This window comes from Pseudophryne corroboree, chromosome 4 (assembly GCF_028390025.1).
Source record: "Pseudophryne corroboree isolate aPseCor3 chromosome 4, aPseCor3.hap2, whole genome shotgun sequence".
NCBI classification, from domain to species: Eukaryota; Metazoa; Chordata; class Amphibia; order Anura; family Myobatrachidae; genus Pseudophryne; species Pseudophryne corroboree.
In genome coordinates this window covers 360,810,459-360,882,547 of record NC_086447.1, presented here as the reverse complement: position 1 = coordinate 360,882,547, position 72,089 = coordinate 360,810,459, and the positions used below count along the sequence as shown (strand labels likewise).

General features: G+C 43.9%; 1 protein-coding gene and 1 pseudogene across 1 annotated transcript; one reads left to right on the top strand and one right to left on the bottom strand.

Annotated features, from left to right (window-relative positions):
• The first annotated feature begins 18,905 nt into the window (after window positions 1-18,905).
• LOC134910912 (alkaline phosphatase-like) lies at window positions 18,906-70,543 on the top strand. Its single transcript, XM_063919299.1, has 13 exons — window positions 18,906-18,909; window positions 19,978-20,073; window positions 21,048-21,062; window positions 21,155-21,271; window positions 22,465-22,580; window positions 30,014-30,188; window positions 52,474-52,646; window positions 53,547-53,681; window positions 63,341-63,410; window positions 63,613-63,747; window positions 65,435-65,626; window positions 69,655-69,771; window positions 70,018-70,543. The coding sequence occupies exons 1-13, from the start codon at window positions 18,906-18,908 to the stop codon at window positions 70,278-70,280; spliced, it is 1,608 nt and encodes a 535-aa protein (XP_063775369.1). The 3' UTR covers window positions 70,281-70,543.
• On the bottom strand, window positions 35,198-35,317 carry LOC134912155 (5S ribosomal RNA; annotated as a pseudogene).
• Window positions 70,544-72,089: the final 1,546 nt, after the last annotated feature.

Genomic DNA, 72,089 nt, shown 5'->3' with positions numbered 1-72,089 from the left:
ATCTTTTGGTCTATGACCTCGACCGGGTCCTCGGTGCTATTCGTAATATATGTGCAACATTTCACGCCGTATTGTGTTGCCAGTGTGACACAATATCCGCCTGTCACTGCTGTGAGGTAATTAAGAACCATTCTATGCTGTACCAGTTCTGTTTTATAAGCCTGAAGTTCTCTTCCAGTATACCTAAACGTGTCATCATACATTTCAGTGATATTATCTAACAAATTGGCGAGCGCAGATATGTATTTATAATTCAACACTCCTCTAGCGGTGCGAGTGATATCTAACGCGATTAGAAACTGAATCCCGGTGGATTCATGGATCATGTCAGAGGCCGGATGCTCTGTTCTTTCTATCAGGTGCCGTTTAACTACGTGCTCGTAATGGGTGTGAGTATAAGGAGTTTGGGCAACACGGTGTATGTCTTTCATTTTGTCATGTGATACAGTCATTACTTCAGGCAGTACTTTTCCAATATAACACAATCCTTCAGAGTTTGGGGCAAGCCACTTATATGCCTTTCTCCCGCATATGAAATATGCATCATCGGGGAGAACATATGGGACGGAGTAGGACATAACCATATTACACACCTTCCATGTGAAATCTCCTAACCCTAATTCTTCCATCTGCTTAGTACACGTATCAGGTTGTACGATATGTGCACAGTATCCTGGTGATACTTCTCCAACTCTCGTAATCCTATTTCCTAAGGTATACCTATACCGGAAAGATTTTCCTCTACTGGCTATGTGGCGTATAAGCTCTGTATCTGTAGGCATTCTATCTGCTCTATGTGAAAAGGTCATGGTTTGATTACTCCATGACACTTCCCAATTTCCCGGCTTTCGGGGATTGGAGATGTTAAAACATAATAGGGACCTATCCACATGGTATTGGTGGAGCTTCAAACTAGGAGGGCTGGAGATATTAAACCTCCTGTCCACCGGTCTCCCACCACTTAACTCAAGTACCTCCCCTAACGTTAAAGGAAATGGTACTAGCCCTGATTTGCTATGACCTTGAGGTACTTGAGAGCATACCCAACAATCTGTTTTATTTAACACACTACCCACTAAGGAGTGATAGTCACTCAATGGATGCCGGTCCATATGGATATTAAAACTGGATTGGCATTTCTTTATGCACCCATCCTCAATGACATTGTTACAGAGCCGACAGATACAGTTTTCTTCAGCTAACAATCCTTCACAATTCCTTCTATGGTCAATGCTATCGGATCGTTTTCTGATACTCGCCTTTGCTTGTTGATTATGTTGTTCTTGGAAAACTACGCCTCCATCTTTATCATCAGAACCCATTCCAGAACCTCTCTCGACCTCCATGGTACTCTCGCCGGAACAGACTGCTCTGGTCAACATCATGGTCAACAGGAAAATCCGGATCACAGTCTCTTGGGGCAAGTCCATCTTGTAGGAGGAAACGGAGAAGAATGAGAAGGGGGAAAAAAAAATTGAGGGAGAGGGGATGGGAAGTTGGAGAAAAACAATAAAAGGGAACAGGGGATCGACAACTGCTTTTGGTCTTGTGATTTTCAATGCTCAGGTGCCGCCTCAGTCCTCCTGGAACAGACACTCCAGTGATACAACCTCTACCGTCTGTTCCTTATCACGGGGCCTCTCTGGATCAGCAACCTTTTTACAGTGGGACGAATGAACCCAAGTCTCTCTCTCAGCAACCTTCAATGCTGTAGTGCTAGTCAATAAGACCTGGTATGGTCCTTCCCATCTGTCAATAAGGCAACCTGAGCGTAGAAAATTCCGTATCATTACATAATCCCCAGGTTCAATGTCATGACAATTACTATCTGGTAAATCAGGAATCACCAACTTCAGATTATCATTTTGATTCCTTAACTGTTTACTCATTTTAATCAAGTATTTTACAGTCACTTCATTGTTACACTTCAAATCATCCTGAGGGTTAATCATAACATGCGGTTGTCGACCAAACAAGATTTCAAAGGGAGACAGATTAAGAGGGGACCTGGGAGTGGTTCTGATGCTGTACAGTACAATGGGTAAAGCTTCTGGCCATGTCAATCCTGTCTCTGCCATCACTTTACTCAGTTTATTTTTAATAGTGCTGTTCACTCTTTCCACTTTCGCACTCGCTCGTGGACGGTATGGAGTGTGCAGCTTGCTATCAATTCCCATCAACTTACACATTCCTTGGAAGACATCACCTGTAAAATGGGTACCCCTATCACTTTCGATAATTCTAGGGATACCGTATCTACATACAAATTCCTGCACAATTTTCTTAGCAGTAAACATAGCGGTATTTGTGGCCGCTGGAAATGCTTCGACCCAATTTGAGAAAACATCTATACAAACAAGTACATATTTCAAATTTCGACAAGGGGGTAATTGAATGAAGTCAATCTGTATTACCTGGAAAGGGCCGCCGGCAGGTGGGATATGAGATGGTTCTGTAGGTATTGCCTTTCCGATGTTCTTTCTCAGACAGGTAAGGCATGACAATGCTCTTTTACTCGCATGAGATGAAAATCCTGGGGCACACCAATATGCTCTTACCAACTTGCACATCCCTTCCTTGCCCAGATGAGTCAGCCCGTGAGCTGCCTCAGCTAAACATGGAAGGTATGCTCTGGGGGCCACTGGTTTACCGTGTCCATCCGTCCAGAGTCCTGAGGACTCCTGACCATATCCTTTTGCCTTCCAGACTGCCTTTTCCTGTGTGGAACACAAATTTTGCATCTCACACAACTTCTGTGTGTTGATGGTATTAAATACCATCAGTTGTGTGGTGTCTGTCTGTCTGGGGGTAGCAGCTGCTAACTTAGCAGCTTCGTCTGCTCGGCTGTTACCAAGTGATACTGGGTCTTGGCTATATGTGTGTGCTTTACATTTGATAACAGCCACTCTGTCGGGTTCCTGTATCGCTGTTAGAAGCCTTTTTATGTGAGCTGCATGCGCTACCGGTGTACCAGCTGCCGTCATGAAATTTCTGAGGCGCCATAGGGCTCCGAAATCATGGACTACCCCGAATGCGTATCTAGAATCGGTGTAGATATTGGCTGATTTGCCCTTAGCCAATTCACATGCTCTGGTTAGGGCGACCAGTTCAGCAACCTGGGCTGAGTGAGGTGGGCCTAGCGGTTCCGCTTCTATGGTGCCTTGGTCATCTACGACTGCGTATCCAGTACACAAGTCTCCCGAGTCTGACTGTCTATGACAACTACCGTCCGTGTAGAACGTAAGTTCTACATCTTCCAGTGGGTTGTCACTGATGTCAGGCCTTGCGGTAAAATTTTGGGTCAAATATTCCATACAATCATGTGTGTCTTCCTTTGTATTAAATTCTCCTTCCCCACCACTCTCATCCTCCACCCTTTGTGCCTGTCCAGGCACACCTGGGAGATATGTTGCAGGATTTAATGCACTGCATCTCCTTATGGTGATGTTTACGGGGGCCATTAGTGCCAATTCCCATCTTGTAAACCGCGCTGATGAGACGTGTCTGGTTTGGGCAGAATTTAACAAGGCTGACACTGCATGTGGTGTATGAATTGTGAGGTTGTGACCTAGCACGACGTCTTCGCTTTTCGTTACTAGCAATGCTATCGCAGCAACGCTTCGCAAGCATGTGGGGAGGGATCGCGCTACCGTATCTAGCTGAGCGCTGTAATATGCTACTGGCCTGCTGGCATCACCGTGCTTTTGGGTTAGTACGCCTGCCGCGCAACCAGCACTTTCTGTTCCGTATAGTTCAAAGGGTTTCCCATAGTCTGGCATACCTAATGCTGGTGCCTGCGTTAGGCACTGTTTAAGTCTCTCGAATGCTGTCTCAGACTCGTCTGTATGCGAAATCCGATCAGGTTTGTTTGAGGAGACCATCTCCTGCAAGGGTAACGCTAGAATGGAAAACCCTGGGATCCAGTTACGGCAATACCCACACATTCCTAAAAATGTTCTGATCTGTTGCTGGGTTTGGGGCAGAGTCATGTCTCTAATTGCTTGAATTCTATCAGCGGTCAGGTGTCTCAGTCCTTGTGTTAGACAGTGTCCCAAATATTTTACCTTAGTTTGGCATAATTGCAACTTGTCTTTGGAAACCTTGTGTCCTGTGTCTGAAAGATGAAACAGGAGCTGTTTCGTATCCTTCAGGGATGCTTCCAATGAATCAGAACACAGTAGTAGATCATCCACGTACTGTATTAATACTGATCCACTCACTGGTTGGAAAGACTGTAAACAATCATGCAAAGCCTGGGAAAATATACTTGGGCTATCTATGAATCCTTGTGGTAATCGAGTCCATGTGTATTGGACTCCTCTGTATGTAAATGCAAACAAATATTGACTGTCAGGGTGCAGAGGTACCGAAAAGAAAGCGGAGCAGAGGTCAATAACAGTGAAAAATTTCGCAGTGGGAGGGATTTGCATTAGGATGACAGCTGGATTTGGCACTACGGGGAACTGACTCTCAACTATTTTGTTAATCCCCCTTAGATCCTGCACTAGCCGGTAACCCCTCCCCCCACTCTTTTTAACAGGGAAGATGGGACTATTGGCAGTGCTGGACGTTCTTACCAGAATGCCCTGTTGTAGCAAGCGCTCTATTACGGGATACACTCCTAACTCCACCTCTGGCTTCAGAGGGTACTGTGGGATTTTTGGAGCTATCCTACCATCTTTTACTTGTACAACTACCGGAGCTACGTTTGCCATTAATCCAGTGTCCTGTCCATCTTTAGTCCAAAGTGACTCTGGTATCTGAGATGTCATTTCTTCTACTTGGGAGGGAGTCCTATTTGTCATAATGGTATGTGACATTAATTTTGACGGGGAGTCTAACATGTCTCGCACTTCCTGAGCGTGATTCTCAGGTATGTCCAAGAATACACCTTCAGGAGTACAATAAATGACGCACCCCATTTTACACAGTAAGTCTCTTCCCAGGAGATTAGTCGGTGCCGATGCAGCCAGCAAAAAGGAATGCTTGGTATGTAAAGGCCCTATTGTAATCTCGGCTGGTTTGCTAACAGGGTAGTGCTGGACTACTCCCGTTACCCCTATGGCTGGAATTGTCTTACCAGTGGTTCTCATGCCCACTGTCGAATTTATCACTGATTTGGCCGCCCCTGTGTCTACAAGAAAGTTTAATGATTTACCAGCTACATTGATTGCAATTTCTGGTTCTCTTCCAAGGCTTGCAATCAATTTTACTGGCTGCAGATTACAGGTATGGCCACACCCCTATTGGGTATGGTGACCTCCCTGAATCCCGCTGGCAGCAACTACTTGTGATGGAGTTAATTGGGAGCTACCAGAGGCTTGCCAGTCTCTGTTCGGGGGATATCTTTTTGTTTCCCCTGTATGTGGCTCATAACTCCGTTTCTGCGGACCCTAATCCCAATGTCGTGTGTCGTGTCGTTGTCTAGGGGGTTGGTATGAGTTTCGTGAATTCTTCACTCTACAATCTCGTGCCATGTGTCCCTGTTTATGACAAGAATAACAAGTAACCACATTTGACTTACCCACAGGGTTTGGTGATATAAACAAAGGCTGCCTTGTGGTCAGGGCCTGTATACTTACTGCCATTAACTTATCACCTTGTTGTTCCCTGTGTCTGGTGATGTTCCTATCGTGATCAATAGCAGCCTCTCTCAAAGTAGCCACAGACAGACCTCGCCAACATGGTTGTGTGGTCTGTACCCTAGTCTTCAATGACTCTTTTAAACCATCCATCAGTACCGATATTGCTACTTCTCGATGGTTTTGTTTGTTTTAATGTCCTCTATGCCTGTGTATTTTGCCATTTCTGATAATGCTCTGTGAAAATACTCTGCAGCTGTTTCTGACTCCTTCTGTTTAATGGAGAATATTTTGTTCCATTTAACTACGGCTGGGAAATACTGTAAACTTATTCTTTTTACATTGTCTTTGTTGTACACTTCTGTAAGAGGTACATCCTGATCTAATCCACAGTCAGCTAAAAATTGAGCTGCGTCGACATTGGAGGGTAAACAGGCTCTCAGCAATATCTGCCAGTCTTTATTGTTGGGCTCTACAGTGTTACCTAGGTCTCTGATGTATTTTTGGCTGGCAACTAAGTCTTTTCTAGGGTCAGGGAATTCCGACACTATGGTCCTTAATTCCATTCGGGAAAATGGGCTATACATGGCAATGTTCCTAACAGGAGTGACTCCTGAAGTGTCTGTTTTCCCATTTGGAACTACTATTACCTTAACAGGATTAACTCTAACAACCTCATTCTGTGTAGATTCTACAGGCTGTGGTGAAATAGTTTCAGCATAGTGTATGGTGCCGTACTTACCCGTTGATACGACCTCACCTATCCCTCCGCTAGGGGCCTTTGTTACTAATCTCGGGGGTGGAGCTGTGCCTACTGTGGTCTCTGCTATGGTGGCTGCTAGAGAGAGAGCTGAAATTGTTGCCGATTCGTCCTCTTGATCACACTCCTGAGGAAAGTTCAAAACAGGGTACAACTTGCACGGGTTAATACTTGCATTGGTTAATTGGTTAACATTATCTTTAACATTTACACAGTTGCTAAGTGTTTGTTTGTTACACCTTAGTGTGTCATTCTCCGCAACCAATTTCTCTCCTGATATGTATGGTGGCGGTGGGGCCGTGGCTATCAGTTTTCTGATCGAGCCAGATCCCGCCGCCTGAGCCAATCCTCTCTGTATGTCACCCTCCTGTTGCCACAACTGTAAATAATCGTAATGCTTGATTCGTCTCTTGGCTGATTTAATGAGACATATCCTTCTCCTTAAATTCGTTAACATTTCTGTGCTGAAGCTACCTACTCTTGGGAATTTCTCCCCGTCATGTACCGTCATTCTCTCCCATTCATCACATAAAGCTTCTGTGTGACTTCCGTATTTCTCACACATTACGTACCTTGCCGACCCGACTGGTCGGTTCACTGAATCAACCCGAACCGAGGTTGATCGCCCCCTACCTGAACAAGTGGCCCCCATAGTTCGAAGGTGTTGCTTTATTCAGCCAACCCTTACGCAAACCAAAATGTTCAAAATAGCCTGACGGTGGCGGTTTACCGAGTACCCCACTCACTCGCCCACGCCGACCAATACGACCTGATCACACTGATATAGTGCTGGCGTACTCGACCCAGGACCCCTGCGACCTGAACCTCTATTTACTGGAACCTGCGAGGGTGATCCGAAGAACACTTACTCTTTCCAGTAACTATTGGTTGTTGGATAGTTCCTGAGTGAGCAGCGAACCTCCCTTAAAATAAAAAAATTACACAAATCACGTTAGAATGTACAAATAGCGTTTATGACCTTCGTACACAAATAGTACCGGTCAGGTTTACTAATGTACACAATTACGTGCGGTACAATCGTTCAGCACATAAGCAACTAATCTTATGTACGGAGCGACCAGTGGAATCGAAAATTACGGCTGCGAATTCCTTCAGCCAGAGCTTGTATGGCCTATATGGGTGTTGCACCAACCCTTTCTTGGTGTTGTGCCTGTGGACTGTATAGCGGACTTCCTTGTCTGCTGTACCTAAACCTGCTGGTCTGCTATGACCTCCTGGTCTGTAACAGTATGACCTCCTGGTCTGCTACACTCTAATGCTCAAATTGTATGTTTTAACCAGGGATGCCTCCCTAGCCACCATGTACGTCACTTACACGCATGTACCTCACGAGAACTCGACTTTTCTTGTGGTTCAACCTCAAAAATTGTAAAAACAAACACTCACTCACCACATATACACTTTTGTTTCTATTTCTATTTCTGCGCAGAAATTTTCTTTAGACCAGATGTGTTACCAATTAGGAGAAGGATCTGTTAATTTAAATTTCGAATGTTAAAATAGATTTGCGTGATTTATCGCCTTGCGTTATTTACCGCGTTGCGCTATTTATCGCGTTGAAAAAAAATTAACACTTGTGATTTGAGTTACGTGGGCGTACCCGTACGCTCCGTTGCGTAATATACGCTGCGTGCTTGGGTTGCGTACGCAAGTCTCAGTCCTTTGTTAGAGACACGTGTACGCAAAGCAAAGATCCACCGTAACACAATTTATACGTTTATCAATGTAGATGATCCTTTATCATCTACCGCGCACCACACTGACTTCGCCTTGTCTCTCAGGCACAGCTGTGTTTGTCTATACGTTAACTATATTACCTTTACTCTTAAACTATGAAATAGCGGCAAATCTCTCTTAGCACGTTTATCAACTATAAAACTGGCAAACAGGAGAGTGATATACGAAAATACACAAATGAAAAAAAGAAATGCAGATATATATGTGTGCGTGCGTGTGTACGCAAGACAGAAAAATAAACAGTTTTAAAAGAGACTAGCGTGTTGTTCTTACCTCCGGTTCCCGGATTCCTTCAGCACCCTTTACTAAGAGAAGCAGACGCTTATCCAAACAGCACTACGAGGAATATGATCTCCCGCCCTTTGCTGCTGGATAATGTCTGCTGAAATTACCTAGTGCAGATGTGTGAAGGACGGGCGAGCCCGCAATTGATAAAGCTAAATATTTATCTTATATAAAACCCTTAATGAGGTCTAAGAACACTGTACGCTATCTACGTATGAAGTACCGTAAGGGTACGCTCGTTGCGTAACAATCGCTTAGCCGTAGTCGAGACGCTCAAGCGTCACGTTCGCTCACGGCCAAGAGATCACAGGCAGGCACGCTATTGGCTGCTGACTAACGTAATGATTCGCTATAGCGTAGCGGACGCTCGGGACCACGAGGAGATCACCAGCGGCGCTGACGCTAACAATGTTAAACCTATAAATCTAAACCATAAACAATGTAATATGCTGTAAAACCTTAGTGTATAGATAAAGTGTAAATGCAACACAGTGTAACCTTATTAACTCAAAAGCTGTATGAGCGTCACCGACGCTCTGAGAATACTTAACACTATAAGAAATACACAGATACCTGGGCTTAGGGTCCAACGCCTAATATATATATATTATGAATGATATACTTGCAAAAGAATTAATACAAATACAAATCATACACTACAATATAACATAGACTACCTAACCAGATAACTACACAGGAAATATAATACAATTACTATTTAAGAGAAAATAAGAGAGAAAGAGGAGAAGAGAGAGAGAGAGAGAGATTGATTGGCCCACAATAACAAGAAGATCAATATAGTTGCGGAGAAACACTTACGCACAAGGGGAAACGATCGCATGCGCCTCGATATCCAGCTCCCGATTATCAGCAATGAGAACCGTTGAAGAGAGTGAACTGGATATGGTCGGCCTGCCTATTTATGCCCCACACACAATACAATTCAATGGTCCCTACAATCTCATTGTTCATTGGACACAGGAATTCGGCTTCGCATTATAACAAAAGGTCATAGGTTGATTCATACAGGTGGGCTGTGACTGCTTCCAACTGTTCAGGTGGGTGGGATACTGGGTTTCCCGCCGCATGACTAAATAAGAACAAATAATAGTAAATGGACATAAACTTCTTATGTCCATAACTATTCGCACGAGCGATTAATCCGCTCCAAACCAACACCGGAATATTGCTATTTAAATACTCTTCCGATGGGTACCAAACACCACTGTATGACCCCTGTTAGACCCTTCGTACAATACAAAGAGGGATCTCTCTGTTCAGGAACATGCTATGTTAACTAAACTTTCAGAATCTATCAAAGGGACCATGATCTGCAAAATACATTATATAGTGAAAATATGTAATGATTGAGTCGCACGCTACGATCACATAAACTCTACCGTAAATACGCATACCGTGCGCCTGCGGGTGCCCGCGACTGTGAGTATGCGCACGTACGGGAGAGCGTACGCATGCGCAGCACGGACCTGTGTGAGGTGCAAATATGGTAGTGTGCATAGAGATATTTTTCTGACTTTGACAATATATATATATATATATATATATCTTCACCATTAATCAGCACACCAGAACAGCCAAAAAATTGAGACCAGCACACCGGGTGTGGTTCGTTTTATCGACAGTATCTAGGTCGACAATGTTTAGGTCGACCACTATAGGTCGACAGTCACTAGGTCGACATGGATGGAAGGTCGACAGGCTTTCTAGGTCGACATGTGCTAGGTCGACAGGTCTAAAGGTCGACATGAGGATTTTTTTGTGTGTCGTTTTCTTCGTAAAGTGACCGGGATCCCAAATTAGTGCACCGCGTCCCCTCGCATGGCTCGCTTCGCTCGCCATGCTTCGGGCATGGTGCCTTCGCATCGCTCGGCACACTTTACCGTTCCAATCGTAGTCCACGTGGATCGTTAAGTATGAAAAAATCAACAACAAAAAATGTGAAAAACTCATGTCGACCTTTAGACCTGTCGACCTAGCACATGTCGACCTAGAAACCCTGTCGACCTTCCATCCATGTCGACCTAGTGACTGTCGACCTATAGTGGTCGACCTAAACATTGTCGACCTAGACACTGTCGATCTTCAGACCGGATCCCAGCACACCACCTTATCTTTGCAATGCATGTAATTCAAAAAAAGTGCTTCTTGTATAAAAAACAAAGCAGCATCTTGTAACATTGAGAATTCAACGACGCTTAAATTTTTTTTACTTATCATGTCCACTTCAGGGGTTCTCTTAATGGTATCATGTCCCCTCCAGCCCACCAGCTATTTCGGAATTACCTCTACCTTTCTCAAGGGCTTAACACACAATGGCCAAGGACATAAGTAGCTGGGCGCCTGTCATTACCATAGTGATCACTCATACCTGTGTCCTCACACTCACATGTGCTTCCCTGCCAAAGCGGTATCTCTATGGAGCACAGATCCATTCAGTGGTCGCAGTGGAAAGGTAAGCCCTTGAGAAAGGTAGAGGTAATTCCGAAACAGTTGGCGGGGACATGATACCATTAAGAGAACCCCTGAAGTGGACATGATAAGTAAAAATCAAACAGAAACCCTCTTGCGCAATAAATTTTTTTTTTTTTTTATGTTTTAATACATAAAAATATATTTCATATATAAGAAACTTGACCGGTCAATAAAATACCTAACAATCAATATTCATATACAATATTATAAACTTCCTAAGGAGATGGATCATAACATTTCTGTGCACAGATATATGAATGCCATAAACGAATATAAGATCAGTCCATGTATTCAGTTTAAAAAGATTCAAATACCAGCTGTAGTATAATCCCACAAAGAAGATATTATCCTTAAAAGTTACTTTGTATACCAGTTCCTCAATATGTTGCCATTCAGCAAAGGAACATACTTAAGTGAAAGAGCCGCTCCACACTGGAGCCTTACGTGTAGCTACTACCAGTGTTGATAGCATGGGGCAGTCTCAATACCAATCGAGGCGGTCTCTGGCTGCGGGACCCGGCTCCTGCGTCGGCGCCTGCTATGCTGAATGTCACCCGACTTCCAAGCTCTGTGAGTCCACTCCTCTAAATGCCGCTTCCAAACATCAAAGTAGCGGCCGCTCTCCTCCCGATAGTGGTCTGGCTATAGAAAGTAGCAATAGACGGCAATGCCAATGTGGGTTATACAGCTGGTACAGGGGTCCAAAAGTGCTGCTTCTGACATGTTTCGCTCCTCCCACGGGGGCATGATTAGGGATGCCCCCTGCAGATGGAGGACCACCATCTTCTGGGTTGCTGCAGCTGTTTGTGACATGATTAAGGTTGCCCCCTGCAGACAGAAGAAAGCCATCTTTTGGGATGCCATGGCAGTGTGTGATGTCACGCAGCCACCGCGACCCGCCCCCAAATGGTGCGTTGATGCCCACAAAACGCGGCGTCGATGCCCCATTACCATCCCTGCCAGGACTTAGATGCTTTCTGAAGAGAATGCAGTTTAAGACCTTGCACATGCGTGCACGCCACGCACATGTGCTGAAATTGTCCAATAGCTATTTCAGCACTTTAGTGTTTGATACTGAATTGGGGCCTGTGTTCGATAGCGCATTTTCCACTGCAATGGTGCCATGAAGTTCTGAAAAGAGAGGGCACAAGGAAGAAAATAAACTTATATATGAGGTGTAAATTTACTAAGCGGCTAGTTTGCAATCCCGTCAGGATTTCTGCAGTTTTCTGGCGGTTTTGGGTTCCAGGTATTTACTAAGCTGGAAATTGCTGCTAAACTACAAAATAGAAGCAAATATGTCATCCCAAATTTTACCATTAAAAGAATATGAAGTACCAAATTCATCAAGAGGTTTGTCTAAGGGATCACAGCCTAAATGTCAGTCATAGCGCCTGTTATTGCTATGAATATTAATGGCTGTGCTTTGATTGTTCAGAGTACGAGAACAGCCAGTGTGATTGTTTAGTAGTACCTGCCCATGTGGGGTAATACCATCAAAATGACTGTTCTGAAGCTCTTATCAGAGTGCAGTCATTCATTTCAAGGATAATGGCAAACCAGTGAGTTGAAAGTGCTGACAAAGGGGGTCATTCCGAGTTGTTCGCACGCTAGCAGTCTTTAGCAGCCGTGCAAATGCTATGCCGCCTCCCACTGGGAGTGTATTTTAGCTTAGCTGAAGTGCGAACGGTTGTTTTGTAGAGCGCCTGCAAAAAATTTTTGGTGTAGTTTCAGAGTAGCTCAAAACCGACTCAGCGCTTGTGATCACTTCAGACTATTCAGTTCCGGATTTGACGTCACACACTTACCCATCCACGCCTGCGTTTTCCCTGGCACGCCTGCGTTATTCCTAACACTCCCTGAAAACGGTCAGTTGCTACCCAGAAACGCCCACTTCGTGTCAATCACTCTTTGGCAACCAGTGCGACTGAAATGCATCGCTAGACCCTGTGCAAAACTGCATCATTCATTGTGCCTGTACGTCGCGCGTGTGCAGTGCGCCGCATACCCATGCACAGAACACCCATGTTTTAGCCTGATCGCTGCGCTGCGAACAAATGCAGCTAGCGATCAACTCGGAATGACCACCCAAGTCACCACTTTGTAAATTTAACCCAAAATCTTATATATGTTCCAGAGCACATCATATTCACGTATGCACAATTTATTCTCATAGGGGGATTCCAATTGTTTTCACCCGTGGCTGCAGAGTGCAACAAGCATGAAAATTATTGAATTGCTCTGTCAGTGCCCAATAATTATAGTGGCGCCCAAGAATTGAATTCCACCCGTGGAGACATAGGGGGTCATTCTGAGTTGATCATAGCTGTGCTACATTTAGCACAGCTACGATCATTCACACTGACATGCGGGGGGACGCCCCCGCATGTCAGTGCCGCCCCCCCTTCCCCCGCAGAAGTGCAAATTCATCGCACAGCGGTGATGCCTTTGCACTTCAAGAGTAGCTCCCGACCAGCGCAGCTTTAGAGAGCTGGCCGGGAGCTATTCGTCGCTCCCTGGCCCGCAGCGGCTGCATATGACGTCACGCAGCCTCTGCGGCACGCCCCCCCCAATGGTCCGGCCACGCCTGCGTTGGTTGGACCGCGCCCCCTAAACAGCGGCTTAATGCCGCCGCCCAGACCCTCCCACCCAGCAACCGCCTCTGTCTCAGAGGCGATCGCTAGGCAACGATGGCGCATGCGCAGTTCCGAACCTATCACTGCGCTGCGACAAACTGCAGCGAGCGATCGGGTCGGAGTGACCCCCATAATCAGACCAGTCAAAGTTATATTAAAGAACATTTTGTGATCTATGCGCTTAAACTAATTGGTTATCTATGAATAACTGATTTTGCTAACTTTTACTCATTAAATGCTACTGATATATGTAAATTGTGTATGGTGTACAGTTTATGTTTGATAGTGGCAATCTATACAGTAGTCACATATACATTTTGTCTTTTATATGTAATCAGTTCTGTAACTCAATTAACAACTGCGCACTAGTCTCATTTAATTTTGAACCCTGGCTTGGGAGTATCCTGCAAGAAAAAACGTATATAACACTGACACATAATGCTGGTGTCCAAAGGTTAACTGGTGGACTGTTATGGATCATAGTACAGATAATTAATATAAACTGAGTGGAAAACCATCACTGTGTCAGTCCAGAAGATAGAAGTGTGTATGCACCATCTGAAGGTGCAAACATGAAGGGGACTCATGCCGTTGTCTCTTCTGTGCTGGTATTCGTCATCTTCATCACCCCATCATGTAACAGTGCAGTTTCTATTGGTAAGAAGACTTTTATTTTATTTCTTGTAGTGGACACAACTTTAATAAGGGTAAATGCTGATTGAAATCCCTTTACACTCATCAGAGCCTATTTAAATGATTTCTGCGGAATCACTGCACAAAAGATAGAAGACTTTAGAATACAATATTTATATCAATCTTTAAAATATATGTTGGCAACTTATTACGCCAATAAGAGAGCATTGCATCCAGTTTCCATTGATATTAGTGAGATGGAACTCTGCGGCACCACACACAACAAGGACTCTCCCAGCATGATCCAAGAGCGATCACTTCTAACTGAAATAATTACTGGCTGGTAACAATGCATGCGTGTACACTATTGTCAGAGGCATTTCCCTTGGGTTGTTTCACAGATGTTTATGTAGAAATATAACTACCTACTTATACTACTGCCTATTATGGATACTGTTGCTTTTATTAAGTGGTAGTCTTCTAATAGGAGTCCTATAATTTTTCTTTCATTTAGAATGATGTTGATAATAAAATAAGAAAAACAGAATTTTACAGAAATGTATACTAGAATATTTCTTTCACACAATAGAAGCTGTGGAAGTTTTCACACGATCATAGGTACACTCAAGTGACCTACAAAAAACCTAATAAATCACCTTACTTTATTTTACATATACTGCGTTAAGATCCAAAACTAACCATAGTGCAATCTTACCTATACAGAAGTATACATCTGCTTCAGGTGCACTCTGCAGACCCAAAACATAATAAATGAAAATGACTTATTGCTATAATATTCTGAATCAACAATACCAGACACAAACATTTTCTAGATTTATTTTTTATTATTATTTTTGCTTGGATATACTATGCAGACATCCACAGATTTCCTATATCTCACTCATTATTTATATGAATAGAAAGAGTATTATTTAAAGGCCACTACAACCAACCTATGGTTACTTGGTATGCTGGACCACCATATCCTCATGAAAAATAAGGAAGGGTGATTACAAGATAGGCAAACCTTTTCAGGATTTTTTTTGACAAGGGTATAGCTAGTGCAAAGATAACTTTCTAAATAAGGAATCTGATATCAATCAACTGCTGAAAGCGTATCCACTGTACTGACATGCGGTGAGCTAAATGGCTCAGGAGGCACTGGCCAGCACCAGAGCCAGATTTACACGCAATATATAAGCCAAAGGGTACATCTGGGCATTTTACACAGGTGCAGCAGTATAAACTCCAGGTAATTTGGTGAGTTTTGATCAGATATCCAGAAAAGATAGACAGGTGAGGCACTGCCACACCTGCCATAGACTTTTTCCTCCAGAGTTTTGCCTAGAAAAATGATTAGAATAATGCAAAGAAGATATTTCAAACAAATTATTGGTATTTTTCATATACTTTATACAGTCAAAACTCTGGCACAAACGTTAGTATTTCAGGAAAGGCTCTGCCTCACCCCACCGCAGGTCACTGCGTGCTGAGAGGATCATATTCCCAAAGAGAGATTAGGTAAATATAAGGTGGGGAACATGAAGAAATTCCTGCATAGAAAACTGACAGGGCTGAATCTACTGTAGACCATTCTGGAAATATGTGCAAACTGGAGGGCGGGGGTAGCAAGTCTGCGCTGTATAGGACTGAGACAGCTGGCCGTGTGGAGAGTGCCAGAGCTCCCTAAGGGCTCAGTACAAAAGTGCAAAATGAAAAAAGGGGGTGTGCTCTCTCTATAATGGCGCTGGTCTCTCTTACGGTCACCTATGTATGTGGATAATACCCAGGTGTGAAAGTGTATGTTGAAACACACTGGTATGGTAAATAAAATGGAATTTAATACAATACTAACATGCAATGTCTAAAAACAAGCAATACATAAAAAAACAAGTGGACTGGGAACAGGCCATGGGGGGAATGTGATCCTACCGATGCAGGTGGAGGAGCCGCAGGTGTCAAATAACGGCAGGGTACCCTGGGAAATACCCTGCTTGTGGCTCCTCTGATCGAATTCCCTTCCAGGCAATCAGGAAAACAGTCCGCCAGACGTCCAGGGGGTGGGCAGCGCCACAAGGTATTGTTTTTTTTATGTATTGCTTGTTTTTAGACATTGCCTGATAGTATTGTATTAAATTCCATTTTATATACCATACCAGTGTGTTTCAACATACACTTTCACACCTGGGTATTATCCACATACATAGGTGACCGTAAGAGAGACCAGCGTCATTGTAGAGAGAGCACACACCCTTTTTTCATTCTGGAAGTATGTCTACACACGTAGCGAATCGATGTGTGCTTAAATTCTAAGCAATCTGACTAGATTGCTTAGAAATGAAGCATACATCTCTCCGTGTGTATGCCCCATAGTGATAGCGATGCACGGCCCCGCGCGTCGCTATCGCTGACTCTAGATTGGCCTAGTTAGATCGCTCACTTCACCGCTGGGTGAAGTGAGTGTCTCCCCCTGTCCACCCCTCGCTCAGCACACATCGTGCTATGTGCTAAGCGGGGGGGGGGGGATGTGTGCTGAGCGTTCTGTGCTAGGTCGCTTAGCACACGTCTCTGTACACATCTGTACGTGTGTATCCCCCATTAAGCCTCTGACAAGAGTATCCTGTAGGAAGGAAAAAACTGCGCCATGTTTAAGGTAGTCGTGAACATCTTTCCCCGTACACCAGCAAATGTATGCTTTCCATTCTGTGTCTGTGTACCATCTTGTTAAATCCAGCTGAGCTAAAGACAGGCCCTGAGACAGAGGGTCTCTTCTTAGAGGAAAATGTTAGCAAGCTGTGACCTAGGGCCAGAAACCAAGGAACAGTAGCATGGCTGTCGATAAGTAGAGATAAAGCAGCCAGTAGTTCAATGGACCATCATAACATCCATCCATCCATCCATCAAGAATGCCTTTGGATTCCTTGTTCATGGCTATAGCATAGTCTGATTGAATGAAAAAAAGCTCTGCGTTTCAGCAGAGACTTATCTTTCAATAGAGTGTTTAGATCTGCTTTGAGTTTAAGAATTTTTATAGGAACCTTTTCTTCTACAAGAGAACAATCTCCCTAGAGCCTGAGATTTAGACTCACTGCTACTCATCCAGCTGACTGGCATCTGTGGCAATATGATCCAGCTCTTTGTTGAGACTTTTCATTCTCAACCACCACATTAAGGAATGTCAAGCAGGGCCTGTGCCTCTTGTACCCGGAGGCAATATGTCCAAATCTAGGTAAGAGTGGCCAAGCTCCCTCAAAAAATATAAAAATCTCTGTTGGCAGCCACACAGGGGTAAATTTGCCCCCTCAGCAGCACTGCAAAGGGGGTCAATGTCCACCATAGAGCTAACCTGGTACCTGTCTGGGCCCCTTCAACATGCCCTAGCCCAGGCAATAAGTACTCCACCCCCTCAACACCCCTGATACAAAGGTCACAGTGACAGGCTGAATAATTGCTCGCCTGGAGTTCAAACTATCAAAAGTCTGGAGCAGAATAGGAGACTCCTAAAACTATGCGCTGGGCTGGAACAAAGTTCATATTCAATTTATAATTCATCCATATGTCTCCAGTACCTCTGTTTCTTTCTGTAATTGGGTCAGAAATGGGCCAGTCCAGCTTATAAGAAGGTTGTCCAAGCAGGGAATCCCTGTTACCCGCTTTGATTTAAAGGGGACAGCCATCATTGCCACACTTTTAGTGATCACTCACAGTGCGAACAAAATTGTAAGCCTACACTAATCCTGGGCAGTATGGGTGGTGTAATGGTTAGCATTACTGCCTCACAGCACTGAGATCATGGGTTCACTTTCCACCATGGCCCTAACTGTGTGGAGTTTGTATATTCTCCCCGTACTTGTGTGGGTTTCCTCCTGGTGCTTCGGTTTCCACCCACAATCTATAAATATACTGACGGTAGGTTAATTGCCTCCCAACAATATTAACCCTAGTATGATTGTGTCTGAATGATGCTCCTGTTGTAGTCTTCTCTCATTTGCTAGTTGTGATGGGACCAGTTGTTTCCAGGCTAATCTATCCTGTAAGTGGAAACAAACCTGATTGAACAATTATTCCCAAATACTAGGAGGGTTCAGATATTTTAAATAGATCCAAATACTTTCTGTTTGAATCAGAAGGCCAATGCTTATAATAATCAGATGAATTTCAGATGTGAATACCTGGAAAATTGGGTGGTCACGTGGAAGTATAGGTGTACTGCTATAATTTAGAGGGGCAGCACGACTGGTGTCATGGTCAGCAACACTGCTTTATAGCACTGTGATCTTGGGTTTGATTTGATTCCTGACCCCAACTGCGTGGAGTGTTTATATTCTCCCCGTACTTGCGTGGGTTTCCTTCTGGTACTCTGGTTTCCTCCCACAATCCAAAAATATACTGGAAGGTTAATTGTCTCCTGACAAAAATGAACCCTAGCATGTATGTGTGTGTTCAAGTGGTAGGGAGTATAGACTGTAAGCTGTGTGTCTCTACTTGCAAAGACTGAGATACCCACTTTAAGTGTCTGCTAGATGCAGACTTTCAGATTACGGCTTCCAATGCGAACGATTATGAGTTTGCAACCATTTTAGCAGCAATTTTCCCATAACATGTCCATCAGCTGGACCTCTATGTGTACATACCGTGGCACACGTGCTATGTGACATTTTAGTGAAATAGATGCATACACAGTACAAAAAAATTGCTCAACTTCATGAGCATTGGCATTGCATTCAAGCCAGTGTCAAGCCCTATGTCTTTTCAAGCATGGGTGAGTGGCTGCAGAAAAGCCTAAATGCTTTACCTCTTGCATGTTGGATGTTCTTACACCCAGATGCATGATGGCACATACACTAAAAGTCCCCACCTGTTGATATTATTAACCAAACTGCTAATTATTTGAACACACCTACCACATAGCCCACCTTCAAAATAATTTTCGGGGCCACTTTAAATTTCTAATTTGTCCCTGAGTACCCTAAATAATAGATAGACCCCTAAGTGTATACTCCAGCGTGAGCCCTTCTAAAAGTATATTATATGCACATTGCCTGGCAATATTATGAGGTGTCAGTGATAAGCTTATATATAGCACTACCGTATGAGTGCAGAGTTCCTATAAGGGAGTTTAGTAATCTGTGCAACCACTATTTATTTATTAACCACCTTAAACCTGTACTCTCTGACTGGCCATAAAACATCCTTTAAGGTCTGGTCTGAAAAGGACTTAAGGGTATTCCCTCTATATATGATTGTTATCTTATCTTGTCACTGTTCCTTATGAATCAAAGGTCTCAAGGCATTGGGTGCATTCATGTTTGTTCCATACAGCTGATATGTTTACTTACACTTTTTCCATACACTTGACCTCTTATGTTGCATCTCTCTCGCCCAGGTTCCCAGTCTCAATCATATTCCAACTCCATAAGAGAAAAAAAATGTCCTGCCAGAAACAAAACTATAAAATAATAATGACAAAAATTATGTTGTTCTAAAAACTATCTTCTGGAAGGTATATAATAAAAGTATATTAGATAGTTATATAATAGGAACATATTTTTCACAATTGCATTTTTAATTGCAACGTGAAAATGATGTTCACGTAAATGTACTATTTGTCTCTTGCCAGGAGACGGACATCCGATAATTGCCTGTCCTGGTGCAGAGCTGGAGGCAGTCTAATAGAATACTGTATAGCTATTACACTTTTTCTAGTTCGAGTGCCCTGCAGTCACCAGGTGCAGATCGCGAGGGATCTGTGATACTGTATGTTTTGTCCAGTAGAAATACATAAGGAAATGTTTGTTCTATTTAATTTGATTTTATATTCGATTCATAGGTAATTTTGAAATGGAAATCCAAAACCAAACAAGAAACCACCAGTCAAAATCGACACACATCAAATTTGATTTCAAAATAGATTTCAAAATCAAATGTTAGTAAATAAACGATTTGGACAGTGAAAAAAAATAGATTTGATTCAATTTCAGTCGATTTAAGTTGACCTTAAAATCAAATACACAATCAAACATTAGTAAATATACCCCCTAATCTGAGCAGGCAATCTCCAGATACCCTCCCGCATCCTCTGGGAGGCTCCCATTTCAGCAATAAATCTCCTGCTGCCCTGCTTTGATGGTCAAATCTCCCCGATTCTTCAGATTCTGCCAGGGAGGACACTAAGGAGTTTCTTTGCAAGTGATCTGCTGTAGTTGCTCAGGAGTCACTGCAGACGACTCTCATTATCTCCCCCTTGTGGCAACCCCTGACAGGAGAGAGAGACAGCAGCACATGATTTCACACACAGGGTCTTCTTAACTGTGGTGATGTGCACTCATCCAAAGTGTGCTGCTGCTGCTAGTGACCTGTTAGGGTAAGAATGTTTGTTAGGAATCGTTCTTTTAATTATGGTATCTGCTGTCTGTAATGATTTGATTAATGCTGTAATGGTAGGGAAAATAGCACATCCAGTAAATATAGGTAGTGCCTACAAGAGTGACTATGTTTAGGGTTGAATTCATACAAGGTCAAATTGCATTTGGAATTTATTGCATAGGCATCACATTTATCATGCATATTATGCTTTGTGAGAAGAAAATAAATATCACAGGGAATATATAGTTGCAAACAAGAAACCCCGTAATGTAGACAGCAATGCTAGTATCAATACTTGCAAAACATCCCAAAATATATTGTTACTAATGTTATATAGAAATATCTTGCAACAACAAGCATTTAAGCATAGACAGACCCATCTGTGGAACTAGACATGCCCTTTGGGAAGAGTATGGCACACCCCCTCATCACCCCCCTACTGTAATCTCACTGATTCTAGTTTTCAAAAGTAGGCAAGTGTGATAGGAATACTCCTGTTTATAAACCTATAGCAATCTGCGGCTTCTTCCACAGATTGTATTACAAAAGGTCAGTGAAGCTTAATGTGCATATTTCAGTATTTATATAACAGTTGGTTGTGAATGCATTTGTACACTGATGTAAACTCTGCTGCATTTTAGAGCATGAGAAGTCTCCTAAATATTGGAATGATCAGGCCAAGGAGACAATTAACAGAGCAAAAAGTCTGAATCCCATCAACCACAGAGCCAAGAACCTCATCATGTTTCTAGGAGATGGTAAGTAAGATGAACCGCCAGCGCCTGATACTATGGTAGTGGGTACAGAATTAAGTCACACAGAATAATTATTACAACAGTTATTTTTTTGTAGGATAATCTATGCAAATTTTTATATTCTTGAAAGTCTCCTGCTTTATTGTGTAATGTTTAAACATGATGGCTGTATACAGTACTTCTCATTGTGTCCTGTTTAAAGTGACTTATGTCCAAATATTTGCAGAACCCACAATTTGGGACTGATTCTTAGTAGGCTGCATCTTTTGCTACAGTTGTGTCTGTGTCTTCATGCTGAACTGCTACAAAGTCCTTTCCTGGTGTACATCCAGGCAGGGTCGGACTGGCCCACAGGGGTACCAGGGAAACCACCGGTGGGCCCCACTGCCTGAGGGCCCACTCCTTCCTCTAGGGATCAGGTTCCGGACTGTGCACTTGTATTATACATGGTAGATATGTTGCATTACACTGCACTAGACTATTGTGTATTTCAAGCCTCTGTGGAGGCTGGCCACACCCCTAAGTATGGGCCCCTATTACTGCATTCCCCCGGTGGGCCCTTCATGCCCCAGTCGAACACTGCATCCAGGGAATGTACAAAGACAGAGACACACTGACAGCATCTGTAGAAGCTGAAATATCATCTGGTGTGTATTTGGATGCACCATTGGTTCCACCATCAAAACTTGCACAGGCCCTATTGTAGGAGCAGTTTCTCTGTCTGACTATGGCCTCCTATGTGAGCGGTACATTGCAAACACTTTCATTGTGTCTGCGACACTCCCATAAGACACAACATCTTGGTGCATCTTTGCCACCCAGTTACCTCCCAGTCACAATCCAGGAATGCCCCTTACATTTCTGATACCATGCATCTAAATTTTATTTGCAACTCTGTATGAACAATTGAGACACATGCGCAGTGCGACTCAGATGCATACACAGAAGAAAGAACATTGTCCGTTTGTGTAAATATTGGTACAGCATGCAACTCTAAATCAGGTTCATTGTGTCCTCTAAACTGTAATTACAGTATTTCACTATGACACGGCCCAATGTACACAAACATCTGAACCAACACTATACCTTTTATTGGTCATATATGAGTGGCATTTGGTTTATTCTCTTATATTACTTTTTTTTTGTCTCTAATCTTGCTATTGTATTTAGTGATGGCAACTGATGTGTTCTTCCAGGAATGGGAGTCACCACACTAAGTGCAGCTCGCGTATACCAGGGACAACTGGCGGGCAAAAATGGAGAGGAGAATATATTGGAGATGGAGACATTCCCTTACGTTGCACTTTCTAAGGTAATGCCCCTATATGGTGCAGCGAATCTCATTATTACAGTCATCCTGTACCATTGTTGGACTGGTGTATGAAGGGTCTACCAGGAAATGTAATATGGGCCCATGGTAAGGGGTGATCCCAGCCTCCAGTGCATACTTGCCTACTCTCCCGGAATGGCCGGGAGGCTCCTAAAAATTTGGTGGCGCTCTCGGCCTCCTGAAAGAGTGGGCAAATCTCCCGTCCGGAAGCGCCCTAACCCACATTACCCAGCAGTCCTCCGCAGTTATCGCTGTCCGGTGGGGGGTTTGATGATGCGTTTTGCACTGAATTGCGTCATCACGGCCTCGCCCCTGCACTCAAAATGCCATTAATCTCAGCATTGTGTAGCACCTCCCCTACACCCCCTCATTCCACACCCTGCCCTCCACTTTACTGACCTGGCTGCATCCTCCAGGAGGGGATAGCCAGAATGTCGGCATGTATGCTCCAGAGGCTTGGCTAACCATTAGAGAGTGCCTGATCTTGGACCCTTTATAAATATATATTCAGTATAGTAAATACTACTAGTGCTTGCGTGATAATGACCAGAATAATAACAGCAATGCACTATAGAAAATACACCATAGCCATTTTAAGTACGATGTAACATATGTATAATTCAATTGTACAGACTAGATAGAACCTGATCCCAAGAGGACGGGTGCACTCAGGAGACTATGGTCTGCTTATTCAGTGGTAAACTAGTTACAGGAATTTTCTCAATTGTATTTTTATAAAGCTGAAAAAAAGTATTTGAAAGAGGTATCTACACAGATTTTCCTTCAACATTTTAAAGGTGACTGTGGTCACCTGCAAGTGTATAGCTTAAGACAGTGCTAAAAGTAGGGTGGAACAGAGTACCATTAAGAAATATGGTGGTGGTACTCAGTACCATCAGCCCACAGCTGGGGCATAATTTATAAAGGGCATTTTAGTGTGTGGGACATAAAATGGTGTCAGCGGCATAACTGTATGTGGCATAATATGTATTAGGCATTATGGTGTGTGGTATAATATGTAAGGCATTACAGTAGGTGGCATAATGTTAAATGGACATTACGGTGTGTGGCATAATGTGTAATAGGTGTTATGGTGTGTGGCATAATGTGTAATGGGCATTACAGTGTGTGGCATAGTGTGTAAAAAGCATTACGGTGTGTCTCAATGTGTATACGCATTACGGTGTGTGGCATAATGTGTAATGGGCATTACAGTGTTTGGCATAATGTGTAAGGGGCATTACGGTGTGTGGCATAATGTGTAATAAGCATTATGGTGTGTGGCATAATGTTTAATAAGCATTATGGTGTGTGGCATAATGTGTAATTGGCATTACGGTGTTTGGCATAATGTATAAGGGGCATTACCGTGTGTGGCATTATGTGGCCATTACCCTGTTGTCATGTAGCCACTCCCCTAGTTTTGTGTGACCATGCCCCTTTGTGACACATGACCACGCCCATTTTAACTATCAGTACCACTAAGAAAAAATTTCTACTTGCACCACTGGCTTTAGAAGAGATCATTACATGGAGTACTCTACCAATATCCCATACAGTAGTTAAATTGCCATATGGATTGGGACTAAATTTACCTGGTTAAGGAACTTTATTGGTTCCTGATTATACATTATAAAATGGTTCTGTTAGCAGAGGTGTAGCTAGGTGCCATGGTGCCCGGAGCAAGGGTATGTTTTGGTGCCCCTCTCCCCTACTGAATTGTGGGTCTGGCCAGCATGTGGTGGCATGTTACATTTAATAAGAAGAAATATTTAAAAATCCTAAATTGATGACAGGGCTGGTTCTAGACCTTGTGGAGCTAAGGGCGGAAGTTTCTTTTGGTCACCCCCCATGTTTAAAGTAGAGACAGTGTGCATCAAAGGCTCGCACCAAAATATGGGGGCATGGCTTCCTGGGGAAGGGGTGTGGCCACATTGTAATACCTATTCAGATTACACCACACAGTATTGTCCGTTATTCACATGACACTACACAGTAATAGCCTTTATGCACTTTATGCCACACAGTAGAGTCACTTATACACGTTACACCACAGTAGAGCCGCTTATATACATTACACCACAGCAGAGCCACTTACAGATGTTACGCCACAGTAGAGCCGCTTATACATGTTACTCTGCAGATTCTATTGCAGAGAGAGAGGTGCTGCAGCAGCTGGGGCAGAGAGTTGCTGCAGAAACCAAGGCAGAAAGAGGTGCTATGGCAGCTGGAGCAGAGAGAGGTGCTGCAGCAGCTGGGGCAGAGAGTGGTATAGCAGGAGAGAAATAACCCTGCTACACAACTACAAGCAGACACTGAGGCATATAAATAGGATGGGCAGAGCTCCGGCATTTGCTGGTTGTCAGTGTCTCCTGCTGTTGCCTCTGGCCTGCCCTGTTCCCTACCTAATCTGAGTCCGAGTCAGTGTCTGTCCCCTTTGCTTCTCCTCCTCCTGCTCTGTGACTGTCTGTACAGCGGCCCGCGGTATAGTGGACGGAGAGAGGGGGGTGGTCAGGCGGTGGTGCACCCTCTAACTTTTCCAGCGCCCGGAGCTCGCGCTCCACCAGAGTCACCCTCCCTATACCCCTGTCTGTTAGTCCTTCTATTATCCTATTGGTAGGCTATATGATATTGCATTTCACTATATATTGTCAGTGTGATATTTTTAATTGTGATTTGTTTAACTACTTTACTGGGTAATATTTTTTCCAAGAAATGCCCTCAAAAAATTCCTTTTTTTATTGATCAAATTATACTTACTCAAGCTTTCAGAACTATTATTTTGACATAACTTTTTAATCAAAAATCAGTTAAACAAACCTTTGATGTTAACTTTTATATATATGTAAGCACCTATTCAGCAGCTGTGCTGTCCACACAGCCTCTACACTCTGTGGTCACATCTGATATGACCATGCCAGACAAGTGGTTAAAGTTGCAGAAATTAGAGCACCACAGCCACTAGCCACGTAGGGCCAGGTAAACCCAGTGGCGTAACTACAGAAGGTGCAGCTGCTATGGGGCCCTGGCTCTCCATGTACCCTGCCACAGGCTACCTCCGAGGCCAGTAGCTCCCCCTTCACCCCCGGCCGCAAGGCAGAATGGCCGCAGGAGATGTAGCGATGTGGGAGATGTAGCCACACAACGGCAAACACTGTCCCACCTGCTCTGCCCTGCCCCCTACCTGGTCATCAGCAGGGAGTGCAGTGCTGCGATTCAGTGTTATTTAGGGTGAGTGGCCTAATGCCGTAAAGTGCCCGACCCCATCAGAGGCCAGTGCAATGTGCAGTAATCAGGTAATGCATGCCTCCTAACTGTCCTGATTCCAGCAGGACAGTCCCGCTATTTGGACACTGTACTGCTGTCCCACCCACGGGCAGCAGTGTCCCGTGGCCAGGGGGGGGGGGGGGGCTGTTGGGGGAGGCTTTGATCACCCGCTGCAAAGCAGCAGATGATCTCTGAATACATGGTGTGCGCAAGTGCACAGCTTTTATTTAGTGCTCGGCAAAGGTCATGCCCCCTCCCACAATAGGCCACACCCCCGGATCCCTCTTCTACTCTATAAAAAGTTAGGAGGTATGGGTATGGTATTCTCCTGCTTACTCACCCCCTTTCTCCTGCTCACTCCCCCTCCCTCCCTCTCCTGCTCATTCCCACTCTTTTCCTCTCTCTCCTGCTCACTCCCCCCCTCTTTCCTCTCTCTCTCCTGCTCACTTCCCCTCCCTCTCTTTTTCTCCTGCTCACTCCCCCTCTTATTCACACTCTCTCTCTTCCCCTCTCTCCTGCTCACTCCCCCTGCCTCTCTGCTGCTCACTTCTCTCTCCTGCCCTCTCTCTCTCCTGTTCACCCCCTCTCTCTCTTCTCCTCACTCCCCCCTCTCTCTCTCTCTCTCTCTCTTCCTCACTCCCCCTCCCTCTCTTTCTCTTGCTCACTGCCCCTCCCTCTCCCACCACCTCTCTCTCCCTTACACTCTTTCCCCCAACTTTTTTTGGTGCTATTTTGTGTTTTTAAACATATTTTCCCTAAATTATTTTCAATACGTTCGCCACACGGTTACTAATGCTAATAGTTTGTGAAATGGATAGTAAAATGCAGCAAAAGTTGTAAAAACATGAAAAAACAAGTGTCAACTATCTGTGTGTCAACCTTTTTCATGTCGACCTTTTGACCCTATCGACGTTTTGACTGTCAACCCTATGGTGTTGAACTATTGACCATCGACCTTGTATCTATCTATCTATCTATCTATCTATCTATCTATCTATCTATCTATCTATCACCTCCCCTTTAAGACTGTGGTGGTGAGAAGAGTATGGGGTAATGCAACCAAATCCTTTAAGATTGTCACGTCATCTGTCATGCCAAGTATTTGTGTTGGAGGGGCATAACCGAGTAGGGGTGTTGATCGTGTCTGCTGCTTTTGAAATATTTCTAACTCCACTGTATGGTGCTTCCATCATGCGCTAGCAACAGTCTGTCACTGCTGCTACTTGTGCTCAATGCACGATTATTGACTTAGTATTTTATGTGATTTACAGGACCAAATGTAGGATTTTCAGGAGGCGGTTTCCATATGTATATATACAGTATATGCTTTGGATATATTAATAAATATTGTACATATGACCCACGGCATGCATACATACAATATACAACATACAAACACACACACACACACACACACACACACACACACACACACACACACACACACACACACACACCATACATACACAAAGCATGCATATACACACAGTATACACACACATTCTGCAGCATACATACATACATACATACATAGTATACATACACACAGCTTACTTACAAACACACACAGGGCACAAACACACACAGCATACTTAAACGCACAGCTTGTCCATTGCGGGCATAGCTCTTACAGTATCTGCAGACCACCACTGTCACGATTCTCCGCGCTGTGATTCTCCAGATACGCCAATCTGAGAATGCTGCCCGTGCCACCTTTACTGATTAATTCAGTGTGTGGTAAATCCACGCGGTAAACTGCCACCAACAGAAGTACCAGTCGCTGCGTCTGCCAGGCTAGCGACTTTGAGGGATCACGCCCAGGGCGAGCTTCTGCTCTCACCCGTCCACATAGTTAATAATACGCAAAAAGGTAGGTAACCTGACCTCGGCTTTGGGTTTAGAAAACACAGGTAACGGAACTAAAATTAAGAATTTTTTAATCCAAGTATAAACTTCAAAGCTTAGAGTTACAGAAAAAAGAAAGCTACAAGAATATAATAGTTGTAAATAGTCACACACGTAAATACAATAAAAAAAAAAAAAGGAATAAACACAGCTTCACCTGAAGTTGGGCTGGCGGATTGAGGCCTATCTTTGATTGACTTATTGGAACATCTATAGCCTTCAATAGCCTCATGCAGAATGAACACCTTCTAGCCTGTGTTCCTGATATTTAAAACCCAGGCTGCACTCACAGGCCCCCTCCCTCTGGAGAGTTTGTTTAACCCTTCCAAAGCCAGAGTGAATGGAGTCTTAGCATATACTGTGGGGTCTTTTAACCATACTAACAGGGGTGGATGGCCTTATCTTTCAATTGCTTGTTTGATGCTTAGAGAGTTGGTACCGGCCCTCTTGGTCACATGAGCAGGGATTATTTTATTACCCATCTCATTTTGTTTGAAGGTATGAAGCAGGCTTATCCATTATACTGGGACAGTATATACAACTGGCTAAAGGGACATTTATCACATGCTGTAGCCAAAACGTCTTCGCTAACCCATAAGGATGCAGCCCCTGTTGGGAAAGTAACAACTTGTTTGAAATGACCCAAGTCAGGCCTGACCCTGGCCTCTAAAATGTTGTTTCTTTGCAATGTAAATTGCCACAATATACAGATAAGCTCAGGAAGAGAACTGAAGATTGTCGCCTTTCCACATAGCACAACCTTTGAATTGTTTTCTATTTCTGAACCCGATGTATCTGAGTAAACACTACAAGGCAATTAACTCTCACCACAGGTTCCATCCACAGACATGTTTCTCAATACAAAATACATTGATACAGCAATCGGTTATCTTGATATCACATACATTGATATTAACAGGCCTATTCCTACTTGAAATAGCCTGGATCATGACAACCACCATGACTCTGCCAGGCTGCTGGGTGCAGATCCTCCCCCTCTCTGTTAGAGCTGTGATCGCGCTTCCAACCACTGCCAGTTTGGCTGTCAGCACTCCACATCAGATGGTATAAATAAGAAAGTCACCTGACACGGACGCACTGACACCAGGTGGAACGCATTGACGTTTAGACCATTTTTGGCGCATTTTTAATTTATTTGTTAGAGTATAAGTCTGGGCATTTCCCTCCTGTCTCTCCACCAGTGTCTCTCTGTACCTGAATGTCACTGCTGCATTACTCAGTTGCTGACAGCCTGATACCTATTCATGCATAGGCAATTAAAATATCAGGAACATTACAATACTGTATAAGTCAGCAGTGTATGCTGCTAATATGTTTGGGTTTTTTTTCTTGTTTGCAATCAGCATTGAAGAAATGATAACTGATGTCAATATGATCCACCTTCAACATTTGACAAGTTGTTCCTTGATAAACATAATAGGACTGACTTGGAGATGGTTGAAATTTTGTAGCCAGAACATAAATATACAGTCATAAAATTGTGGCCTAAAGTGTGTATTCCTGTTGAATACGGTATTATATGTTTTAGAAGCTATAGCCACCATTCAAACTATTGTTTGTGTCAATCTAAACCGTTTATGATAGAGGAGAATAACTTGTCTTATATAAGTACTGTATATTAGTCAGTTACTAACCACAGAGCCATATAAAAATATTTCCTAACCAAGGGGATAATTCTGAGTTGATCGAAGCAGCAAGTTTGTTAGCAATTGGGCAAAGCCATGTGCACTGCAGGGGGGTGGGGGGGCAGATATAACATTTGCAGAGAGAGTTAGATTTGGGTGGGTTATTTCGTTTCTGTACGAGGTACTGGCTGCTTTATATTTACACTGCAATTTAGATTTCAGTTTGAATACACCCCACCCAAATCTAACTCTCTCTGCACATGTTATATCTGTCCCCCCTGCAGTGCACATGGTTTTGCCCAACTGCTAACAAATTTGCTGCTGCGATCAACTCAGAATTAGGCCCCAAGCTAGATTACACCCTGTAACTGCAATAATTTACCTTTCAGTCCTTACCTGCCACTTCCAGCTGCACTCACTACATCATGCAATGAAGAAGCCCAGCCTATGATTTACGCCTCCTCATCTCCACAAGCTACCGTAAATGCTGTTCATATGTTAGAACTCGATCGTGTCTAGTCAGTTTATTTTATTGTTTTAGGAGTACAGGAGTGATGACATAATGTTTAACTGTTTCTTCTATCATTTATACTGTAGGTATACAATGTAAATGCGCAGGTGCCAGACAGCGCAGGTACAGGGACGGCATACTTGTGTGGGGTGAAGGGTAACGTTGGGACATTAGGAGTCAACGCGGCTGCAAGCTTTGGACAATGCTTAACCGCAAATGGGAATGAGGTGAAATCCATACTTCACCGAGCAAAACAAGCGGGTGAGTAGTAGGCTAGTAGGTGAGTAGGTTAATGTACAGTATGTTGATAAGTAGACATTCTCTCTGGTGAATTGTCATGAAAAGATCCTTTGTGCCTATTTATATGATTCACAGTAGGGTGGCCAATCCCAGCCATTTTTTCAATCACAAAATCGGTATTGAAAAATTATCAATCCTAGGATTCCCAAGACACCCACGATTGGCTGTTTTTCAATGTGTCCCACCCCCCCTGCCCTGACCAGCCCAGATAACTCATTGCTATCCGGCGGCTGGGAAGTGCAGGGCGGTGGTGAGGTCCGGCCTGTGGACGGGCGGCTGGCTGCTCAGCATGACCTCTGACTTCACATCACGCTGCGCAGTATGGCCAGCCAGAGCAAGGGGGAGCCGGGCCGCTGACCGGCATATAAAAACTAACTTGCTGGCCAATCCTGAAATCCCCGGAATTGGAAGCTCCAATCCCGGGATTGAATCCCAGCCAATTTTAGGCTGGGATCCCGGGATACCCCCCCCCCCCCTCCAATCCCGGAATTGGCCACCCTAATTCACAGTGAACAAAATAAATAGGTAGAGATGTGTTATACCTTATGTGATACCCCATTAGGTGTGATTTTGGGTTATATGTTCCTCTCGTTTCCCCAGAGGGATAAGGAGGTTTCCTTCAGACACAATAAACAAACCAGATATAAATGATCTTAGTTTATTTGACTGGCCGCTGCAGGAAACACTAGTAGCATGCGGTTTTGACTTTGGATGATGGAAAACGTATTCACGTTTAAACCGTAACGTATTCACAGGGCTGCCAAGAGAAATCCTGGGCCCTGATACAACATCTTCCTGGGCCCCCATGCCCCCCCTGGAGGGGGTGTGACCACAGCATGCTGGGGCATGTCTAGAATGAGAAGCACCCACTCACAGGAGCATGGCATGCCTCCCAGCCAGGGCAGTAAAGAGCCTGGCTGGGCCCAGGTCCTTTTCAGGCGGTATGGCATAATCACAGGAGGAATAGCCATGCACCCTTAGAAAAAAATACAGAAAAAAATTGTATTTTAAGCACTTCCCTGGCCACACTGCAGCACAGCATACACTAGCGTGTAATGGGCTGAGAAGAAGAGCTGCAGCTGCTGCTGTCAGGTAAGAGGAGGGGAGGACGACCTGGGCCCCTTCATCAGACCTGGGCCCAGGTAATTTGTACCCTCTCTCCCCCTCTCTCGGCACCACTGCATATTCACATAGACATGCAATAACAAACGCAGATACTGTATGTATAAAGTCACGTTACAGGTATAGGTTTTTTCCTTTACGGAAAGCAGTTTTTAAACAATTTCACAACAATAGTGAGCATTTATATTTATATACCCTATGTGAATCTAACACGTAATAAAACATTTTACAGATAGTCTATTCTCCTACAGTGTCAAACATTCTTATATGTAAAATTGAAATTGGACTTTGTAAATGCATTTACTAAGTCCAATTGCAAAATCTGTAACTTTATTAATCCTCACAGTATAAGGTAATCTGTACTGCGCAGGTCTGCTCCCTCAGGCTGCCGCATCAGGACTTCCCACTAGCATACCTCCCAACTTTGTCTTGTGTGGAGGAGGGACACACGCGCTCTTCTGAAAAGGGGTCGTGGTCTATAAAAGGGGCGTGGCTTCGCAGGAGGGCCCGTGATTGCGAGCCACGCCCCCGTTTTAATCACTGAGGAGGCATGTTCAGCGCTCTGTGAGCCGCTGGCATGCCCCCTCTCCCTATGACTCCAGTGAATAGACAGCGTCTATTCACCGCTGCTCTGCTAAGCAGGGCAGCGAGAGACAGAGCCTCCCAACTGCTCCCCCCCCCCCCCCCCCTACCGCGGGACATTGCGGCCCGCGGGTGGGACAGCGGGACAGTCCCCAGAAAACGGGACTGTCCCGCGAAAATCGGGACAGTTGGGAGGTATGCACTAGCATATTGTAGCTCTGCCCACTCAGTTACCTCAGGAGTCTCCCCACTGGCAGTGCCAGGCTCCTATTTATACACTGCAGTAACATGACCCACTGACTGCATGTGCTGCTGTAACTGTCAGCTGCCCTTCTCCACACACAACACAGGCAAAATCCCATAGTCTATCAGATGGGAGAGTCCCTGCCACAAGTTAACAGTCCAGTATTGGAGTCTTTGCTGGTTGGGCCACCTCACTTCTATCCTGTGGGAGGGGGTTTACATTTTATCAGCATAGGTTTAATATATATTTATAGTTTATACAGTAGACGAAGTGGAAATTTTGAATTGGGGGTATGGAAAAAGGTAAAGGCTAGTGCACGCTGAAGGCACGCGTTGTAAAATAAGAGGGTGGCTTGCTTCATGGGGAAGGGGCGTGGCCACAGAATAGTACCAATTCATATTACACCGCACAGTAGTGTCCGTCCGTCACATCACACCACACAGAAGTACCCCTTATACAACACAGGAAAAACAAAGACACAGGAAAAAACCCTGATCCATGCCCTTTACATTATTTGTCATTTTTCCTCCTTATACTGTAGTAATGCCTCTTACACATTAAACCACACACCGTAATGCCCATTACACATTATTCCGCACACCATAAAGCCCATTTCACATTATTCTACACACCGTAATGCCCATTCCACATTATTCCACACACCGTAATGCCCATTTACCGTAATGCTCATTCCACATTAGGCCACACACTGTAATGCCCATTACTTGTCATGATACACACTATGCCATACACTGCAATGCCCATTCCACATTATGCCACACACTGTAATGCCCATTACATGTTATGCCACACATTAGGCCATACACTGTAATGCCCATTACACATTATGCCCACAGTAAGGCCTCTAATTATTTCTAAATTACCTGCTCGTTGGCAGGGGTCTCATGCTCGTTGCCAGATTTCTCATGTCGTTGCCAGGGGTTTCATGCTCGTTGCCAATGGTTTCATGCCCTGGGTTCCATGCTCGTTGCCAGCGGTTTCATGCTAGTTGCCATCAGTTTCATGCTCATTGTCAGGGGTTTCATGTTCTGGGTTCCATGCAGGGAGCCCCAGCAGCACAAGGCAGCACTACCCAGTGTTAACTCCGGGAGTGCTGCGCCAGGGAACTGGGGGGTGAGAAGCTGCTGCAGCCAGGAGAGCTGTCCCCAGCTGCAACGCTCACAAGGCAGCAGGACAGTATTTTAAACCCCGGTGCCCCGGGGGTGGAGGAAGCTGCACCCCGCTGCAGCTGGGAGTCTAGGACTATGGCTCCCGGTGCGGCGGCGGGGGGAATACGGACCCACTGCGGCCCAAGTGTGCCGCACACAGGAGAACTGGGCTAGCCGGCTCCCTAAGCAGTGCTGGATGCTGAGATCCGGGAGCTTCGCTCCCACTGCCCCAGCGCCACAAGTAGGCAGAGCAGCTGCTGCAGCCAGAGCTTGTCTGCGTGGCTGAGGGTTCCACGCTGGGAACCAGGAGCTCAGCTCCTTTGCGTCAGTCCTGACCAGTGCTCGAAGTGGCGGTATCCCATACTGTTGCATATCGCCCCACTTCGAGCACTGTATTTATATATGTTTATACACTTATATATCCCTAGCTTTAGTGGAATACCACACACTTTGGGGATACCACACTTAGAGGGCGGGATGTACTAAGGGTAAAATGTAACCTAAACTTTCCACATTCCCCACATGTATCAAGCTTCAGAAAGCAAAACTTTCCCGTGATTGTACCCGACAGGCAACGTTGCCCACAGAAGCCTATGGGCTTCTCACTGCAATATTCCCCTGAATCTCTGAACCCCCCCACACACACACAGTTTGGACATGTGCAGGTTGACGGCTATGCATGTGCAGTAGAACTCCTGGGTCATAAGTCCAGAAGTCCTTACAATGTAAAGGACAGTTCTTATAGGAAAAGATGTCCTTTGCATTTATATTCACAATAATTCATGAATAATAAATGCTGCTATGCAGGGCCGTAACTAGGTGTGTGCCAGCAGTGCCTGGCACACAGCGCATGTGCACTGTGGGCGTAGGACCACTGGCAACACCTGCAGGTCTGCGGCACCGCCTGGCTACTTGCATAGCACTGCAGGTTGTGTGCCTCCCATCGCACCTGCGGCTCCTCCCCCTGTGTGCCCCGATCACTGCTTGCCACAGTGATCGGGCAGCTTGCGTGATTCCACCAGCACGGCGACTCCGACTGCAGTCATCATGGCTGGTGAGGAGTGGCGCCGTCCCCACACCTCTGCGCCACTGACAGTTTTTACAGCATAGCTCCGGCTGGACATGGGTATGTGCTGCGCCTGCGGTGAGCCGAGAGTTGCGCTCCTTTTGCTGAATCCAGCACAGCACAAGATGCTGCGGACAGAGAGGGTTGGTTGCTGCCATTGAGAAGGGCTGCTGCTCCCTGCATGATATGAAAGGAAAGTTTTTTTGGGGCCGCACTAGTCTTACAATGGATTACTAATGACCTCTGAAAAAACTGATTTATGACGCTATATTGCGTTATAGATACAGCAACCTAATGCAAAGGAAAAAACTTTTTTTGCAAATATTTGTTGCTATCAGTGGTGCTCCCTGGAGTCAAATGGGGGTATAGACTAAAGGAAACCAACAGAAGAGAGTTGGAAAGTAGACTCTTGTGTGGGAGCACACAATTCAGAGGATTGGGTATATATTAATCAATACTGATAAAACATGATTTTATTAATTAATTGTTAAAAAAGATAATTGTCGGAGTGCATTATAAATAAATGGTGTAGCTACGCGAAAATATAACACAATATTCTATATAATTATGGTGGTTTTCAATACCACTATGAGAACCGGAAGTTAGAATCTCTGGCCTCGTGGTTTTACTGAGATCACAGTAGCACTTCTGTAAAGTGTATGACCATCATTTATTCTACAGCAATCCTATTCAGGATTATTTAGTCGTAGAGAATTAAATCATAAGTCATACAAAACCGAGTCCTAATTGGTATTATTAGGGATCACTCTAGATCGGGCAGAAGAATATTTTGCAGTACCAGGGTGTTCCAGGGTGGTCTCCCATCCGAGTACTGACCCGGCCCTCCACTGCTTGGCTTCCAAGATCAGACGAGATCGGGCATCTCCAGTGGGGTATGTCCGCAATTTTAATCTGCCCGTTCAGTCAATCCCAATACCCGTATTGCCACAATGATGATCTAAATCAATCGTATGTGAGATATCTGGATCTCATGTCCTTAGAGATGAAATTCTGGCAAAATTGATCATATACAGTAATCAAGTACCAGGGCATCCACTATGAATGTGGACAAAATTATGGTAAGAACAGTAAGCATATACAGGGATTTCTATGCAGGGGTATCCGCTTGCATAGCCGGGAAAAAGGAGGGTGGTGATAATAAGGCTACAATTATATCAATCCTGTTGCTGTAATAATTATTAAGCAATCACAAATACAATGGCCTCAGACAATTTATGTCACACGCACCAAAACTATTTCTCACTATCTATAAGCCTCTGAAGCCTGATGCGTTTTGTAACAAATAATATAATTTATACATCATATCAGGGAGGCTAGAGTGAGATGAAGAAAACAGCAAGTAACAGCTGAGGATATTACTTGATACCCACAGTGGAAATGAGTGCACACAATTAAGTAGCAATTTTGCTGAGAAATAAGCAGCTGGAAATTCTCTCTACACTTGACGGCCGTACTTAACAATATATCCTGATTTTGATACCATACAGGTTCAAAATACCTCTTGGAGCAAATAAGAGTATTTACAGATTCATTATAGTACTCAGAAAGCTACAAGATTGAAGCTATCACTAATAGGCATGAAAAAACAGTGCATGGAATTTGCTTATACAGTATACTACTAATACACATAGGCAGCATCTATGTGTTTGAAGACAGATGAACAGCTTGTAAGGGCTGAGAATATGCACAAATAGAGGGGGGGGATGGAGAATATGTGTTTTCATACGATACCAGTCCCATATTACGGTGCTGCTTATAGAGAATCGCCGCTGGTGAGTCCTGTTGGAAATGAGACTCCAGAGGTATGGTGTAGCTGATGCCGCGTGCTGACTTCAGTGCGGGAGGCGTGAGAAAATTAACAGCTATTCAGTAGTGCTAATCATGTCCACATTTGGCTGCTGCTCTCCGGAGTGATGCAGCGCGTGAGCGCGGTGTATTTCCCTGCTCCCGGCGGCTTGCCGCCGTTGCCCGGGTAACTGTCCTTGAGTTCCGGTCTGTTGCAGTCACGTGTGCGCACCACGTGACCGCAGGAGTCGTGACGTACGTTTCGCAAAGTAGCTTGATCACAGAACGTACCTGTATGATATGCCAGAGGCGGGTGAGTTGAAGTGTTATGGGAGGTCTAATCGCCCCCTTCCCCCCTTGTGCAGTGTGTGTAACCCTATGCAGTGCAGTGTAACCGTGTGTGTGTGTGTGTGTGTGTGTGTGTGCTGGAGCAGTGCAGTGTAACACTGTTTGTCTTTGCTGGAGCACTGCAGTGTAACCCTGTGTGTGTGTGTGTCTATGTGCTGGAGCAATGGAGTGTAACCCTGTTTGTATGTGTGCTGGAGCAGTGCAGTGTAACCCTATGTGTGTGTGTGTGTGCTGGAGCAGTGCAGTGTAACCCTATGTGTGTGTGTGTGCTGGAGCAGTGCAGTGTAACACTGTCTGTGCTGGAGCAGTGCAGTGTAACCCTCTGTGTGTGTGCACTGAAGCAGTGCAGTGTAACCCTGTGTGTGTGTGTCTATGTGCTGGAGCAATGGAGTGTAACCCTGTTTGTGTGTGTGCTGGAGCAGTGCAGTGTTACCCTATGTGTGTGTGTGTGTGTGTGTGTGCTGGAGCATTGCAGTGTAACCCAGTGTGTGTGCACTATAGCAGTGCAGTGTAACCTGGTAGGTGTGTGCTGGAGTAGTACAATGTAACCCACTGTACAGATGTGTCCTGTTACATCTTTGGGACTCTACCTGGCACAATGTGTAAAAGGGGACTCTACCTGGCGCAGTGTGTAAAAGGGGACTCTACCTGGCGCAGTGTGTAAATTGTCACAGTAGTCCTATTTTTACTATGCATCACACCAGCTCCTAAAGGCTACAGTCTGCAATAGTTAAAGGCCGGCGTCTTTCCACTCATGCATACGCGATCAGCAATTTACACTTGCGCAATTGCGCATTCACTTCTTCGCTGGCTCACTTCTCCACTCCTTTCACTGTTTCATGAATAGACCCCATAGGGGGAATTCAATTAGAGGCAAAAACACGTTTTTCGTGGTAAAAAAAACAAATTTACTGTGGATCACAGTAAATCTGTGAAATCACTTATTCATCTGTCCGTGATAACGTTTTTCGAATCACGGGAGTTCGCATATGCGCAAAAAGTCAGTTTTTGTGGCAAGTGAGATGCGAAAATGGCAAGGCCAGCAATCACGGTAAATTGCTGTGATTTTGCTGCAAATTGAATTCCCCCTTAATATAAAAAAGGAAACAGATTGGTGTAAAGCTAAGTACACACTGGCGCTATATAGGCCCGATATGTCGAATTGGAACGACATAACTGGCATATCTCTCAGTATGTATGCCCAATGTACTCGCTCCTGCTGTCGCGACGTTGTCAGGTTTGATGTGCTGCATATTAAACCTGAGATATCGCTAGCGTCCTGTAGTATGCGAATGAAGGACAGTACATGGTTATTTCGTCCTTCATTAACATCACCTCAGTGTGTACACACAGTCTGGGCTGACAAGCATTTCTTCCGATGTTGGAAAGAAAGCCCGTTGCTTTAGCTCAAGAAAAACATTAAAAAAAAATTAAATAGCCAACACAGCTGATGGTGAAAAAAAGTGACATGTGGACCAAATGGGACCGTATGTGAAATCGGCAGGCAGGATCCTGGCCGTCAGTGGCATCCTGGCAACTGGCGAGAGGATTCCGGCGTCTGCATTTCACCGCTAGTCGAGATCCCGCTGACGGTATATTGATGGCCAGGATCCTGACTAGCCATATTGTAACTGCTTCCCAACCAAATACTTAAAACTATGGGAATTTGAAAAAATTCAACCTAACTGGCTCAGTATTCGGATGATAGGTTGACATTCAGTAGGTTGACAGTAAATATGTCAATCACATATGGTCGACACGCATTAGGTTTGACATAGTCAAAATCTCTACATGTAAAAGGTTGACAGTGATTAAGGTCAACGGGTTCACAAGGTCGCCATTTCAAATGGATGACATGACAATGGTTGATACACATATGGTCAGCACAAGTTTTTTTTACTTTTTGTTCAGTTTTTTCAATTTATTCATCCACGTGGATTACGATTGGGAATAATAACTTGTGCTGAGCGCAGCAGTAGACTAATTGACCCTATCGATCTTTTAACCTGTCGAGCATGTGCATGTCCACTATATGGGGTCAACCTTAATGTGGTCAAACGAATGATCCACACCAAACTGACTCAGCTCCTTTATTGGAAAAGTGTACATTGCAATTATTCCTTGGGAATTCTTTTCATGATATTAAAGGGAAGGAGCAAGGGGGGGAATGGGTGGGTAGGGAGACTCCCACAAATACAAATTCCTCAAATTGTCATGGTAGCCAAAAGGACAAAACAACAATAAATAAATATGGCTATACAATATTTCTCAACAAAGACCACATGGTCTCAAATAACTTCATAATGTTGGCAGAAGTTTCCCCAGGCAGGTAAGCAAGATATTTTCCCATTTATTATATCATTTACAAACTCCTTTTTCGATGTCAAACAGTGCAATACACCTATCATAGTAGAGTATAGTAAGTACATATAGTTTTAGCAAATCCAATGATGGAGCTGCCATATATATCCATTTACGTAAAATAAAATTTCCCAGCCAAAGTGTCCAATACTCTTAGGAAGGGCAACACACTAGTAAGAATAATAGCTGGTGACCAGGTAGTAAATTCAGCTAAGAGGTATGATTCCCAAGAAAATGGTAATCTTTGAGTAATAATTTGGTGAATACATTTGTGCACATTACTCCAAAATTAGCAGATGACATAGAACATTCCGGGCATTTGCTCGATTAATTCTGAATCATACGGCTACGTTGGACTTTGTGAAATGTAAGCCCTATTATGAAACGTAATGTGCAGTTCCTGCAACTGGGCGGAATTTACCCATTTCATTACAGAGGGAACTGGTTTCATAACATGAGCGGCCTATGAGTATATTTTAATACGTTCCAGCTATCAATAATTTCTTATTACCATGAGTAGCGGCGCTAAGAAATTATAATTATTGGATCCAATAATTACTATACATACCTCTTAAGACCCATACACACTGGGCGATTTTGAGCGACTTTTGGTGTGTTGAGCTGCTTTAAGCTCAAAACCGCCCAGTGTGTATGCCCCGGCGATGAGCGCTGATACGCACTCCCGCTTCATTGCCGGCAGCCGCCATTCATCTGCTAGTTTTACCAGGGGTGAACAGCTTTCCATAGCGTCCTGCTATGGAAAGCCGCTCACCCCTGCTGACTTCGCTGGGCAGGGAGGAAATTCGCTCAGTGTGTATGCACTGAGCGATTTCCAGCCCAGCGATGTCAGCATTCATCACTGTGCATACACGCTGGGCAAAAACGCCCAGTGTGTGTGTATGCACCCCTAGCGTCTAAGCTCCATCAACACTACAAATCATTCCATAGACATGATGACTTTCTCTCAAAAACTGAATGCATTGCTATTACCCTACTTATGCCATCCATTGTCACACCTAAGCCATGCCATTTTGCAAATGCAAAAAAAAACAAAATGTAGGGGATATTCAAGTAGATCCAAAGTTTTTTTTTTTTTTAAATATTTTTGCCTGATTTTTCTTTCTTCCTTTTTAATTATTTCTCGTTTTTTGCTCCCGAGAAAAGTTCCATTTTCAGACGAAAACACATAGGGGTATATTTACTAAGCGCCCGATTTTGACCGATTTTTTTTTTTTTTTTAAAAGTGCCATCTCGGGAATTTACTAAACAGAAATCTTGGCAGTGATGAGGGCATTCGTATTTGTTTTAACGGCAGAGATCACAAGTACGAATGAATACACCATCGGTCAAACACGCCTGTTATTTTCTACAACTCTGTAATTTACTAAGAATTCGTATTCACAATCACTGCCGGCAAAAGCCAAACACTGCCGGGAAATCATAGAATTCGTTAAAAAAAGCAGTTTTAAAATAGACCTGCTTTTTTTATCCGTATTCTGATAGGCATGCATGGATCAGCGAGATCCGTGTATGCTTATCTGTGGGTAGGGTTGTGAAAGTGTGTGATAAATTAAAGAAAAAAATTGCGTGGGGTCCCCTCTCCTAAGCATAACTAGCCTCGGGCTCTTTGAGCCGGTCCTGGTTGTAAAAATACAGAGGAAAAAATGACTGGGGTCCCCCCATATTTAAACAACCAGCACCGGGCTCTGCGTCTGGTCCTGGTTCAAAAAATACGGGGGACAAAACACTTAGGGGTCCCCCGTATTTTTTAAACCAGCACTGGGCTCCACTAGCCAGAGAGATAATGCCACACCCGGGGGACACTTTTATACTGGTCCCTGCGGCCGTGGCATTACCCCCCCCCCAACTGGTCACCCCTGGCCGGGGTATCCTGGAGGAGTGGGGACCCCTTATATCAAGGGGTCCTCCCCTCCAGCCACCCACGCAATTTTTTTCCTAGTTTTAACACTTTTCACACTTTATACTTCACACTTCATATAATGTACACAATGAAGCCCTGCACAGATCTCACTGATCTGGCCGGGATTCATTGTGTTAAGACCGGCAGTGTTTTACTAATCACTCCCGTAAAACACTGCCTGACCATACGAATCACATTGACATCGGAAAATCCGAAAGAAGACAACTCTGCAGATTAGTAAATTAGATGCAATTTATTCAAAAAGTTGCAAAAAAACGACCGATACAATTCGAGATGAAACTCTCACCAAATTGACACAAATATGATTCTTAGTAAATATATCCCATAGAATCTGTGATAAGCTCACAGACCTACTGTACGTGTTTTCGTGAAAAAAATGGGGCTGATTAGGGCTGGTTATCTGGGATATTTTTTCAGCTCCCTAATTAAACAGCCCGGGGTGTGTGTCAATTTTCTGCAGTAAATTACCGCAGCCAATTAAATATAAGCAATGTCCGGAAATAAAACTGCCTTTCTGGCTGGTATCCGGTCTCTAGGTTGTCAAAGTCAGAAAAATATCATGCTGCACGTTGCCATATATTCACCTCATGCGCTCGCCCGCTGCACATGCACTTTCTCTGGCATGCGTGCACATATTCGCAGTTGCGTGACGGCGCCCCTACGGGCGTGCGCTTGAACGCATGGTATGTGCATTTACGGTAGAGTTTGTGTGCGTCTAGCGAGCGACACAATCGCTACTTAATAAATTCATATAGCAGGTTTAATAGATAATGTTCCCCTTAATAGTAACAGTAAGTTTGGTTAGTGTAGTTGGTCCCTGGACAAAGGAATTCCTCTTTTTGTTGTACGAAGGGCCAGACAGGGTTTGAGCAGATGTGTCTGGTACCTAACCGAAGAGTATTTTAATAGCAACAATCCGGTGTTGGTTAGGTAAAGATTAATCGCTCCTGCATATAGTTATGGCCATTAGTAGTTTCTGGACATTTCTTATATTTGCAGTTCATTATCCATGCGGCGGGAATCCGGCGATTCCCTCCCACCTGAGCTGTTTGTAATAGTCACAGCCCACCTGTTCAAACTAACCTATGACCTTTTGTTATGATGCGAGGAGACATTCCTGTGTCCAATGAACAATGAGATTATAGGTCCCTTTGTAGTGTACTGTATGCAGTGTATATAAGATCAGCCAGCCTGGGCAGCTCACTCTCTCACTCCACAAACGGTTTTCATATTGACTAACTTGGAGCTGGTACCAGGAATAGCGCAGCGATCGTTCCCAGTGTGTGTGTAAGTAATTCTCTGTAATCAACTCGCTCTTTGTTTGTATTGGCCATTCACTTTCTCTCTCTCTCTGTTATAGTATAAGATTGTGACGCTATTGTATATTCCTGTCTAGATATTCTGTTAGAATTATATGTTAGCTTGTAGTGTATGACTTGAAAACTGTTTACCCCTTTTCGATATAACTAAAAGCTTGTTAGTAAAGGTGTTGGAACCTTAGCACGGTATCGTGTGTTCATTACATTGCAGAGGGTAATAGGAGCGTCTCGATTGCTCAAACAGCTTTAGGATTAACAAGGTTAAGCAGCGTTATATCGCTGCAGTATTTCAGTACAAGGTTTACAGCATAAGAGTATCCTTTCTGTGTGTTACATTCAAGGTTTACCGATTGTCTTCCTGTGAGCGTCTGCGCCGTTCGTGATCTCCTCGTGGTCTCGAGCGTCCGCTACGCTGGTAGCGTAGCATTACGGTAGTCGCCCGCCTATAGCGTGCTCGACACCACGCATTAAGCTGTGAGCGAGCGTGCCGCATGTGCGTCTCGATCACGGCCGAGCGTATGCTACGCTAAGCGCGTACCCTTACGGTACCCCATACGCCAATTGCGTACTGAGTCTCTTACCCATATAGTGAAGGTTATAAGGTAATCAAAATCAGCATTATCAATTGGCGGCTCGTCCGTCCTCCACATATCCGCACTAGCGAACACAGACTTTATCTGTAAGCAAGGGCGGGAAGGCAGTATCCCTTCGTATCGGGATACAGTAGTGCTGGCTAGATAAGCGTCTGTTTCGCTACGTTGAAGGAGTGCTGGTGGAATCCGGAACCGGAGGTAAGAACAATACGCTATTGTCTTTTTAAAACTGTTTTATTTCTGTTTTGTGTACGCACGCACGCATACATCTGCATTTCTTTTCATTTGTGTATTTTCACATCACTCTCCTGGTTGCCATTTCATAATTGATAACGTGCTGAGAAAGATTTGTTGCTATTGGTAGTTAAAAGTAATATTAATACGTTAAGGAGTAATTTGTAAAACACGCGCACGGCTTGCCTAAGATACAAGGAAGTTCGGTGTGGTGTTCGGTAGATGATTACAGTTAAAGATCATCTACATTGATATAAACGTGTTAATTGTATTTCTGTGGACATATCTGGCTGGCGTACACGTGTCTCTAACAAAAGGGTGGGACTAGCGTACGTGACGCAAGGGTCGACGCACGGAGCGTATATTATGCAACGGAGCGTACGGATACGCCCACCGAAACTCAAATCGCACAATAGCATTGTTTTAGTGGGGGCGGTATAGTATAGCCACGCGATAATAGCACAAATTGATTTCAGTTTCCAAAATTTTGTTTAAATACCTTACTTTACTGTAATGCCTCTGGGGAGAGCTATCAGATTACGGGAAATGATTTTTCTGATCAGAAAACTATAGAATGATAGTGTGTTGAAAACGGTATGAGTGTATTGAACTCCTCTTGGTGAAGTCTTGGTGAAATCTTGGTGAAGTAAATCTTAGTGAAGTAAGTCTTGGTGAAGTAAGTCTTGGTGAATCACGGTCTAGGTGAATACGTGATGAGCACGGTCTAGGTGAAAACGTGCGACGGAGTGTGATAAAGTTTCGTGGTATTACGCTCTGGCTGTTTTGGAGCACAGTAGGGAGACTCCAACGATCCTACCATTTATAGGCAACAAGTGTCTATAAGTGGTACGATTGGACCGCACGGTTGTATGTGTGACCAATAACGCAACGTGATATGAGGTCGTAAATTGCCCTCCTGCGTGTTGTAGGGAGCACATGCAAGCGTGATTTGTGTAAAAATATAAAGGTAAGGAATTTTCGCTGGTAGGGCCTGCAACGATTACGTGGGTCTGCTAAAAGGGGTGGATTCGTTGTACTCGGAGCAGAAGAAGCTGGTGGAAGAGCTTTGAAAACTTCCACCGTAGACTTCTGTGTTTGGTGCATTTTAGGAAGTTTTTCTGTGTTAAAAAGGTCCACAATGGAAGCCAAGTGCACAACACAGGGACGTTTAGCAGTCAGGGTTCAGACTGAAGAGGCTTGCAGACCCCGAGGGTCTGCTCGGTTAGTAATGTGGGGGAAGTATGGTCCCCACACTGAGACCTTTTGTGACGAATGGACACGAATGACTGTGGGGGATAAAGCACCATTTCCTGGGATAGGTAGTTTTGACTCAGAGGTATTGCATAATTTAAGGCGAAGGATCTGTCTCATAAAATCCGGGAAGCAACGAATTAGACATTATGATTGTTTACAGTTATGGCAACAGGAGTGTGAAATACAGAGAGGATTGGCTCAAGCGGGTGGATCTAACCCTATCAGAAAACTGATAGCCACCGCGCCACCACCACCATACATAACGGGAGAGCAGGTGGTTACAGAGAATGGCACACTGGTGAATGATAAAAATGCACTTAGCAACTGTATTATAGATGATAAGAGTAATTGTAACAAATGTAACAATGATAAAAGTAAAACTGTTAAATGTACAACTGTTAACCTGTGCAAGTCGCACCCCATGTTAAACTTCCCTCAGGATTACAAACAAGAAAGTGAGCCCAGCACGATGTCGTCACCTTTCCCAGCAGCCATCATACAAGACATCCAGGTGGACGCGACCAAATCGGTAAAGGCAGTAATCAAACCCCCTAACGGAGGGTCAGGTGAGGTCGTGTCCACAGGTACGTATGGTGTTATATATCACGCACAAACAAATGTACCTCATATTGTAGAACCAACTCAGAATTACGTTATTGGACTTAATCCTGTCAGGGTAATTGCAGTGCCAAATGGGAAAACTGACACTTCAGGAGTCACTCCTGTCAGAAACATCGCCATGCACTGCCCCTTTTCCCGAACGGAATTAAGATCAATGGTGTCTGAATTCCCTGATCCTAGGAAAGATCTAGTTGCAAGCCAGAAGTACATTAGAGAGCTAGGAAATACTGTGGAGCCCAATAACAAAGATTGGCGGGTATTGCTGAGGGCATGTTTACCCCCCAATGTCGACTCAGTGAAATTTATCGCTGACTGTAAACTAGATGAAGAGGTACCCCTTACGGATGAGTACAACCAAGATAATGTAAAAAGAATCAATCTGCAGTTGGGAGTGTATTTTCCTGCTGTTGTCAAATGGAACAAAATTTTCTCCATCAAACAAAAAGAGGGAGAAACAGCTGCTGATTATTTCCATTGGGCATTGCAGGACATGGCTAGGTATACAGGGATAGAAGACATTAAAACAAATGTGAATCATAGAGAAGTAGCTGTGTCCGTATTAATGGACGGCTTAAAAGACACACTAAGAATCAGGGTACAAACCTCTCTACCTCACTGGAGAGGTATCTCGGTGGCTGCATTAAGAGAGTCCGCTATCGAGCATGACCGTAATATCCAAAGAACCAGGGAAGCACAGGGAGAGCGGTTGATGGTGATGAGCATCCAAGCACTAGAGGAGGCATCAAATCGACCGAAACCCCAGGCCACTGGCACATGGAGGAAGCCAAGGGTTTGTTATCTTTGTAAAAGAGAAGGGCATTATGCCAGCAACTGTAACAGCCCACATAAAGTCAGACCCCCTAGACAAGAACACGAGCAGAGTTATGACACACGAAATTGTAATCAAGGATCATATAGGAAGAAGTTTGGGCCGCACCTGTAATATGTAGTCGGGAAAGGTCATCATTAGGACTGATAGTAAGCCTGAGGTTACAGTTAATGAAATTGGGAGGTCAGTTCCTTGTAGACACAGGAACCGCCGGGAAAAACGTTGTAATTTATCTGTAAATGTTTTTTTTTGTCCCCATCTCTGATGTTCAATCGGCAGAACTCAAACATCACATAGCTATTTGGTCCTTGCAGAAGTCTACCAAACCCCAGTGTGACCTACCGACATCGGAGTGTCCTGGCCAGGCGCAAAACGATGGGGTGTGGAGACACTGGTGGGGAGGGGACTTCGCAAGGACACCAGTGGAAGTGTTGGTGTGACAGCCTGATGGTGAACGGAAGATCTAACAATGTTTTTTTTTTGTTGTTTAATGCAAAATGTGATGAATTGTTCTCTCTCTCGTTTGTTTTTCTCTCTTCTCTTCTTTCTCATGTTTTAAAGATGGTATGTCACACATCAGTTAGACAAATGGTAATGCAAGATTTTTGCTCCTTACAGAGAGATCGCTGATTTGGAAGGAATATTGTATCACCGGAGTGTTCGTTTGGAAGACTGAGAGACAGCACCTTTGAGATGACAGCAGAGCAAGAAAAACAACAAGACTAGAGGACATAAGACATCGTAACATTTTTCTTTCCCCTCAAAGTATTTTTTTGTACCCCCATTACAAATTTCTCTTTCTCCTCCTGTAAGATGGACTCGCCCCAAGAGACTGCAGTCCGTGTTTTCCTGTTGACCATGATGTTGACCAAAGCAGTCTGTTTCGGTGAGAGTACCATGGAGGTCGAGGAAGGATCTGGAATGGGTTCTGATGACCAGGATGGAGGCGTAGATTTCCAAGAACAACATAATCACCGAGTAAAGGCGAGTATCAGAAAACGATCTGGTAGCATTGACAATAGAAGGAATTGTGAAGGATTGTTAGCTGAAGAGAACTGCATCTGTAGGCATTGTGACAATATAGTTGAGGATGGGTGTATCAAGAAATGTCAATCCAGTTTTAATATCCATATGGACCAGCATCCATTGAGTGACTATCACTCCTTAGTGGGTAAAGCAGACTGTTGGGTATGCTCTCAAGTACCTCAAGGCCATAGCAAATCAGGATTAGTACCATTCCCTTTAACGGTAGGAGAGGTACTTGAGCTAAGTGGTGGGAGGCCGGTGGACAGGAAGTTTAATATCTCTAGTCCTCCTAGTTTGAAGCTCCACCAATATCATGTGGATAGGTCCTTAGTGTGCTTTAACATTTCCAATCCCCGAAAGCCGGGAAATTGGGAAGTGTCATGGAGTAATCAAACCATGACATTTTCACATAGAGCCGACAGAATGCCCATAGACACACAACTTATACGCCAGATAGCCGACCATAGGAAATTCTTTCGGTATAGGTACACCTTAGGAAGTAGGACCATGCGAGTTGGAGAAGTATCACCAGGATACTGTGCACAGATCGTACAAACTGATACGTGTACTAAACAGATGGGAGAATTAGGGTTAGGAGATTTCACATGGAAAATTTGTAACATGATAATGTCATACTCCGTCCCATATGTTCTCCCCGATGATGCATATTTCATATGCGGGAGGAAGGCGTATAAGTGGCTTGCCCCAAACTCAGAAGGGTTATGTTATATTGGAAAAGTACTGCCTGAAGTAATGACTGTATCCCATAACAAAATGAAAGATATTCACCGCAGTGCACAAGCTCCTTATACTCACACCCATTACGAGCACATCGTTAAACGGCACCTGATAGAGAGAACAGAGCATCCGGCCTCTGACCTGATCCATGAATCCACCGGGATTCAATTCCTAATCGCGTTAGATATCACTCGTACTGCCAGAGGAGTGTTAAACTATAGATATATATCTGCGCTTGCAAATTTATTAGACAATATCACCGAAATGTATGACGACACATTCAGGTATACTGGAAGAGAGTTACAAGCCTACAAAACAGAACTGGTTCAGCATAGGATGGTTCTCAATTATCTCACAGCAGTAACAGGCGGGTATTGTGTTACCCTAGCGACTCAGTATGGAATAAAGTGCTGCACGTACATTACAAACAGCACTGAGGACCCGGTCGAGGTCATAGACCAAAAGATGGATGACATTTTGCAATTAAAATGGGAGTTCCGAAGTAGACATAATCTCACTCTCGCCGCTGTGGGCAATGAGCTGACCGGTTGGGTGTCATGGTTGAACCCACGAAATTGGTTTTCGGGCTTAGGAGAATGGGCCCAAGGTATTATCATAGATGTAGGGAAGTTTCTCTTGTGTATATTGGGAGTCGTCATATTTATTGGCCTGATATTTAGATGCGTTCAGATTTTAACAAAGTGTAAACGCAGTACCCGAGTGATGAGTCTAAGGAGTGAAGACACTGTAATTACAACGACTAATTTGATTTATGACCCAACGATAGAGACAATGTTGTGATGAAAATGTGATTCCACGGTCCGTTTCTTTCACCCGTTTCTCCTTTGTTTTCCTCCAAGGTACGAAGACATCCGCTTGGAAGAAGAATTTGACAACCTTTTACACAGACCACTGATGGACAATGCCATAGACCCCCAATATCCCTAGTGACTTTAACTTTTACGATAGCCCAATACTTTAAAGATTGTAAGTCTATGGACATTGAGAAAGCTTTTTGCACACCATTTATAGCAAAAGCATCGGGAGACTACAGTCAACATGTACATCGAGACAAGACACAAGACAAGACCTCAATCGGCAAATGTATATTAAACTCACATAGTTTATGACTGCATTTACCATAATTGCTTCTTATCTCCATTTCTACAACCTTCAGGTAATGACACACATAGTCGATAGGGAATATAGGCACAGATATCAGCACTCACATATTCCCCCATTCATGTATCATCAACTAAAATGTGCTCCCCCATTTTGTTACAATCAAAAGCCGAAAAGAACTCGGTAAAGTTTGACAGCCCATCCACAGGCCCTTAATACGGGATAAGAAGGGATTCAAATGTATACTTTGCAATACCTCGAAGCTTGATTTAAAACACGTACGGCACGATGATACATGACCCCTCAAACATGGACTCATACACACATGCTTCTACTATTTCACTAGGTCATACTTTTTTCCCACCTTCTTCTCTTCACCCTTACCCAATCATAGAAATGTATTACATATGACATATATTTTTCTTTTTTTGAACTGTTTTAGGAAGTGGCAGTTATTGATGACTGCCAAAGGGTGGACTGTCAAAGTCAGAAAAATATCATGCTGCACGTTGCCATATATTCACCTCATGCGCTCGCCCGCTGCACATGCACTTTCTCTGGCATGCGTGCACATATTCACAGTTGCGTGACGGCGCCCCTACGGGCGTGCGCTTGAACGCATGGTATGTGCATTTATGGTAGAGTTTGTGTGCGTCTAGCGAGCGACACAATCGCTACTTAATAAATCCATATAGCAGGTTTAATAGATAATGTTCCCCTTAATAGTAACAGTAAGTTTGGTTAGTGTAGTTGGTCCCTGGACAAAGGAATTCCTCTTTTTGTTGTACGAAGGGCCAGACAGGGTTTGAGCAGATGTGTCTGGTACCTAACCGAAGAGTATTTTAATAGCAACAATCCGGTGTTGGTTAGGTAAAGATTAATCACTCCTGCATGTAGTTATGGCCATTAGTAGTTTCTGGACATTTCTTATATTTGCAGTTCATTATCCATGCGGCGGGAATCCGGCGATTCCCTCCCACCTGAGCTGTTTGTAATAGTCACAGCCCACCTGTTCAAACTAACCTATGACCTTTTGTTATGATGCGAGGAGACATTCCTGTGTCCAATGAACAATTATAGGTCCCTTTGTAGTGTACTGTATGCAGTGTATATAAGATCAGCCAGCCTGGGCAGCTCACTCTCTCACTCCACAAACGGTTTTCATATTGACTAACTTGGAGCTGGTACCAGGAATAGCGCAGCGATCGTTCCCAGTGTGTGTGTAAGTAATTCTCTGTAATCAACTCGCTCTTTGTTTGTATTGGCCATTCACTTTCTCTCTCTCTCTGTTATAGTATAAGATTGTGACGCTATTGTATATTCCTGTCTAGATATTCTGTTAGAATTATATGTTAGCTTGTAGTGTATGACTTGAAAACTGTTTACCCCTTTTCGATATAACTAAAAGCTTGTTAGTAAGGTGTTGGAACCTTAGCACGGTATCGTGTGTTCATTACATTGCAGAGGGTAATAGGAGCGTCTCGATCGCTCAAACAGCTTCAGGATTAACAAGTTTAAGCAGCGTTATATCGCTGCAGTATTTCAGTACAAGGTTTACAGCATAAGAGTATCCTTTCTGTGTGTTACATTCAAGGTTTACTGATTGTCATCCTGTGAGCGTCTGCGCCGTTCGTGATCTCCTCGTGGTCTCGAGCGTCTGCTACGCTGGTAGCGTAGCATTACGGTAGTCGCCCGCCTATAGCGTGCTCGACACCACGCATTAAGCTGTGAGCGAGCGTGCCGCATGTGCGTCTCGATCACGGCCGAGCGTATGCTACGCTAAGCGCGTACCCTTACGGTACCCCATACGCCAATTGCGTACTGAGTCTCTTACCCATATAGTGAAGGTTATAAGGTAATCAAATCAGCATTATCAAGGTTGACCACACTTAGGTCGACAATGTCTAGGTTGACCACTATTGGTTGACAGTAAGTAGGTCGATATGGTTTCTAGGTTGACATGCTCTCTTGGTTGACATGTTCTAGGTCGACATGACAGAAGGTCGACATGAGTTTTTCACATTTTTTTTCATTTTTTAAGCTTTTACATGCTTTACGATCCACGTGGACTACAATTGGGAAAGATAACCTGTGCCGAGCGCAGCGAGCCACCTTGCCCGAAGCATGGCGAGCAAAGTGAGCCATGCGAGGGGACACGGTGCAGTAACTGGGGTTCACAGTCACTCTACGGAGAAAACAACAATTTTTTTAAAACTCATGTCGACCTTCTGTCATGTCGACCTTGTACATGTCGACCTAGAGACCATGTCGACCTAAAAACCATGTCGACCTACTTACTGTTGACCAATAGAGGTCGACCTAAGTGTGGTCAACCCTATGATCCACACCCTTCTGGCTAACCTGCCACTAGGCCCAGGACTACTCACTGTTAATTACAGAAACATTAGGGTGCCAGATTTACAGTCTCACTTACCTGAATCTGAATATTATGAGGGTCTGATTCTGATTGCCGGACTGATTCTTTGCAAAATATATTATTTGTTAGTAATAAAAAATAGAAAAGGATGTGCAATCAAAATGCTTGTGAAAATGTCAACTGCAATGTTGACATTTCCATTAGGCCATTTAGGTGCTATGTAGCACATACATGAGCTGGCTTATCAGCTCCCACTGGAAATCAGGTTTGCAATTCTCAATTCTATAATAATTTAAAAAGTGAAAAAATACTTTATTTTAACAAAATAAGAAAAAAAATGGGCACATAAGGCAAAAACCATCCTGATATGCGATTGCTGACAGAGAACAGAGGACAGAGGTGGTACTTGTAGAGCTGCTGTAGGACATTATAATAAGGCTTGAAGGCATCCCCCGGTAAAGACTATAACCTGTGATAGCCATGAGGCTTTAGTAAATAGGCAGAAGCCCTAAATCATGCAAAAACTCCCACTCCTCGGTAGGATGGAAGACCAGGACTGGCTAACTTTGATTTGCATTAAAAACAGTAAAATGGAATAGCCGCTTCTCCCATCTTACACAATGGACCTTGGTCGGCTCAGTTTCAGTTTTGCTAAATTAGCAAAACTGCAACTGCTCGTGATCGCATGCTGGGGACCACCCAGCACAGGGCAAGGACGTCCAGCATGCTAATGGCCGCCAGTGATGGGATTGCAATTCAATAGTGATCACATTGCCGTCCCCGTAAAATAAGTGATTCCCCCCTGCCTGTGCATCCTTGCAACTCACCTGTCGCAGCGGTCACGTGGCCACCTCTAAAACAGTACGGACACTCCTGCGTTGTCCTGACCATGACAACACAACGCCATGTTGCCGCCTCCTCAACGCCCGCAGCTGACAATCAAATTGCAACCGTATTCTTCAGGTAGGCAATCGCACAGGAGAAGTCTGTACATGCGCACTATGGATTTTGCACATGCGCAGACAGCTGAAAAGCAGCCATCTGCATTGTTGCCACTTCACAAATTGAACCTGAATCCTACCTCCTAACATGACTCTCTCCAGGAGGGACACAATGCTCTGCTTCTGGACTTCCCTCTTAATTTATGATTGCCATCACCTGTGCTGAAACGCCTTTCAGATCCATTAACCTCTTTAACACAGGTGCCTGCAATCATAAATTAAGAGACAAGTCCAGGAGCAGAGCATTTTGTCCCTCCTGGAGAGAGTCATGTTGGGAGATATGCCTGAGTGAGGGCCAACATACATTATTGCTCTGTATGTTGGAGTTGTCCAACTCATGACTACCAATCCATAATCTAACCCAGGCTTATGTTTTAGGGCCACTGGGCGTGCCTGGATTACTCTAATGTTTGCCTGGAACCCCAGGATATATTAATCAACTTCTTTACACCTGCAATGTTATTAAATTTTTTGAATGATATGTATTTACAGGTAAATCTGTGGGTATCGTGACAACAACTCGTGTCCAACATGCCTCTCCAGCTGCTGCCTACGCTCATACTGCCAACAGGGACTGGTATTCGGACAATGAGATGACTACAACTATGATTAACAATGGCTGCAAGGACATTGCATACCAGCTGGTGCACAACACAGACATTAATGTAATTATAAAGAACATGTGGGATGTGGTGAAACATCAATAGATTAAACAAATACATTATTAGTAGGGATTAACAGATTATTGTCTTCATCAGTGTTAAAATAAGAATGTCTTTAATAATACAAATCTTATTACTTTTATCCATATAGCAGCATTTGAAAGTTACAAAAACATTACACTTCTATTCTAGAAGCTAAACATTCCACAGTGAATTACATATAATTAAGATAGTGTGACAGAAATCACATAGATGAGGTAAAATCCAATACTCTTTATTTCCACATCAGGCAGGATATGGCTTCTCATGCAGGTTTTTGCAGGTCAGGTTTACATGCAAATCTTACAACAGCAGTGTAAACAGTCAAAATACAAGTAGTTACAAACAGTGCATGTTCCAAATCCCACACTCCCACCTGTTGCTTGGGCATTAACTGCTGTCAGGTGTCCTGTCTCTGTTCACTGAACACATGCTTGAAGGCAGTGTACAGGTGCTGGTAATTGATTAGTCTAGCTTTTGGTTGACAACTGATAGATATATATATATATATATATATATATATATATATACACACACAATAAAGTGAGTTCTCACTCTTTAAATAGCAAGCTTTGGTTACAGTATAAAATCACATGGCCCACTAGGAATGAAAGGTATCATAGGAAATGTATTCAATACAACAGTAGCAGGATCATTTCAAGACATGTTAGATCGGGATTGAATAAAAACCAGAACATTCCAGACCCTGGAGCCACACCTCCAGGATGGGACACCCCCTGGTCAGGGATGCACACTACAGTAGCAGAGGTTGCAGCAGGGAGCGTGTGTGTGTGCACGTATGTGATCTATCAGTAGTAGAAATTAAATTATTTACCTTGTTTTTCACCATGTTTTTCACTACAGGTGATATTAGGAGGGGGGAGAGCCTACATGAGTCCTCAGGGGACACCTGACCCAGAATATCCAACTAGCGCATCAAGTCAAGGTCTTCGAAAGGATGGAGTGAACCTAACAAGTACATGGCTGAGTGCACGAGCGGTAATTTAAAACATTTATTAGTAAATAAACATTGGGAAAGAGACAGTGAGAGAGAGAGAGACAGATACAGACAACGTAGGTGCAATGGCTCAATCTGCAACTTTGTCTATCCCAGCTGTTCTTCATTATCATGATGAGGTGCACATTTGTTTGTTTTTGTTACACTGGTAATCACTAAGTTAAATACTGAGCCACAAGAGTGGAGGTTGACGGGGTTTCTGAATTAATAATACAAGCATTAATGTACAACTTAAAATTAGAGATGTGCGTCAACCCCCGTGTTTTGGTTTTAGATCTGTATTAACTTCATGTTTTGGTTTTGGTTTTGCCAAAAATGCATTCACTTGTTTTGGTTTTGGATTTTTATTTTAAAAAAATTGATAAAAACAGCTGAAAGACATAATTTGGGCCTTTTTTGCTCCTACAGTATTATTGACCTCAATAACATTAATTTCAAGCAATTTCCAGTCAGTTTTGACCACCTCACAGCTCACAATATTGGTGGTCATTCCGAGTTGATCGCTCGCTGCCGATTTTCGCAGTGCAGCGATTAAGTAAAAAAAGCAGCAAAAATGCGCATGGTACGCAGTACGCATGCGCTAAGTACTTTCACACAAAACTTTGTAGATTTACACAAGCTCGAGCGACGTTTTTTCATCGCTCGAGTTATCGTAGTGTGATTGATAGGAAGTGGGTGTTTCTGGGCGGAAACTGGCCGTTTTCATGGAGTGTGCTAAAAAACGCAGGCATGCCAGGTAAAAACGCAGGAGTGGCTGGGGAAACGGGGGAGTGGCTGGCCGAACACAGGGCGTGTTTGTGACGTCAAACCAGGAACTAAATGGACTGAGGTGAGCACAGTCTAGGAGTAGGTCTGGAGCTACTCAGAAACTGCAGCAAATTATTTAGTAGCAGTTCTGCTAATCTTTCGTTCACTATTCTGCTAAACTAAGATACACTCCCAGAGGGCGGCGGCCTAGCGTGTGCAATGCTGCTAAAAGCAGCCAGCGAGCGATCAACTCGGAATGAGGGCCATTTTTCACAAACATAGGCCAAAGGCTGGCTAGCTAAACTAAGGAATAGAGCAGCAACACAAACACATGGCAATTATTTGTTTAAAAATGTTTTGCAAATTAGTAATGTATTAGCAATAAGTTACCAATTAGTGGCGGATCTAGACTTTACTTTTTTTTGGGGGGGTGGGGGTGGGGTGGTTTACTGTTTAGTCTCAACTCCTCCTCTTTCCAGTCCCGACCCCTTTCCTTTCCAGTCCAGACTCCTCCCCCTTTCCTGTCCCGACCCCTCCTCTCTCTGTAATCCACCCACGACTTGGGAACAAACTGACCCTTTGAGTTAAGACTAATGGTCATTACATGCCAACGTGATCTTTATCAGCAAGTTGCTCACTTACTGCTACCACATCTCTGCGAATGCCGGCCCTCATCCCAAGCCGCTGACTTAAATCAGTAAATAAACTGGCACGTGTGCAGCAATGTATGTCACTGCAGGCTTTTCCCCTCCCTTTGAATGGTTAACTATAGCACAAAAAAGGTAATAGCAAATTATGGCGATATTATATAATAATCTTTTATCCTGGCATATGCAGTATTGTGACACCCACTCTGGCACCGGTCGCCACAAAAGCCGAGACTGTAGAATCTATGCCATTCAGTGTACAACACACATGTACGAATTATGGTCTCTGACATGTGGTTTTGTAAAAATGGGGTTTTGAGACTTTACTTCCTCTACATCGGATATTCAATTACATTCATTCTAAAGCCAAGAAAAGGGATAAATAATTATAATGACTGAAAGAGCATTATCCCGTGCAAGGAAAACATAAATTAATTTGAGGGCATCTGCATCTCCATCCTTGGTACAGGTGGTGCAGCTCTCCCTTCCCCCACTAATTGCACAGGAAAGGGCAGTCTATTTATTTAAAAAAAACACACTCAGATTATATATATATATATATATATATATATATATATTTTTTTTTTTTTAATATATATATATATATATATAAATATAATTCCAGTGGAGATGTATTTTAGTTCTTAGTAGGGTGAGCCCTGGGGGTACCATCTCATCACTCCCCCTTACAGCTCCAGTTACAAGCCATTCACCTGCAATCCACACATGATAATACAACTAAGCCATGGCCTTGCACCAGTACACTGGCAGTGCCACCATCAGGTGACAGCCATCCACACTGGCAGGACTGGCCAGACAAGCTGGTTACCACCCCAGGCCAGAGCTTGGCCGCAGAGCTGACAATCACTTCACAGTGTGGAACTCTTACCTCCGTCTGAGTGGGTTTCCGTGCCATAGCAATCCTGCAGACCGTTCGTCCAGGTGCCCTCATACTTGGCCCCATTGCCCGTTCACTCCCGGACCCCGTAGCTCCCTTTGAAGCCATTGGTTCACTCATCCCAGTACAGTTACTTGTACTTGCTCTCCACCCCAATGCCGTACTGCTTTCCCTGTGCCCAGGTGCGCTGGCAGGTGTTACTGCAGGGACAGCTGTAGGCCCCCAGCACATCAAAGCCATGCAACCAGGAGCCAGTGTACTCACCCTGCCCCTTGGTAGCCGTGCAGATGGTGCAGATGCCGTACCCATGAGCCTTAATGTCCTCCCAGCCGCCGCAGTAGGTGCTGCCAACGTCAAGCATCCGCCCATCATTCAGGGCAGCTTCGTCAGGGTTGGCACTCCTGGCGCAGGAGACTCTCTGAGCAGGGCAGTAGTTCCTGTGTGCCGGCGCCTGGACACAGGAAGATAGTGCATGCCGCCACTGGCACACAAGCTGCTGCTCCGTTTGCAACCCACTCACAGCTCAGAATACCCAGCCTGGAATCATCTCCACTCATTCCGTCTCCCGCCGCCTGCAATTACTAATACAGGGCTGAGTGGGGTCCCGGAGAGCCCACATTACGCTGAGACACGAAGATGGGGTTGCAGTTGGAGTTGTCCCGGGTAAACAGCAAGTGGCTAGGGCTGGGGCTTTGTGTTAAGGGGGGCGATCGCCCTGATCGCCCCCGTCTAAATCCGCCACTGTTACCAATTCATACCTCCCAACTGTCACGATTTTCGTGGGACAGTCCTGCTGTCCCACCTACAGACTGCAGTGTCCAGTGATGGGGGGCAGTTTGGAGGCCCTCTCTCCCTTGCATTGCACAGCATCTATTCACTGGGAGAGATGGACAGGGGGCATACACAGCAGCTCACAGACACTGGCCATGCCCCCACAGTGATGAAAATGGGGCGTGGCTCATGATTGCAACATTCAATTGAAGCCACAACCTTTACCATAAGGCCACACCCTTGTGTGGAAAGTGTGGAAATCGAACCAACTCGCAAGTACTTTCTCTACAATACAACACAGAAGTTTACTAAGAATTGTGTATAGAATATTATTGCTCAAAAGTAGTAGTAGTTAACAAACAGCAGACATGGATGCCCCCTACACAAGTGCACATGCCCCAACACATGTCTATTCTCAATGCCCAATCACTCCTGGGGGCCCTGAGCCACTGATGACTTGCACTCTGTAACCATGTAAAGCCCCGATCAATCAGTCTTTTTGTTGAGCAGCTCCCAAAAATTTCCCCAACCATAAAAACAAGATTCCATATTTGCAGGATACAGTGCTGGGTACAGTGCGGAATACTTTGGGACACATAGTTAAATAGTGAGCGATTTACAGTGTGGAACACAGTGCAGGTCAGATACAGTGTGCGTCGGATACAGTGCAGGTTACAGTGCAAGTCGGATGCAGTGTGGGTCGGATATGGGACAGGTTGGATACAGTGCGGGTTTGATAAACTGCTGGTTATATTGCGGGTTATATACAGTGTGGGTTTAATACAGTGCAGGACAGGTTGAATACACTGTGGGTTACAGTGAAGGTGGGATACAATGTGGGTTACAGTGTGGGTTGGATACAGTGAGGGTTACAGTGCAGGGATACAGCGTGGGTCGATATAGTGCAGGTTACACTGTGGGTTGGATACAGCGTGGGTTACAGTGTGGGCCAGATACAGTGTGGGTTGGATACCATGCAGATTATAGTGCAGGTTGGATACAGTGCTGGTTATATTGCGAGTTTGATACAGTGCGGCTCGGATACAGTGTGGGTCGGATACTGTGCAGTTTACAGTGCGGATTGGATACAGTGCAGGTTGGATACAGTTTGGGTTACAGTGCAGGTCAGATACAGTGCAGGTTACAGTGCAGGTTGGATACAGTGCTGGTTACATTGTGGGTCCGATACAGTGCAGTTTACAGGGTGGGTTTGATACAGTTTGGGTTGGATATAGTCCGGGTTACAGAGCGGGTTGGATACAGTGAGGGTCAGATACAGTGAGGGTTACAGCCAGATACAGTGTGGGTCAGATACAGTGCAGGTAGGATATAGTGTGGGTTGGATACATTGCGGGTAGACATGCCAGCTGTAGCCGAGTAATAGGTGGGAGAGGGCCAACTGATGGTAAATGCTCCCGATGGTGTCTGTGAGGATGATGATAGTCTGGGTTCTGCAGTCAGTGTACACAGCAATCTCACAGTTTCTGCCATTTTTGTTCCATGGACTGTAGATGGAGCAGTCTCTGATAGATGAGAATGCAGCGAGAGCCGGCAATTTCAAAGTTCCATTGGCATCAATGGGCTGACTGCTGATTGGCTGAGAACAGATCTCTCGACGGTCAGCCCATCGATTTCAATGAAACTTTGAAATGGTCACCTGAATCCAAAACCCGCAAGATCTGACAGCAGGAAGATGATGTATTGCCTTTATGCAGGATCTGAACATGGGGGGTCATTCCGAGTTGTTCGCTCGCAAGCTGCTTTTAGCAGCTTTGCACACGCTAAGCCGCCGCCTACTGGGAGTGAATCTTAGCTTATTAAAATTGCGAACGAAAGATTTGCAATATTGCGATAAGACATCTCTGTGCAGTTTCTGAGTAACTCGAGACTTACTCGGCATCTGCGATCAGTTCAGTGCTTGTCGTTCCTGGTTTGACGTCACAAACACACCCAGCGTTCGCCCAGACACTCCTCCGTTTCTCCAGCCACTCCCGCATTTTTCCCAGAAACGGTAGCGTTTTTTCACACACACCCATAAAACGGCCAGTTTCCGCCTAGAAACACCCACTTCCTGTCAATCACATTACGATCACCAGAACGAGGAAAAATCCGTGAGTAAAATTCCTAACTACATAGCAAATTTACTTGGCGCAGTCGCAGTGCGAACATTGCGCATGCGCACTAAGCGGAAAATCGCTGCGATGCGAAGAAATTTACAGAGAGAACAACTCGGAATGACCACCATGGCTGGGAGATCCGAGTCCTGGCCCAGATCCACTCAGATTTGGTATGTTTGGGTGGGCTCTTGTAAATTCTTGTCTTATCTAAAGGTACCTGGCCCTAGCTCAGGGTGTTAGGGAGACAGTAGTTGCTTCTGCTAAATATTCCCTCTGCAACATAATGAACTGCTAGGTCTGGTGTCCTCTGAATGCAGTTGTGTAAGAATCCTAGAAGAATATTTGGACCCTTCCTCAATACTCTGAGCAGGTACTGTGACACCAAATTAAGGTGAACTAGAATATTCTTAACCCTTTATTTTATGTAAGACAGTTACAGAACTGGGGAGAAAAGGCATAAAGGAGTTCTGGCTCTATCAACAGAACAACCAGTCATTATTCTCCCAGCTCCAGGCTCTGGTTACAAAGCACTGTGCCTGCGCAGTAGTTGGATTAGAATTGTCTATATCTTCCTTTGTTAGTTTATTTTATGAAATAATGAATCTCTAGAAATAAGGCAAGCTTAAGACAGCTTTTCCTGTGCCAATGACTAGTTTACCTCTCCTGGGAGAAAGGAATGGAGAGGTGAATTTGTTCTTATAATGCAAAGGCCCAGATATCTAGAGCCTACCTGCACTGGGTTTGGACTGTGTACCTCCCAAGAGACAGCTGTTCAGTTTTCTAATTGTATTCAAATTAGCAATACCTGTGAGTGGAACTAGGGCTTTACTATACTTTTAACTACTCTCAGTTCTTATGGGGTTATGTATGTTTTTGCTTCTATTTATTATGTGGCCATTAACACTTTTTCTTCAGATCTGGATGGAGAGAGGGCAGTGTGCCGCATTGCCTGAGTTCCTCTATGATTGTCTTTGTCAAATAAATTTGTGCTGATAAAGGGTTTTAGAAAGTTTTCAGGAGACTCCGGAATTGTCATAACAGGATAGTCAAAAATGCTTACAAATTTACTGTTGGCATTTCTCTAGTAAGGCTTGCTCCCGTACCTTGGCCAGCCTTGTGAGGAACAAGCATGTGTTGCAGGATGCTGCCACTTAAATGATATGTCCACCCAAAACATTTTTTTTTAACACAAATAAGTTTCTGCTGCCTGCAGGTTGAAACACAGCATTTTAGTGTATAGGCTTCTCTGCAGCACTAATGGTTATGTTTTTAAGAGAATTGCAGCATTGTTGCATAAAGTAATTGCACTGTTCTACTGTAGTGAAGTGAAAATGAGTTGAGGACTTTGCTGAAATACCCAGCATAGATGTAAATTACTGAAAACATGAAAAATATCCTAGATGCATTGAATGATGCTGCATTGAATGCTTTTCCAGTTACAAAAGTGCAAAGTTGAAATTGCTCCATGCTGGCACTAAAGAGCCCCATACACTAGAACGATATGTCTAGAGGCTGAAGTCGGGACGATTTCCCTCGAACTCTCCCGGAAGCTTCCCAGGAGTGGTTCCATACGATTCCAAATGATTTGGTACATTTTGCTGGCGATATATCATATGCGATCCCAGCCATGCCTGCGGGAACCGGCATATCATAAGTGCAGCACTAGTAATCTGGAGAATCCGATCCGACGCTCACGATGCCGCGCATCGGATCGGATCAGATTGGATACACACCCAAATTGCCCGATTTCACCCAATATATCGGCCCGAATGCCCGAATTGGACTGAAATCGAGCATTATCGTTCTAGTGTATGAGGCACCAAACAGGTATTTTCCCATGTGACTGTCAGGGACCTCAGTAAGTAGACTCTGGTCAGAGGCAGTAATTTGAATCACCTACACCGTATCACACTAGCGTCAGGACTGCAATTGCACATATCCCCAAGTCCTTATGCAGTGAGGGCAGAGGCAAATATAATATCTCTCTGCCCATGGTTCTATACACTTATCTTTTCTGCTACCACCTGTGGGTAATTACCAAAGAGCCGCAGGACTCCTAACACTCTTATCACAGGCTCAGTGACACAGACTACCATGCAGTTAGCTGGTCTTCCCCCCTACTTCTGGCAATCAGTAACAGTTATGAGGGGGAATTCAATTAGCACGGATAGCCGACACTATTGGGATTTTGTTTAACCGGCCAGGAGACTTAAGTAACAAAATCCCGTAAGTGCTGGGTTTTTGCAGCTGCAATTGCAAAAACACATAGACCTGGGAACTTATCTTGGATCCAGTGTGTTTTCGTGTGGAAATGGGTATGAAAAGAGGTAATTGAATTACCTCCCTTTCCCCAAAAAAATAAATAAATTACGGTAAATCAGGAAAATGGATTGTGGTTATTTGAATTCCCCCAATAGCGTGATCTAATAGCCTTCTCAAAGACTGGGTTCTGGAGCATATATGTAAATGACTGATAAAAGACATTATTTACAAAAGAAGTGCAATGCTTAGGTACAAAAATGTTATAAAAAATGGTTACAGTTTAAATAGACAAACATATTAGCATTTCAAATAAAAGAAATAAAAAAACATAATACACAGGTTAACATGTACCTACTCCAGTGATGGCTAACCTTGACACTCCAGTTGTTGTTGAACTACACATCCCAGCATGCCCTGCTACAGTTTTGCTATTTGGCCATGCTAAAACTGATGCAGGGCATGCTGGGATGTGTAGTTCAACAACAGCTGGAGTGTCAAGGTTAGCCATCACTGACCAACTTTGTCTGGGAGTAATTGAAGAAAATGTAGGAAAAGTCTTCAATGCAGAAATGGATCCCCCAGTCTGAATCTAGAACAACGGGTGCTCATACTGTATGTTTTATCAGCCGCTCACCACATAAATCTGCTGAGTAGCTGACCAGTAATTCATTCTGGGACCATCTCAAAATTGCCAACATAAATTTTAACTTAAATACAAATAACTGTGCATACATCCCCTACAAACCTAACATACAGTATGTTCACATTAATCTCCATTATTTACGCTATAATATAAGTCCAAATATGATGCATTTTGATGTGGGATTGGTTAGGTACCTAAATTCTCTGAAACCATACATCAGTATGATTTACAAGTCGCATCTAACCTTCATACATATATTTTTATATGATTTTGGAAGCAACCAGCTATAATAGAAATATCAATTTTAGATCAAAACCAGATTAAATGTAATCAGGCTTTGATCTCTGCTTATGTCTGAATACTTTTGCAGGCAGACAGCTCTTTGTTTACCTCCCATGGTTTTAGGTGACAGGACTGCATCCTTACTTCACTTATATACATAAATACAAAAAAGGGTTTGTGTACCTATGTCCTCGGTTAATCGGTTTGCCTGGCCACAGGATATATGGGAAGTAAATACTAACAAAGTTACACAGGATTCCCTCAGGGCATTCTGACTAGTTGAAACATCCTATTTACAGTATCTGTGTGTACAGAATTATAACAGTACATCAAATGAAAACTCATAATATATGTCCCAGGGTCTCTATGTCTACGTCATGGAACAGACGTTTCTCCTATATTTCATGGTGACCTGTGTTGGTGAACATTTACTTCAACAATATGAATTGTCTCAATGATTTTATTTTTTCTGTTTTAAAAGGAAGTCTGAACACCTATTTAACATATTAATGTTCCAGATTTATCAAGCCTTGGAGAGTGATAAATTACACGGTGATAAAGGGGGACACGTACTAAGCAGTGATAAAAGTGGAGACGTGAGTCAGTGGAGAAGTTGCCCATGGCAACCAATCAGCTGCTCTGTATACTTTTATAGTGTGCAAATTACAAGTTACGTCAGTGCTGATTGGTTGCCATGGGCCACTTCTCCACTGGCTCACGTCTTCACTTTTATCACTGCTTAGTACATCTCCTCCATAGTACCAACCAATCAGCTCCTAACTGTCATTTTTCAAACACAGCCTCTAACATGGCAGTTAGGAGCTTATTGGATGGTTCTTTATCACCGTGCAATTTATCACTCTCTCAAGGCTTGATAAATCTGGTCCTAAATTATTAAAGTAAATATGAAAACTGTTTTACACTTTATATTTACTTTACATTCTTTTATATTCTATGGCTTACGTAAATGTGGAGACCAGTCAATCCCTTTCCGATGGGGAACTTTAAAAAAAAAAAAAAGATCAGGGAAATATCTGATTCTGTCCTTACTGCTAATTAGCAAACAAACAACAGGTTTAAGTGGAAACAAGTAAATAATATGTGGAAATATATAGACAGACATAGGCTTATGTATTGCTGGTGTGTTTGGCACTACGGAAATGCATGACACACAAAAACAAATTATGAACAACCAACATTTGTGAGTATCTATGTTTGTAATGAAACTGCACACAGCTGAGATTTTTATGTCCCTTTTTTGGTTTGATTGCAGAGGTCCAGATATGTGTGGAACAAACAACAATTTGATGCTGTGGATGACGCTACAACTGATTACCTTATTGGTAGGGTACTACAATGATGATGTGATGTACAGTACAGTATAACATAACAATCTTTGAACAATGGCATACAAATATATGATTTATTTAATTACTACAGTACTTGCAATTATTATAACTCTTATAATACCAGCTCGTAGTTCAATTGCTATAGTACTTGAGCACCTACTTGTTCATGAACAAATTTTTGATTCAAATTGTGTAGGTCTTTTTGAGCCAAAAGATATGAAGTATGAGCTAGATCGTGATCCTACTATGGACCCGTCCATCGCTGAAATGACTGAGAAGGCTATCAAGATACTGCGCAAGAATCCCAAAGGGTTCTTCCTCTTTGTTGAAGATAAGTATATTGTCTGGGGAGAAAGATGAACTAAAACTATTTTCCTTGTCATAGTACATAAAGACAATAAGTGAAATGGTCTGCGCAAGGAATATGAGTATGAAAGTGGTTTTGGACAGATCTGAACACATAAGCTGAGAAATAGCAATTGAGTCACCAGTTTACACAAGATTATAGTTGTGCAAAGTTTATTTTTTCCCCTCTTTTGATTTTCTATAAGTAAAACTAGAAACAGCAGGTTTCCCTGCTTCTATTCCCACAAATGCAAGCATGAAATCTAAATGATAACACAAGCGTGGAAAGCACATTTTCAACATACTGAGTATTGGTTTTGATGGACCTCCACTGATTTTAGTGGAAACTTGTCTCTTTTCATATTTCCCAGCAATATGGCATTCACCCTCCTCAGCTATAAGTTATACAGCACATCCATATCCAATGACTTAGGGCCTCATTCCGAGTTGATCACACGCTGCCGATTTTCACAGTGCAGCGATCAGGTTACTACTGCGCATGCGTATGCACCACAATGCGCACGCGCATCGTACGGGTACAAACAGCATTGTTGCTGTGCAATGCTTCTAGCGATTATTCCATTCGCACAGCCGTTCGCAAGGAGATTGACAGAAAGAGGGCATTCATGGGTGTCAACTGACCGTTTTCTGGGAGTGGTAGGGAAAATGCAGGCGTGTCCAGGCGATTGCAGGGCGGGTGTCTGACGTCAATTCCGGGACCGGACAGGCTGAAGTGATCGCAAGGGCTGAGTAAGTTCAGACCTACTCAGTAACTGCAAAAAGCTTTTTCGTTCTGCTCGGCTGCACATGGGATCGCACACTTGCAAAGTGAAAATATACTCCCCCGTGGGCGGTGACTATGCGTTTGCACGGATGCAAAAAGTAGCTAGCGAGCGTTCAACTCGGTATGAGGGCCTTAGTTCTTGCTTGTTATGAATAAAATAGAGGATGGAGAACAATAAAAAGATAAATTCAACAAAATAAAAAATGTATTGTACAAATGTCAAGAATGACATACAGTATCCTTTAACAGTTAATTGTTGACATATCCTTAATACTAACAGTATACGGTATTTGTATCATATTATTGGCACAGCTTTCATTTGCAATGGTTCAACCCTACTTAAAGTGTAGGCCCTCATTCCGAGTTGATCGCTCGCTAGCTACTTTTAACATAGTCGCCGCCCACGGGGAGTTTATTTTTGCTTTGCAGGAGTGCGAACGCCTGTGCAGCAGAGCGGCTGCAAACACATCTTGTGCAGAACAAGACCAGCCCTGTGGTTACTTATTCTGTGCGATGATTGCTGCGATGAATGACACGGTAATGACATCCGATACCCGCCCAGAAAATGCCCGGCCACACCTGCATTTTTCCAAACACTCCCAGAAAACAGTCAGTTGCCACCCACAAACGCCCTCTTCCTGTCAATCTCCTTGCGATCGGCTGTGCGACTGAAAGCGTTGCTAGAACCTGTGCAAAACCACGATGCTCTTTGTACCCGTACGCCGTGTGTGCGCATTGCGGTGCATACGCATGCGCAGTTTTGCCGTTTATTTAACTGATCGCTACGCAGCGAACAACGGCAGCAAGCGATCAACTCGGAATGAGGGCCATTGTACCTGCAATTTATCCCATAGCAATTGTGCTAACTTTAATAATGTGTTTTCTTTACGTGGCAGAATTGATCATGGTCACCATGACTCAAATGCAAGAAATTCATTGACTGAGACTGTTGAGTTTGACAAGGCCATTCTAAAAGCCGGGCAGATGATGTCAGAATATGACACACTAACTGTTGTGACCGCTGACCACTCTCACGTCTTTACCTTTGGTGGCTACACAGACCGTGGCAACAGTGTTTTGGGTGAGTGATTCCACTGCAAAATTTGTATTAAAACCTATTAGTGTCCCTTGAGGACTGTGTTTGGAAACCACTGGAGTAGCCAATTTTCCTGAGTAACCCACAAGAAATTGTCATAGGACAAAACTTCTAACCACATCATGTACCTCATAAATAGTGTGATATCATATAATATGTTGTTTATTACATAAAATATAATACTGTGGGTTGCCCATTCATTACATAAAAGTTCATTCATATAGCTTAGCTAAAATCCATATAAAAGTCGCAACAATAGAGTTTCTTTAGACATATGTGACGGGTTGTAATGGCATCCGAGATCGCTGGAGGTGCGGAATGCCGTCCGATTTCGGAAATTTTTTAAAGGGGCAATCCTCACTTACAAGGCAAAACCATGCCTTGTAAGTGTTTACCCCTTTAAAAAAAACTTCAGACATTGGCTGGCATCCCGCACTTCCAGCAATCTCAGATGCCATTACATCCCGCCCATGATCATCCATACCTTAGGTTGTTCTCAGAAGATAGTAACCAGCAGTAGGTCCCAGCACGATATCACTTTTAATCATACCTGCTGCCTACTTTTGAAGTACCATTTCAGGGAGATTGTGAAAGTGGGTACAGGTGACCGGCGGATCGGGATCCCGGCGGTCAGCATACCGAAGCTGGAATGGCGTCAGGGGGGCGAGCGCAAAGAGGCACCTTACAGGCTGCGCTCGCCATGCTGCAGGCTCGGTGGCTCGCTGCGCTCACCACAGGTTCTATTCCCACTCCATGGGTGTCGTGGTCACCCACATGTGGGAATAGTCCTGGAACCCCTGCAGGCATTCTGGCAGCCAGGATCCTTGCGTCGGTATGCTGACCGGCAGGATCATAACTACATCCCGAAAGTAACTCCTATCAGCGCGGATGTGTACTGCTATATCTGAGAGGTGGGTCATGAAAATAACTTGCATCCAAATGTAAGTGAGCCCCAAAGTTAATAAGATCTATTTGTTGAAGAAAAGACACTGATATTTGTTGGGATTTGATCTTGTATTGTGTTTTACAAGAGGTTCCATATACTGTAAGTGGCCACGAGAAACCTTATTTAAAATGCATGTAGCCATAGGGATCATTGTGTCTTATGAAAAATGCAGGGAAATGGCACTGGTGACCCAGTTTGAATGTATAGACATCTCTGATTTCAGTTTTTTCCCCAAGAATGTAACAGCTACAGTATATAATGAGGATATGTACCACACATGAGACTTATCTACAAGCTACAAGAATCAGGGCTAAGAAGCACAATATGCACTTGGGTCAAAAACTGGTTAGACAATAGGGAGCAGCGCGTTGTGGTTAATGGATCTTTTTCAACTTGGACTGAAGTACTAAGTGGTGTGCCGCAAGGCTCAGTATTAGGACCGCTATTGTTCAATATTTTCATTAACGACCTAACAGAAGATCTAGAGCAGAGGTTCTCAAACTCGGTCTTCGGGGGCCCACACAGTGCATGTTTTGCAGGTCTCCTCACGGAATCGCAAGTGAAATAATTAGCTCCACATGTGGACCTTTTAAAATGTGTCAGTGAGTAATTAATACACCTGTGCACCTGCTGGGTTACCTGCAAAACATGCACTGTGTGGGCTCCCGAGGACCGAGTTTGAGAACCTCTGGTCTAGAGAGCATGGTGTAAATTTTTGCAGATGATACTAAATTGTGGAAAGTTATAAATGCGGAGGGGGATGCTGAGTCGCTTCAGAACGACTTAGTTAAATTAGAAGCTTGGGCAGTGAAATGGAGAATGCGCTTCAATACAGATAAGTGTAAGGTAATGCACTGTGGTAACAAGAACAAAAATAACACCTACCTACTAAATGGGGTAAAATTAGGGGATTCTGTATTGGAAAAGGACTTAGCTGTCCTCATAGATAGCAAACTAAGCAGTAGTACCCAAAGTAGGACTGCAGCAAAGAAGGCTAATAAGATATTAGCATGCATAAAACGGGGAATTGATGCTAGGGACGAGAGTATTATACTCCCGTTATATAAATCACTTGAGAGGCCACACCTTAAATACTGTATACAATTCTGGGCGCCTTACTACAAAAAGGATATCCTGGAGCTAGAAAAGGTTCAAAGGCGGGCGACCAAACTAATTAAGGGTATGGAGACGCTAGAATACGAGGAAAGGCTTGCAAGACTAGGCATGTTTACACTGGAAAAGAGGAGATTAAGAGGGGACATGATCAACATTTACAAATATATAAGGGGACAATATACAGATCTTGCGCAGGACCTGTTTTTGGTTAGATCAACACAGAGAACTCGTGGACACTCGCTCAGGTTAGAGGAGAGGAGATTCCGCACAATACGGCGTAAAGGCTTTTTTACGGTAAGGACGATACGTGTTTGGAATTCCCTGCCTGAGGAAGTTGTAATGGCCGACTCAGTCAACACCTTTAAGAATGGGTTAGATAAATTCCTAATGGATAAGGATATCCAGGGTTACGGGGCATAGTCACGCACTATGGTTATTATAAAAAAGAGGGGTAAAACGTAATGGCAGTCATCAACTTCAGTCAAAATTTTATACAAAATAATCGTGCATAGGAGACCACAAATAGGTTGAACTCGATGGACAATTGTCTTTTTTCAACCTTAGATACTATGTTACTATGTTACTATGTTACTATGATATGGTGCAATAAGGAAGAGTAATGGTCTATTCAGGGAGTCAGGGAGATTGCTGCTATTTCAGGGAGTCTCCTGCAGAATGAGGGATGGTAGGCAACTATGCTTTTAATACACTATAGGTTGAATGTATTATACTCACACGCCGCTATAATACTTCCTGCTTCACCTCATTACCAAGGCGAAGCAATAAGCCACTCCGACAAGATGTACTAACATCTTTTCTGCCGAAGCAAGGGAGTGTAAACTCCCCCCTCCGGTGATTACACCCACTGACACCACTTCTCCTGCTGCTCTCTGCTGGGGGCCGTGCATTCTAACACACATCCGGACTTGGGGTAGCCAAGGCAGTGTGTTGGGTACCTTTTACCCACTAGCTTCTCCTACCAACTCATACCCCCAGAACCACCCCTTACATTCTCTACATATGAGGTCCATGCTATACGCCTTTTCCAGCCTGTTAATCTTCAAGATGCTGTCATTTACCGACCCCTGGAATTCCTTCCAAATTCCTCGTCAACTTTGCTTCCTGGCTTCCTCACTTCCTATGTTCTGACATTCCCTCTATTATGTATACTATTTCAACATCCCAATCGATATCACCACAAAATACCCTGACTCTAAACTCCTTAACTTCACATCTTTGCTTGGTCTCTCCCTGTGGCTCTCCTCCCTATCCCATGAGAATATGGATCTCACTTGATCTGGTCTTCACTCACTGTTGTGATATTTCTGATTTCTCCAACTCCCCATTTCCCCTCTCTGACCACCATCTGGTCTCTTTTTACTTATCTCTCTCTGCTCCTCCATCTCTTCCTCCAAAGGCAACCATCACTAAGCATAACATTGAGGCTATCAACACCACTTACCTATCCTCCCTGTAGGAAGTCAGGCCTAGCCAGCTTCTATGGGCTGCAGCCAATGCAGTCCATAGAAGCTGTTGTTTTATGCGCAGTACCGTCGCCGCTACTGTGCATGCTCTGGGTCCCGGCGTCTGTGAACTACATAGTGCAGGTGCTGGGCAGCGGCGGCATGGACAAGGTCGCGGAGACCCGGAGCATTGCCAGTGGCAGCACACTGCATGTATGTAAATATTCCATGAGATCTATTACTTGAAATATACTGTAATGCAACTATGTCATTTAACTGTTTGTGATTAATTGATTAAGTTGATGTAACTTTGGCGAGACAATGAAGGCTTATTTTGCATTATTAGCTACATTTCATGATCTCATCTACTGTAATGGTCATTTAGAAACAACTATTTATACACATAAATGAATCAACTGTTTTTGTCTTGCGTTTATATGTTGTACAGAACCCTATTTAAATGGTTGCTCTGTACTTTCTTTCTGCAGGAAAAGCTCCACTCAGAGCCCGTGATGGGTTGCCCTATACAAGCCTGCTCTATGGCAATGGACCTGGGTTTAAAATCGTAAATGGAGCACGAGAAAATATTACCAATATTGACATAGGTATGGACTGATTATGCCTTCACTGCTAATAGTGCGAATACTCACTGACCTTCAGGGTTGTGATAAGACAGTTGGACAGCCATGCTTCAGGTGGAAACTTCTAGATGTGTAATAAAAGTCTTACATTTTCCTAACACTTTACTTTGTAATATGCTTTTATTCTATCTTTTATATCTGCATGGCATTGTTTGCAAATTCTTTCATAAACATGGATATGAGCTTCACATTTATATTATTTTCACATAGGAGGAAATTACAGACAGCAGACGGCTGTAGATCTTTCATCAGAGACGCACGGAGGTGAGGATGTGCCCATCATGGCTAAAGGACCCCAAGCTCACCTTTTCCATGGTATCCATGAGCAAAATTACATTGCCCATGTCATGGCCTATGCAGCCTGCCTGGAGCCCTATACAGACTGTCCTCCAAATTCAGGTTTTCGTATTTCCTCTCCCACCATGCTGCTAGTGATCACTGTATGTGGAGCCCTCTTGTGGAGAGAGCAGTAATTCCTTTCTTACTAACCTATAATGTCCTGTGATTCTGACATTTTTGATCAGAACTTTGAAACTTTTGATATATTAACAGCTTTTGGAAATACAACTGTGCACTATAAAGGCTGCAGTACTGGCTAGCAAATAAGCAATTGGGTATCAGCTTACTGTCCCAATCATTGGTATTGGAACCACTACATTTTTCTATTTATTTACGTGGGACTTGTAATTGTCTTCAATTTTCTTGTACCTGAATCCTTATTAAACATATTTGCTTCACAATAAAACATTCTGGTCTATTTTATTTATGAGCATATGAAATATTTTGAATGTAATCAGTCGGGATGCATACGATATCCCAGCAGACAGGATGCCGGCTGTCACTATATCGGCAGTGGTATCCCGTCTGCCGGAATCCTACGTGGATCCACCAACCGAGTGGAAATACCAGGCGGCTGTCGGGATTCCGTTTGTCTGTAAAATGTCGGCTGCCGGGATTCCAGCATCAGTCTCCTGAACGCCGGGATCCCGACAGCCGGAATATTGACTGCATCCCAATTAGTCATCGTTTTCTGTCACTAAGGGCCTACAGTAGCTCAGAAATGGATGCTATTGGGTCCACATTAGTGTCCTCTGCTGGGTGTGATAATATGCAAATGCTAGTTTCAGCCTTCCCCTTGTGCACTAGAGAGCCCTGAAGAGTCCAATCCCTGAGATGCCTAGTTTCTGGTAGTTCCAGACAGTCCACCATCGGCACACCCTCATGTCCACCATCGACACTTGTATCATGACCTTTGAGGAAGCAGCTCTGCAGTGACTAGCCCGCAACAATCCCATAACACAACAATGAGATGGATTTTTTTAGCGTTCCCTTCAAGCCACCTCCCAGACACCATCCATGAACTCCCACCGCTTTGCACAGATGGCAGCTCTCCCATACTATATACTATAGTGCACAAACATCAGCATTGCATGTGGTTTGTGTGCACCTCCTAACCAGGCCCAAATGTGCCATGTGAAATAGAAAGGATTTATACATGTGCTCAGTGTCGGGCTAGGGCATGAAGGGCCTACCAGGGGAATGCAATAATAAGGGCCCACTAATGGGATTTGCCAGTAACTGGAGGAGAGGTCAGCCATTACAGGTACATCATCGTATACTATATTGAGAAATAGTGTAACTTTCAAATAAGGCCAGTTTCACGTGTTGGGGATGGAATCCCGGCAGCTGGGATCCCGGGGGTCAGTATACCAACACCGGGATCCCAGCCGTCAGAATGCCGTCAGTGGAGCAAGCGCTAGAAAGCCCTTTGTGAGCTCTGTATTTTATTAATGGTAGACAAATGATGTGCCGCAAGGGCCTGATTCTGAGTCACACGTAATGCCGATGTTCTCATAGCTGAGAAATCATTTGCTACTGCGCATGCGCAAACAATGCATTACCCTGAATGTGAACCCAAAGGTGCTATTGCCATCGGGACAGACAGTATTAGAAATGGAGCAGCTGTTATGCACACCAGTGCCTGCAGGAAAGTACTGGTGTCAGAACTGTTATGCACTCCAGTGCCTGCAGGAATGCACTGGTGTCTGAACTGTAATGCAAAACAAATGGACTCACAGACAGACTGGGGAATATGACACAACGCACACAGAAGGTGATAGGGTAACAAAATACACACAAGGTGAACAGAGAAGCCCAGAGGCTAAGGAACTGGGTATCTCCCTTGTATTAGAACTGCTCAGATGGGAAAAGCAAGATGTTGTGTTTTAATACGTAGAGAACCCGAAATGCTGTTGCTAAGGGCAACAGCAAAACCCTAAAGG

Bases quoted from the DNA above. Each gene is read 5' to 3' on its own strand.
- LOC134910912 (XM_063919299.1), top strand. The intron at 30,189-52,473 runs GTGAGTAGTAGG...ATGTATTTACAG, and splicing joins TCACCGAGCAAAACAAGCGG to GTAAATCTGTGGGTATCGTG. The intron at 52,647-53,546 runs GTAATTATAAAG...TTTTCACTACAG, and splicing joins TGCACAACACAGACATTAAT to GTGATATTAGGAGGGGGGAG.